Source organism: Centropristis striata, chromosome 1 (assembly GCF_030273125.1).
Source record: "Centropristis striata isolate RG_2023a ecotype Rhode Island chromosome 1, C.striata_1.0, whole genome shotgun sequence".
Classification (NCBI taxonomy): Eukaryota; Metazoa; Chordata; class Actinopteri; order Perciformes; family Serranidae; genus Centropristis; species Centropristis striata.
Window position 1 is genome coordinate 31,584,732 of NC_081517.1, and position 72,089 is coordinate 31,656,820.

Genomic DNA, 72,089 nt, shown 5'->3' on the forward strand with positions numbered 1-72,089 from the left:
AACACAGGAAGGATCAAATCTCACATCAACCGCCTGCGTATCAGCAAGAAAAAATGTTTACAGCTCTGCTGCAAGGCTTTCCTGAACAGAGGAACACAGCGCTGACAGAATTTATCACAACTGCGAGGCTTTATGCTCCGCTGTACTGATGCTGAATGTTTTTCTTTGGTGTTGGAGTGCTGCAGCACCCTGCTATAGATGTTAACTGACTGGACATCAGAAAACATTTCAACATAATACACGATTATATCTTTTCACTTTGAAGACATGAGCCCTCTCTCTCCCTTCATGGAAAGGCAATTCAAAGGCAATTCACTTCGATTCACTTTTACTCAGTAAAGGAGTTTGCTTAAGCCCCTGAAAGCATCTCCGACTCCAAAGACCATTTGATAGACTGGACATAGTGTGTGGAGGTTAACATTCTTCACCAGGCACATCCTTCGCAACATTTCCTCTATCTTTTTAAAATCCTTAAAAGCACATCCACAGGGTCTATTCCTGAGATTTAATTAAGGGTTCAAAGTAACTGACATCCTTTTTTTTGCAGTGCAGACAACTCCTTGTCCATTTATCTGGTGATTTATTTACAAAGCCTTTTATAGTTAGCACTAACACAAGCTGACTTATGACTTGATTGATGTGATACCTGATGCTTTTGATGTTTTAGAAAAGGTTGTTAATACCTTTTATTGTGTGGTTTAATGATTTTTTTTCTCTCATGTGTTTTTATGACTTTATTGCAGGCTGCCGAACAAGTGGTCCTTCGGGGATGGTAATGTCTGCACTGTTCTTTTCTGAAGTGGTCAGCAATTCATACATTTCAGTTGAAAACAGACTTGTATTGGATGTGACACATGCTGGCATTTTAACACAGGAGATTAGACTAATTGCAGATAATGAGGATACCAAATTATTTGGCCTTGGAAGTCATGAATTGGCATTTCAGCTAAACCCCATCAGCCTAGAAAAACACAAATCAACATTTTTTAAACCTTTCCTCAAACAACATAATTCATTCGACCAGTGATGTGAATATTAAGCTGCAATTGTTTGAATCATCTAATTAGTAGGCGGCAGTGGATCTGCATTAAGTGATGGGTATGTGGACAAAGTGCAGAACAACTTCCTGGCTTATTAAAAAGGAAAACAGTGCACATTTTTGGTTTTTGGTTGTTGTTGTTGTTGTTGAAGATAACAGGTAGTTCAACTTTAAAATGTGTTTGCTTTGTTGGTATTATTTGTAATGGTGGTTTTGCTGTACATATAATGAGTCATCATGCTGCTTATTTACTAAGTGTGCAATGTAAATTGTTAAACATCCAAAAGCAGCCACAGCTCCCTCACTTTATCGCAACATTTAAACTTCTGAATTACACCTAGAGTAAATATATCATCTACCTATTATCGATTTTTATATCCGGTAAGACATAAATTGTGAAATATACAGAGCCTTCCACTCATAAATGATTATATCGCAGATTGCTATGAATTAAACTGGCAGGTGTATCTTCCAGCTGTCGGATGAAAAAAATGGCCTTAGACTCAACATGCAAAGAAACCTATTTATAGCGCTATAATGGTGGTTATAGTTAGAAGTATATTTAGATAAACTGATTCCTTGTCCATCTGCTTTCTTTATCCTATCCTTCATGATGACCAAAATTAATTTGACACAAAGGAGAACCGCTCATAGCATGCTTAAGAATAATCATGTGCACTGCCAGAGGACTAAAGTAATACTGATTCATGACCACATGGTGTCATTGTTGCATACTGGACAAAAGGAAAAACAGATTGCGGGGTTTTTATGACATTTTGAGTCCTTCACACTAATCTTTGCAGCAGTTAACACCTCTGAAGCGTTTGCCGATAAGTCTAAGTCCAAATTGCCCTCAACATTTTAAAAGTTTTCTTGCAGCAGGATCCCGTTCAGAATATTCACCTTTCAAAGATAAAGTTGATGGATTGTGCCCCATTTCAGTGATATTATAGAAGTATATTCTAGTCTGAACCAGGTGGAAATTGACATTAAACATTAAAATAAGAGTATCAAGGTGTCATTCTGCTGAATAGAAGGGTTTTGGTTCTGTTAATAGGGCATCAATCCAGTTTTAAAAAATGTGCTTCACAGTTTATTCTTGACCTTGGAAACAGAGGATGTCGAAACAATTTCTGTAAAAATTACAGTTTTCCACTGAATCACATGGTTTAAATTAGGACATGAAGGTTGCTCAGTTGTCATGGCAGTGTCAGTTGAACATCTGCAATCAAAAGCTCCTGAAATTGTGATCAAGTGGACTTTGAGTAAAGACTGCTTTGTCATCAGTTGGGCACCACTTTCTATTAAGGCACTCTTTAGGTTGTAAATGTTCGCAAAAATGAAGCATTAGTGACGGGTCAAAAGTGTCTCACTTTCTAATGAGCCAATCAGCAAAAGTCAGCCAGTTACCTGCAATTATAAATGTCAATCATTAATAAAGAGTTTCTACAGCCATCCATCAAGTCTGAAGCTTGAAATGTTAATAAGTTGCTAATAAATGGATTTTGGTTCGGAAGCCTGCTGCCCTTTCCCAGAAGGCAAGTGATCAAAAAATGTCATGCTGGAAGAGGCTTTTCAACAACACCCTCTTAAAATGGTTTACAACAGTTATATAAAACATTAGTGAATAATTTATTAACCAATAATTAAAGCCTTTAAATCTTTGTAATTGTTGCCCTACCACAAAGTGGTACAAAAAAATAAAATAAAAGAATTGTTGGATTATGAGACAGTGACCCCTGGGCACAGACACCTTTATCTGATCAACACCCAGACTTCATATTTGTGTCGCCTCTTCATGGTGTTGTCTCTTTGTTGTGGATATGCACCTAGAGTGGCTTTGTAGTTTTTATTGTCTACAGTTGTTTGCCTTCTTTGTAGTTTCTTTGTAATTGTTTTGCCTTTCTCTGTGGTCATTTTGTGTGTCTTTGCAGTGTGTTTCTGTCTCTTTGTAGTGGTTCTGCCTCTATCTGTGGTCATTTTCTGTCTTTGTAGTGTGTTTCTGTCTCTTTGTAGTTGTTCTGCCTCTATCTGTGGTCATTTTGTGTCTCTTTGTGTCTCTTTGTAGTTTCTCTGCCTTTCTCTTTGGTTATTTTATGTGTCTTCATAGTCATTTTGAATCATTTTGTTGATGTTTTGTGTCTCTCCCGTGTGTCTTTGTGGTTGTCATCTCATTCATTTTGAGTCTTTTGTCTCTCTTTGTAGTGGTTTTCATTTGTGATCATTTTGAGTCTCTCTCTTGTAGATAAAGACTGGGGGTCGGGTTTGGGGTAGGGAGGGTGCTGTTGACATTTTGAACTTCTTGGTCTTCTGGCCTGAGGGATTTCAGTAATCCCTCCATGTTTGTTAACTGTTTTTGTCTTGTGTTGCAATGTGTGGGTTTTGCTTGCAATAACTTGTCAGTTCAAACTGATAATCTTAAGGCCAAAATGTTGTTTATAGTTGTTATAAGTGTCCCATCTGTTCTTTTAGCTCATAGTTTGTGTGAAACTATTTTCCAATATTTCACAGACAAACAAGAGTGTTTGAAGTTTTTAATGTCAAAGTCAAACTTTTACATGATTCATCTTCATACCAAACCATTCGTCGACAGCTCCTCTTCTTCCTCGTCATAGCAAATGCAATTAGTTCATTATGTAATTACAGGTAGGGAGCAGCAAAAAACAGAGCCAGCCCCACAAGAAATGAAAACAAAGAAGAGGAAAATAAAAATAGTTTTTTTTTCTCATTTTTTCACAAGTGCAGATTTGAAGATCCTTTAGGCATGCCATTGTCTGTTACGGTTTCCAGTTGTCTGTTCTACAGTGTAGTTTTATCTGTACATGGCTATAAGGGTAACAGCACGAGGGGGGATGACAGGTACATGATGTTTGCTGAAGTGTCTGTTTTTAAAAATGTCTCGATTAGTGGGTGATAGATCTCAGATGTCGCGCTCTTCTCTGTCTGTCTCCCCTCTCTGTTTTGCAGTAGACTGAAAGATATTCATGTTTAAACGTGCAGTATAAAAAAGGATACACACCCACACAGATTCATGTACAGTAAGTTCCCTTAAATCTGGATGGGAGGGTTTGAAAGGTGCCATAATGGAACTGCCTTAAAACAGCAGTTTGAAGAGATATCTGCCACTTGGAAGAGGCAGGGCTGTATCAAGAGTTTCTTTCCAAAACACACAAGCTGGATGTTCAAGACGTCTGTGGCCTCCAAGGGATTGAGGCACACTTATCTCAACTCTTTCTCCCAGAGAAAGAGCATGTGTCCTTCTGCCTCCAAGTGTGTGTACCGCAGGATGTTGTGATTGTTTTTCACCAATCCCTTTTCAAGGCGTTATGCCTTGAGTTTGTTGCATCCTCAGCACAGTCCATCAATGACAGAGCTCAGTAAACAGCCATGTTGGGGATTGGGAGTAATGAAGGCTTAGGGAGTAAGTACATCAGTGGCCTAAAACAAGCTAAATGGTCGTAGAGTTGTAAAGTTGAAGGTATATACAGGTATACGAAGTGTCATCACGCACATGGAGCACACCTCAGGACAATTAACATTGTAAAATTAAATGTACTTTACTGTTTCCACACACTGAGTTACCTTTGTGAGGGGGGGACAGTCAAGCAGCAACAGCGTGTGGCTAAAACCACAAGTTAGTTAGTTAACAAGTTGAACATTGTCACACATCTTACCTGAGTGTTGCTCCCCTTTCTGACTAACTCTATGCACTACAAGGATCTATAAACTAAATTGGAGCGCATCCGTAACAAGCATGTCTCCTTTGCCTCATCTGATCCAAAACAACCAGAAAAATGAAGAGACACACTTACTGGCAATTTCCAGCAGTGTTACATTCGCCAATCCAGACATTAATGAGATCAGTGCAGATCGAGGGAGGAGAAGAGAGGAGAAAGGAAACTCATTAAGACCACAGGGACGACCTAACCCTATTATCCCTATCACACCACTGAACCACACACTGATGATGGGAATTAAGATGTGCTGGCCTCAATCCACACCCACTCTTCAGCCCAGTGCAGCAGAGTGTGTCTGGAGTCGTGCAGTAGCTGCTGGGAAGGACGAATGTGAAGGAGTCTGTTATCTGTGCAGTTCAGCACAGCAGTATGGGCGTGTTCAGGTCGGCACTGTGCGGTGAAAAGGGTGCAGCAGAACTCTGCGCTTCCACTACATTGTGTTTTTTTTTGTTACAGCCTGCGGCACCCTTCGTGCCAACTTCGGGCCATGAAAACTGAGAAAAAGGCCCAAGGTTACCACAAACTCGCTCCATGATAAAGCAGGAACAGTTTAATCCACTGACGCTAACTCCCCTACTGCCATCATTATCTCCATTTCCCCGTAAGCACACACACAATACAGATGTATCCAAATAGGCGTGGTATCCAAAAAGGCGTGTGGTTTAAAAAAGAGAGAAAAAAAGTTAGCATTATCTTTCTTCTTTCATTTACATGCAGAGTCCTTTTTTCTTTTCCTTTTTTCTTACAGAAATTTGGTTTTTCTATGAGTCCTACTTACAGAATGGAGAATATCTCATATCCCCACATTGTCTATCATTACATACAGTAGATGAAATGTCTGAAATTCCCTTTAATGTGGCCCCACACATCAGTCAGAGAGATGAGTAATTATTTAAATACATTTCATGTTTAAATACTGGCTGGGGGGGAGCAGGCAAAATGCTACAGCTAGTTCAATGAATGGCATTATGTTAAAAAAGTATGATTAAGAGCACATATACACATAGTGCATATGAATAGCGCATATCTTAACATGGGATTGTGTCTCTACTCTTGTTTTAATATGTATGTATATGTGTGTGTGTGTGTGCTTTTTGTATGAAAGTTAATGCAAGTTATTATATACTTTATGTTACACGGCCACTGAATCATGTCATAAACTGTGGCCCTATGCATGTTAACATTCTGTAAATGCACTGTATGAGTTTGTGTTTACATGCTTAGGTCTGTGTGTGTAAGTGCGTGCATGCGTGCATGTGTATATGTGTGTGCGTGTGTGTGCGAAAGAACATTTATGATACATGAACACTGTTAGGATACTGTAGGTGTGCAGTGAACTCAGCACCTCAGTCTACTCTGGAACGGACAGCTGCAGAGAGATAACACTGCTGTCTTATCAAATACACACATACGATATATACATACAGACTGGGTGTGAAGGCAAAATAATAAACACGTATTTTCACACACGCCGGAGTTCTGTGGCACTACTGACACTCTATGAGAACTTTGTATTCTGAATGGTTACAATTGATTACTGTAAAAAAAAGTATTTTCACATTGTTGCAGTTCTGAATGTTTTTAAAGATACCTGATTTTAGAGATCAGCACATTTTTTTCTTCCGTGTAACTGTACAGTGACCACACTTTTGTCAGTACTCTGTTTATGACTCGCGGGATTAGCAGTTTGATTGGTTAATATCCCAGTCTTGCGTTACAATAGAGTCGATTAGGCATTAGAAAGTTTGATTGGTTTGAATTAGATCCAAATAACTCAATCAAAGACCCGTTACTTCTTTTCATCTATTTTGACTGGATAAGACCTTGGTGGTATTTCAGCAGATTGTTCTCCAGTTGAGTCCAAATCTTGCCTGCTGTGGCCTCGGTGGAAGTTTTTATATGCACCGAGGCATTTATAGCATCAGGATTTACTTGTCTCTCTTCTTCACACGGATCCCTCTGTGGCAGAGGGTCAGGCATGCACTGGATTCAGGTAGAAAGAAGAAGAGATGAAGATGTCCTCCTCCACAAGGACATATTAGGATCTTTGCCTGTAGGCAACTTTCAGAAGTAGTTAAAAAAAGACTTTTTTTTTTTAGAAAGAACTCCTGGTCAGAGCTCCCAGAAGAGTTGATCCATCACTTAAGTTTAGGTGCCTATAAATAAAAGTCAGAATCCAAAAGTTCCAATTTGATATACAGCTTTTGGAAAACATCTTTTCTGACATTTTCACATCTTCACGGGTTTAAAAGGCCTTCCAAACTGATAACTTGCCAGTAAAGTCTTTACACTCCCTGTTTTTCAGAAAAGGGAGTGGTGTAGTGATGATTGCTCCGTTGCAAGGCTGTCACAGGTAGACCTCTCGGCGCGACAACGTGAGGCAGGACGTGGTCTTGTAGTCCCCTCCTGTCCGCGTCAGTGGTATGACCTCCGGCGGGTTCTGGCCTTCTCCTCCTTCCTCCTCTTGCTGGCGCCTCCCGAAGCCTGCGCTGCTAAATGTGTCATAGGATGCCGAAGTCATCTTGCGGTTCAGAAGATTACGGTTGTGATCGCCCATGTTCCTGTTGCGGTCTCCACTGCCCAGGGTGCCGAGAGGATCTCCGTTGGCTAAGGGTAATCTCTGACCTTCTCCACCGACAACCACCCCAGGTTCTGAGCTCCCTGCGCTGCCGGCGCTCTCGCTGTCACTCTCATGGTCGTTACCACGAAGATTGTTATTATCGTCTCCGGGGGCGAAGGTGGAGAGCCGTGGGGGGTCGCTGCCATGGCGCTGACGCTGGCGAGGTGAAGGGCGGACAGGCATCCAACAAGTGTCAGAGTGGCCAAACTCATCACACTCCCTGGTACACTTTCCTGTCAGAGCTACGTCTGGGAGCTGTCTGGCATCTGGACACATGACAGAGACAAAAAGGACAGGTTGAAATGTGAGAAGAAGAGATTTTAAAGTGTAAACTAGAGACACAGACAGGGAACATGGTGAAAGTGATGACATAAAGCAAACATACTGTACACAACCAGTATCAGACTGTTGATTCTGCAATAATATACAGTGTTGTTAGAAAAAACGTGTTATTAAATTACAGTTGCCAATCAAAATGTTAGTGTTTACAAAGGGGTTACTTTCCAATCTATTATTCCTGGTAAAATGTGGAATATAACAATCATTCTGTGGCTTTACATCTTTCTGACATGCAGGAATGCCTTCTTTTGGCATATTTCAGGACAATGTAGGACAGAAATAGCCACTGGGACACATTTCAGTGAAACACCATCAAGGGGTTTCCTTTATATCCAAAAAGGCTCCAGTGATTTGGCAGTATGTGCCCAAGTTTTTCAGCGTTGTCTTGTGCAAATTTGCACATCTCATATGTCAATCAAATCAATGCACATTGCTCTAGGTTTTTCATATCTGCAGCTAGCCGAACTCATGACCCTTTTGTCGGGCAAGAACGGCTCTCAGCAATATTTTCCTTGTGAAATCAGAAAGGCGCTCTAACATTACTGTACTGAGTAAAGCCTGTTTGCCAAGGGTGAAAATGCTGTCAACATCAATATGCTCAATGTCAAGCTTGAGGAAACATCTGTTAGAAAAGTAATCAAAGAGTAATCATATGTTACATTAATTTGATGAAGTGATTAACATGGTTACATTAATTATTCAATTTTTAAAAGAGTAACTAGCAATCTGTAGCATATTGCATTTGGAAAGTAACCTCCCAAACACTGATTATATAGCATGAGTCCTGAACACTAGGCCAAGAAAACAGACAGATAGAGCTGAAAAGAAGAGATAAGTTGAACATTAGGTGAGTAGGACTGGAGACATAAAAATTAATTTAAAAAAGAAGGGAAGGCAAGAAAAATGCTGTTGTAGCAAAATGGAAATTGCTGACTTCAAAAGCATGTTTAAAGAAAAAACCCAGCTGTGCTCAGCATTACATGAAAGGTGAAAGGTGAGGTCAAAACAAACAGCTATTGAGGCCAAATAAAAGCTAAGCTTTTAGCTTGTGGAAAATTTGGAGTGACATTTATTTACATGCAAGTAAAAGATTACATATCGTCCCTATTACATCTCATGAGGTTCGAGAGGTTAGTGAGGTCACACGAGATGCTGATGCTGATGATCTACAAGGGCGAGTATCAAAGGTTATGGTTATTATCTATGTAAACCAGTCACTTATGAATCAATGCCGACATCATGCTAAACGACGCAGACGTATAATGATGACAGATGAGGTAGTGTGTCTCTCCCGTCAATTACAGAAATTGTGCAGGTGTCACGTTACAGATAGTTAAAGGTAAAGTAACACATCCCCTACACTGAGCAACTGATGCAACACACTTATTCACAGTTTGATTTTCTAAATTCTGCTTTAGTTGAATTAAACACAAGAAATTAAATATATCTGTTGTTTTCTGAAAAGTGATTCCAGTTTTGTTGCCTACGTACAGCAGCAGCAGTAAATTAATGTGAAACCAAACAAGCACATCATTATACAGTATAATTATAACCAACACAATGAATTCTCTGTTCAATTCCTCTCACCATCTGACCGTGAAGAAAACGTATTAAAACTCCTCAACATCCTCAAGATTTAACACGTCGCTGAAAAAGCAGCTTTTAACCCCAGAAGTGAAGTCAGTCACCAAGGTCACAGTGACCTTGGTGTGTTGTTCCAGCTCTGGCACGACCATAAGCAGAGTGGAGAGGAGCGAAAAAAAGATTTGAATGAAAAGCTCTTTTTGCTTCTCTCCATCCTTGACAAAGCCTCCGTAGAAAAAAAAGTAAAAACACAATTTTGTTGGTGAAAGGGAAGATTTGGGCGGCTGACTGATGGCAAGGCCACCGCTGAGCCTCTGGCACACCATACTGCCGCAAATTAGCTTTTAAAAAAGAAAGCTCTTCACAAAACACACAAGCTTTCAGCCAAACATGTGAAGCACATGCATATACACAGAATAAATAACCTTCTATAAAACACATTACCATCACGTGAGGAGAGAAAAGGCTCCTGAAACCTTGATAGGTCAAGGTTTCAAAGTGTTTCTGTATTTGTGTATGTGTGTGTGTGTGTGTGTGTGTGTGTTTAAGACTGTGTGTATTACCAAACAAGTCTAAAGCTTTCACAAAACACACGACATAAAGCCTTGAGAGACAAAATATGAAAGTAAATGTATTGGTAGCCTCTTGACCGCAATTCTGAATGAGTTCAATGGATTTTATTGGCTGTCCACGGTATGATTTGTGTGTGTGTGTGTGGTTGCTCTAACCATTCTCCACATGCTCCTCCTCGCCCACACTGCCCTCCGGTGTGGTCCGCTCGTAACCTTCCTCGGGCAGTGGCAGGGCTCCCAGCCGCGGCCCTGATGAACTCTTGCTGCTCGGCGTCTCCGAGTCTTCCAGGCCACTGTCATAGCAACCGCCATCCTGGGGCTGGCTGACTACGGAGAAGGTCACTCGACGAAGGGTCCCCTGCAGGGAACATACAAACACAATATGGGATTAATCATCCTGGATTCCTAATCTGAGAGTCTAAATCTGTGGATTAGGTGGGCGGGCAGGGGTCTGCAAAGACATATTGAGATTATCTGATCGTGTTCGCCTTGATTATGAGCTTAGCTGCTACAATGCAGGGTAATAGTCAGTAACCAATCACAGCGGCCTTTCAAAGTTTTCAGTTGGCTTTTAATCCCAGTTTAGATTAATGCTGCTGGACATGGCTGATGTTTACAAACCTCTGGCCGGCCCGGAGACACTTATTTTTCATCTGGAATGGCGCCCAGTAGTGGCATCTGGGCAATATAGTGTCTACTCTCAGAAACACTTACTCTGGTGCTTTATTAAAATAAGTGAAGGATATTTAATGAAAAGTATGGTGATATTCTATTTTTTTTATTCTTGTCAACAAATCACTTCACATCACAACGCCAGCAATGCATTGATCTGATGAACAAGTCATGTCTGTTTATCCGAAGCCTGATTTAGCTCCATTGTTGTCAATCAAACACACATTAATGAGCCACATCGTTGCAATGGATGACATGTTCATTTATAGAGAATAACATGAGCATTGTGGTTTATTAAAACGTCAAAGTCAAAGAATAAGACAAACAGACTAACTGATCGATGCAGCGCTAGACCAGCAACTCACATTTTCTGCCATGTTAAATTACTGTTTTTGTCAATAGAGTCTGGTGGCTTTGACAAGAGCATAGATAACAACTTTAGTTCCCCTCAGGTAAACCTAAACAGGGCTTTATGACGACAGGGTTTACTTAATATAGCATACACTTATACTAGTATTGATTTTTTTCATGTGTGCCTTTTTTAAGCGGCTATAATACGATTTGCTGCTGCCTCCGTCTGCAGTGGTACATTGCTTAGCTTCTCCAACCTGGAACCGACTGTGATTTACTGTATGTAATACACTGACAAGTACCTTGTACAAGCCAACTCCAATAAATCTGAACTATCCCTTGAAGTCATTCTGTCCTGCTGTGTAAACAGGAAGGTTAGGTGTTTTAATACTTACTAGCTGACCAAATGTATATTAATCTAATCTAAAGTTCAGAACAAAAATACTTTGAGAAAAGCAACTACGGTGTTTATCTGTTTTTAGGAAAGAATTTAATCATTGTAAAAAATGAAGCTATTATATTTGTGACCCATTTTTAAAGATTTACATCTTCAGAAGGAACATCTGGCTTTGGGCATGGTGCAACAAATGAGCAAGGAAAGTTGGAAACTACAGAGAGACGGATTAACACATTGTTGGTTTTGGTCTTTTCACTGGATTTGTTAACAACAACAAAAATATATTATATCGTGAGCCTTATCCTCTCCACTGTGTTGATATTTTTGACTTGTTGGTTTTTGGTTTATAATTTTCCTTGTGTACTCTTTTGCAACTACAATGCTGAACCTAATTAGGATCTGAATCATGAAAAAAAAGAAGTATTACTCCTATTTATAAAAGCTTAAAGTGCAACCATGTGGTTTTGAAAGCAGGCTGCACCCATCACTGTGAATACAAACCATCAGGCCATCTACCACCACTGACAAATCTCCCAATCCTGCAGTGGAAGCGGTGGTGATTCAGCAACGAATCACATCATTCACTCAAACTGAGCATAGCACCTGCTGCGATTCCAACACACAAATCACCCCAGTCTAGTTAGCAGACCAGTTTTCACTTTGGGGAGAAAAAAAGACTGTAATAAGTCCATGCTGAGAGAATATCAGAGGGAGTTAAATGACTCCGTCTGGCCTGAAGGGATCACACTGCACCAGGAAGCTTATTTCTATACAACACCCCTCCTATCTCCTGTCATACTCATTTATCTGCTCGAAAAATTATAACCCTTTCAATTTAGATCTGCTTTGAAACACGCAGCGTATAGCGAGGAAGTGAGGGAACAGAGGGAAGACGCAGATTAGGGCGGAAAAACTTCAGCTGGGAACGTCGCCTCAGGATAATCCGGAGGGAAACGGATGGACGGCTGGCATAAAAGCCCAAACTAAACCAATTCTTTTTTATTTTCTCCCTCCAAACACACAAAGAAAGGGGAACGTTTGAACGTCTCACCTAATGAACATGCAAGACAAGAGGAGAGAGGAACACAGCAAAATTAATTAAGCAGGAGGGGGAAATTAACGGAGCACTTGTTTCTTCCGCCATTTCTCAACAACGCTGGGATGAAAAAAAAGGATGAGCAAAAGTGACTGAGACAGCAGAGATTTTGAGCACAAGCAAGACAAAGGAAGAGATATTAGATTGTAATGGAAAAGCAGCAGTTGTAGGAATCTCAGTGGCTTCATCTTAGCCCTCCACAGAGAGAGTGATGTATTTTTAGAGCATAAGTTGAGATGAAGCAGTCCAACCTCTTTTCCTTCAGACTAGAGCCACTGGTACAGAGAAGTGGGTGAGCGTGTATAAAGGGCCAGAGAGGGCACGGCTAAAGATCGCATTGGTTTTCTTTTAATGAGGACGAAGTTAATTGTGAGATCATTTTAGTTTTTGAGATCAATGATGTCAACATCACACATAATTTCTCTATTTCATGACTTAACAGGCTGTCAAAACTGCTTTCCTCAGATCATAGCATAATAATAACTCAAAATCATGGCAGAATCTTTTTTTTTCATGATCACAGGAAAAATAATTTCATGAAAATTATGTTGTAAAATGATAATTATTTCTGATCAAGACAGAAATTATTCCTTTACAGCCTTGAAAAAAACAAAATGAAACAGGAAGAGGCAGATGGGGAAATCATTAGTACTGAAATTAATATTAATATTTACATTAGTATTTGATTGAAATGTTGTTGCAATGCAGGCTGTTTCATTCACTATTTGCACTTCCACCTACATTAAAGTAATGTACTTTAATATATATATATATATATATATATATATATAATATAACCCATATAATTGTGAGTCAGGAGGCTTACAGACCATATTAATGTTTTTTATTTGGCAGCTTCCTCTAGTGGATGTAGCACGAGAGAATGTCAGAGGCTGCAGTATAAGAGTGACAAAGTTTGTGCACAGAGGAGGTCAGGGTGGAAGGATGGGTCAAACAAACACAGCAACTTCATGTCTCAAGGGAAACCAAAGTCACATTGTTAATGTAACCATCCAATGAGTTTTTAACTGGTTATGAAAGGGTGGAGGCCAGGACCAGGACTGAGAAGGGCAGTAAAATGAGATCTGCACTCCCAGGTGATACCAAACTCAACACAAACTGGGTTAAGTCCTGCTATTACTACTTATTTTAACCCAAAATTTGATCTTTTTTCTAACCTTAACCAAAAATCTGGGAGCCTAAACCTAACCAAGTACACAGTTGCTCACAAAGTTGAAATAAAATATATTTACCTCTTGAAATGAAATGATTGTTACAATGTGATTTATTCTTGACAGTTAAAGTGTGTATCTTCTCAAAACTGTATTAATCAATCTCTTCCAAACAATGAAAAATTAAACCACAATCAACAGAAGATTGTGTCAAAAAAAACTAAATTATTCCAACTTTATGGGCGACCGTGTAGTTCAGTTTCACAATGTCAACCACATGTTAAAATAGAGTTGTGAGAGTTTGTGAGATATCATATGAACGAGGATACGTTGCCTGATGATGGCACTTGCGTGGCTTAAAGTTCATCAGACTTTTCAGACATCACTGAGTATTTATTTTCAGAATAATGCATGCTTAACTCTATGAATCAAAGATAATGGTAATACATGACAGGCACAAACTGTGGCAAGGATTACTATATGATTGCAGAAATCTAGTCCGCACCACAGGATCGGAATTGATTGACAGACATGGAGAGATTTAGCACTATTGGAGGCCTGCTGTTGGTTGCTCTCTCTCTCTCTCTCTCTCTCTCTCTCACTGTGTGTGTGTGTGTGTGTGTGTGTGTGTGTGTGTTCTATTACAGAATTTATCTGTTCAGCTATGATTCCATCTAATTCAATTTCCCTCTAACCCTCTTTCTGGCCAGAGCTGCCCCCTTTCATTCCTTCATCCTGATAATTTTATTTTCTATTTCTCTCCTCGATCCTCCCTTCCTTTGGACCATCCTGCAGTCAACTCTGCTTTTCACAGCTGTAACTCTCCCTCTTCTCTCTGTTCCTCCCTCTCACTTCCTCCACCCCCCATCCCCCCCCATTCCTTCTTCTCTTGCCCGTCAGCTTTATGATGTGGCGATCGATGATGTGTCCTTGACCTCGTTATGAGTCCCTCTCCTCTTCCCCACAGCAGGCTTTATTGACCCATAACTCCCCAACACTCCCTAACCCCCTTTCCCTCTCTTTTTCTCTCATCTTCCGTCTTCTCTATCTCAAAGTCTTCTACTCATTGACAAACAGCTCTTCTATCCTTCTGCCAAATCCCATATTTTGGCATATTTTAGTCATTAAATTTTACTAATTGTGTAGTCTACTGTCCCTGTGGCCTCTTATCATTGTTGTTTCACTTTTTAGTCAGATTTGGCTTTTCACCTACACCCCTCTTTCACTACTCTCTACCCAGTCTAACGTTTTCTACTACTCTGGTCTTTTTAAAGCTTTTTACATCTCTGGTGTCTTTGCTCATACCTTAAAATTATCTTTTTTTTTATTTCCTGTCTGCTTTACCAGCTTCCACGCTCCTCTAAAAAAAAAAAAAAAAAACTCCCTGCAGCCCAAATGCCTCTTGATGTTTTCAAGCCCGACTTACAAAGCAAAAAAAGCATGTTTGTGCCTGTACGTGTGCATGCTTTCTATTATTTGGCTGAGCAACTGCAATAAATATTGATTATCCCAAACATCTACTGAATGTCCACACACATCCATACGTGTGAACACACACACACACACACACACACACACACACACACACACACACACACACACTTTCAAACACAGACACATACGGATGAATTGGCTAAGGTCCAGTGTGGCCTATGAATTCATGCCTGATGGAATATTAATTGAGTTTGACGGAGGACATAAAAAACCTTCCCCTTAATCTGACACGGGCCATTACAGTTCAATACTGACATGGGAGCTTCACTCATTTGCAAGGCAAGGAGAGTTTTTTTCGTGAGTGTGTGTGTATATGTGTGCATGTATTGCGACTGTACTAGCACACTGATACAGTATGGGAGTTATTGTGAAGTTATTCCTGGCAGATAGGTATGAATCAAACAGATGCATGATGGGTCTGAACTCAGAATAAACTTAACCATCTGAATCGCACAGCTCTGAAGGAACAGTGAAAAAAAAAGTTCCTAATATAGCTTTCATTTCAGGGCAACAGTGTGTTGCGGTGTGCATGTGTGTGCATATGCTTATGTGTATGAGTGAGACTTCGCACCTTTATGTTTGTGTTTTACGGCTGTGTATGAGTGTGAGACTTTCAAAGCCTGCAAGATGTGTTATGTCAGCCTGTGAGAATACACGTGTGTGTGCGCTTTTCTGGTGTGAGGAGGCGGATGTGTGTGTGCGTGCACAGGTTGGCTCACTCATCAAGGTAATTAGTGTGTAAACCTCCTTGCTGTCGGTTCAAAGAGAATTAACGAGCTCTAGTTAATTAACAGTCTCCCTCTCTTCTCGTTACATGTGTCTGCATATTCAACACATGTGTGTTTGCTTGTGTATGTGCAACATCTGCACATCTGACTGTTTGTGCATGTGTGAGCACATTAGGATGCGAGTGTGTGTTTGTGTTTGCCTATGCCCTGACACACTCTGGTCTGCATAATGAATTGACAGGATGTGGCTTATGCATAAACCAAAACTACAAATATGGTTGTAGGACTAAAGCCACATTTCCCTTTGGATCTCTGCTCATTCTCATTTATTTTTCACATTTTCATCTAGGTATGGGGGAGAGCTATTGTGTAATGGCTGCTTCTATTATTAATTACTTTATTACATATACATTTCATTGTTTAGTTCCTCTTTAGTGCATGAGAAGGATTTTGGTCATAACACTCAGGTTGGAGGTCAGATTCCCGAAGCGGAGACAAATTTGTCACGTTGCAAGCAAGCAGAGTGAGGATGTCATGCATAATCCATAGCTGACCAGAGTGCCTCGACTCACTGTATATCCCGTTTTAGATACACAACAACATATACTTTACAGTCAACATACAGCATACTGAATATGGACCAAGTAAACATTCTTTTTCTGAACAAAATTTTATTGACGTCTGACTGATATGGTTTATTTGAGGCTGATGACAAACAATTTTTAACAATCAATATCCACCGACAGTGTGTGATCGCTTTCTGCTCCCAAAATGATATTTGATAGAGTGGATGTAGCCAAATGAGTTGATAGAGGCTGCTCATAATTACATTTGGACTAAACAGCTTTTGGATTGTAATTACATAAAGATGTGGTTTTTCTTGCCTGCTTGCTTTTCTTTATTAAAAATGTATCAGACTGTGGCAGAAGGAATTCATACGTTTTAATAACCGAGAATGAGGGATGATATTTTCTAATATTTCACAATCAGTTACGATGCTGTTAGCTATTCTGATGCACATCAGCCGGCATCACAAGTGATGGATTATATTTTCAAATTTCTTCACCCACTTTCCTTCATGTTGCTACATGTTTGCATTTGTTGCTGTGGTGAAATAAGCAACGGGAGGTAGAAAATATATATCTCCCTACGTAATGGCTGTGTTTTTGTGTTGAAACAGGCGTGGGTCAGACAGGTTTACGAGCCAAATGTCAATCATCGAGACACCTGACATCCAATTTGTAATAACTCCCTCCAGACACCTGAAATTTTCCTAACGTTGACTGAGAGGTGTAGCTTTTGCGGTTAATATGCCTGCCAGTAGTTCGTCACTGGTGAGTTCAGCCTGTGGACACATAATATGCGTCCATACTTCTAAATGGGATTATTTTCACAGCAGAAATAGGATTTTGTGACCCTCGTGGAATACTGAAAGTCTCAATTAAAGACTATTGGAATTCTTTAAGTAAATGGCTTAACAGCTCCAGTGGAGAGGATGACCTACTGAACGGTTAGAACAACTGCTGGCATTACAGTAAAATATGGTTTTACTTAAGGGACAATTCACCCCAAAATAAAAAAATATAATTTTCTCTCACCCTATATTGCTATTTATCAATCTAGATTGTTTTGGTGTGAGTTGCTGAGTGTTGGAGATATTGCCTGAGGAGATGTCTGTCTTCTCATCAATATAATGGAACTATATGGCATTTGGCTTGTGGTGCTCAAAGGAACTATCCAGGAAAGAAAATAATTTCTACATGCAAGTGCTCACAACAAGGATTATCTTGGGTAATGCGGTCATGTTTTCTGGAAAGAGACATTGCTGTTGAGTTTTTCAGTTGTATTTTTTTTGATGCTTTGAACATCACAAGCACATCTAGTTTCATTACGGTCATGAGAAGACATCTCGACAGCTGATATCTCTGACACTCTGAAACTCACAGCAAAAACAATCTGGATTGAAAGAAAGTGATACAGGTCAGAGGAACATTTTTTCATTTGGGGATGAACTGTCCATTTAAATAAATTACAAGAACATATTTAATAAGTGTTCATAGAATTTGATATAGCTTTCAGGAAATCTCAACTGTATTGGACAAGCAGATATCTGATATTCAATGCAAAATCAATATAACAGTCCAATATCGCTATTTATATCATCAAATTATGTCGCCTCATCCTGTTTCTCATAATGAGACGGCTCATTTACTACCTAAAAATAATTGAGCTGATAAAATGTAACTCTTCTGCACATTACACTTATAACTGTGCAGAATATGTAAGGTGATATTGCACTTTGCTACCACAACACACAATGAAAACTAATATGCTTCTGTTGACACCACATGGGTATAGTGCCAGACTTCATATCTGGAATGCTGATCAGTCAAAATGACCTTTGCCTCTGCTCGCTTGTTTCGCCTCCGTTTAGAAATTGTGTTGTGCTAATGCAGCCAACAAATGTGTATGTGCTCAAACTCTGAGAGTGGGGCGAGCGTTGGATTGAATAAGTGAACTCAATAATGGCGAGTTTATCATAACTCAAGTATTATTGAAAAATAATGAGTTTGTATTGACTTTTTTTCTATTTAAAAGTATTGAGTCGTTTTAAAGCCGGAATGCTGTCACTTTGCATGATTAAACTGCCATGTAAAGATGCTTTGTGTGGCCTAACTAACTACATGGCTCAATACATGCTATTGTCCATTTCATATTATCAAAGTGAAAGGTCCATATGGCTCTAATAATGACATGTTTCATTACTTGTATTTGATTTAATGTTTGACTTACCTTACCACTTTTTACTATTGTTTCTATCATTTTAGTTGTATTACCATTTAGATTATCATATCCACTCCAGCTGTCTTCCCTCTATCATTTCAACATATTTTTTTTAAAAGCACCTAAAGTGGGAACATTGGTTGGGTCTTGTGTTTTTATCTTCTCTGCACAAACACTTTTCCCCCCTCACTTTTCCTCTGTGTTTTAACACAATACCATTGAGGCCAATTAATGAAACTAAACTAAACTTTGACTAAGTGATGACTCAACTGGTCAAATGTCTGTTCTTAGGGTTACATTTACTCAAAAACCTCTGAAGCGTTTGCCGGAAAATCTTTTTGAAACCTTTTGCTGTCAACTGTTAAGTTATGCATCAAAGGCAGCGAGGGGGAGAAACAGTGAAATATGCTGACAGAAAGCATCTCGCAGGGGCTGTGTGAACAGGACAGATGTGTTAACAATTCATTTGACGATGATATATTTACACTGGTTATTTAAATATAGAACTGATCTAAAACTGTTATTCAGGATCCTCAGCTGTACCGCGAGGTGACGTGTGCAGTGTTGGAATGCAGCTTCCTGAGGCTATATCGTCCTACCCATTAGGTCAAGCAGACAGGTAAAGACATGTGTCGGGGGACCAGTAGGAGAGAGAGGCTGACTGATGATGAATAAAACAACTGATAAATGGGTGAATAAGCAAAAAACAAAAGAGAAAATAGGGGTGGTAATCAGCATGTGTGGCACGGTACAAATGCTCAAAGAAGAAAGGAGCAGACTTGTAAAACTCTGACCACAGACTGTCTGAAGTAGAAATGAAGAGACAAAGAATGCCATTTAGAGGAGAGAGGGTGGACTGTTGTGGTATTTGCAGAATGCAGAAGATGGTTTGGAGCAGGTTGAAACTCAGCTCAGGGAGGGATGAAGCAATATGAGCAGCGTCTCTCCAGCTGTCTGACTTGCAGATGTTGATGAGCCAAGGCGCCTTGTTACCACAACACACACTCACGCGGCTTCCAAGCAGATACGGTAAATCCACACATTAGGCACACCTGCTTACTTATGCTTGTGCTTGCAGGTGTGCACGCACACACTCACTGGCACATTTATAACTATGCAGCGTGTATTTTGCAGTGGGACCACCTCTGCAGTAAGAGCAATCCTCCCTTCTCCATGCTTCTGCTTTCCCCCTATGCTTTTTCCCTCCCATATTTCTCCGCTTCCTCTCACCCTTCGTTCGCTCTCCTCTCATTTCCCCTTTCTCTGCTTTCCTCTCCTCTTTCCCCTTTCATCCCTCTTATTCTGCAGTCCAGCCCCCCACCCCTTCTCTTCTTTTCTCCTTCCCTCTCTCTCTCCATTGCTCCCTCTAGAAGCAGGTGATGTAGAAGGGTGCTCAGCAGTATCTGACTATCAGGCCTGACTCTGTGAGAGGAATGATAATCACTGTGCTGCACTGCAGAGAGAGAAAGAAGAGAGGGAGCAAGGGAGAGACGGGGAGAGAGAAGAGGGAGGGAAAGGGGGCATGAGGTAGAGAGAAGAGGGGGGCAAGTGCGGCAGTGGAGGAGAGGGGGCAAAAAAAGTGAGGAGGGGGTGAGAGGGGGAGGGCAGGGGAGTGGGACAAAGAGGAAAGAAGGAGAAGACAAAGAAAGAAACAGAAAGAAAGAAAGAAAAAAGAAAGAAAGAAAGGATTACAGAAATTGAGCACTGCGTTAGTAACATATACCTCCTCTGTGTCATGCACCCTCTTTCCCTGAACACAACACAACCCCCTCCATTCTTTCCCCTCCTGCATACACACCTCCAACTACACCACCCCTACCACCACAATAGCTTGTAGTACAGCAGCCCCGCGGTATGAGGGAGAGCCTTAGCCTTGTGTCTGAGCACCAGAGAACATTAACTGCAGCAGCGAGGTCATCTGATCGGCACTATGCGGCCCCTCTCTCTCTCCCTACTCCTCTTCACACTGCTGCAGTCTGCTGCCGGCCCCCCTGTGGCCACAAGCAGAACTACCGGCCATGTTGCCTGCCGGCACGCCTGTCCCGATGAAATAGTTTTTGCAACGTACAATATATGTATGTAATTTGCTGAAGCATGCTGCCTATAAATCACTTTCTCTTACTGGGAGCAATTAAAGCCAAACCCTGCGGCCACTGTTCATTATCATTTTCCAAACTACTTACTGCGAGTAAGTGAGTGTGTGTATTTGGTTTGTAGGTGCATCGTGTATGTGTGTTTGTGTTCAGGGACACAGAAAGAAGAGACTGATTCGCCGCATGCGGGTCTACTGCATCGCCATCCACCACAGCTTTGTTACCATCAAGCTGTCCACTCTGGCATTGAGCTTTCTCCCTTCTCCCTGTCTCCATCTGGGCTCTCCACCCTGCAGATACACATTGAAAATCACTGACTCTATTCACAGCATCCGGCCTTTGAAATGTTTATCCTTTTGTGCAGCAGTGGCTGTCTATAGGGGGAAAAACAAAACAGAAACAAAAAGCTCACAGAGTGAGATGTAAAGCGAGGCTTACCGGACAAATGCCCATGATTCAGATTAGCCCCTTTGTTGGTGTGTTTGTGTGTGATGGTGATGCTCATCGCTTTCCACTGCAAGTCACTAAAACAGTCATCTCTCTTGATATCCATGACAGCAGCCATTGTTAAGAAAGATGCAAACAGGATGGTGGCGTACAACTGGCCTTCTGTGTGCACGCGTGAGTAAGAGAGACCATACATATGTATGCCTGCTATTTAGATGGCATTTTACTGCCCATTTTGTGTGTGTGTGTGTGTGTAGACCATTAGACTAATAGTATGTGTGTTAGGAACAGGCTTTTCCCACCCACTGCTATTGTCCATTAAGGTTGACCAGAGGAGAGTGAACAATGGCTGCACTGTGGGGGCCAGTGTATGAAAGAGTAAAAGTGAGGATGAGACTAAAGATACGTAGTCGCACGACACACAAGGCTGGCGGACAAGCACATACACGCACACACACACAGAAACACAACCTCCCTGTTGAGAGTGATTAGGAGTGCTGCTGTGAACAATAGACAGAGTCAATAAAGGACCTCGGAGACATCCGGATACAAGCGCAAGGTCTCTATCCCTCCACTCCACCACCACCCCCCTCCACCTCCACCTCCGTTTCCTCCCCCATATTTTCCCTTTCTCTGCATCCTGTACACTTTCTCCTCTTTCTGTATTCCATTTCTTTTTATCACAACAAAAAAAGGCTCTTTCTCCTCCACTTCCAAAACTATTTTATTTATCATATCTGTATCTCTCATTTTCTTGTTGTCTCCATCCCCCCATCTCTTTCTCTCTCTCTTTCTCTCTCGCATATACTCGGTCTCCTTTGTGGCGCTCCTGTCTTTTGTAAAATGGGCGGATGGGCTGAGTTGACAGAGGCTGACATGGTGGAACGCCACGGCAAACTGAAATCCATCCTGTCAGTTTAGAATCAGTGTCAGTCATTTTACAAGGTTAAAGATAGCTTTGCCTAATGTGCTGTCAGATACAAACAAACACGTACACTGCATAGGCCTCGCCGCACATACATAATCACAAACACACAAACAAGCCATAAAGTCCGCTCACACATCCATGCGCCTCACTCCAGGAGAAGACCGCATTAAATCACCCACCTACATGACCTAAAATGGTAATACAGCATATCTGTGTATGAGAATTGGATATTTTGAGTGTGTTTGTGAGTGTGTGTGTGAGTGTGTGTGTGTGTGTGTGTGTGAACCCCATCTCAGCCCTATCACCCCCGTGACAGACACAGTGCCACAGAAATGTCTTGGGGCGCCTCGCCCAATGTCTTGACAATAGTCTCAGTGTGTGTGAGTGACAGAGAGTGACTCGGGGACACAGAGGGGGCGTTATACTGGGTAGACGACACGCACGCACGCACACACACATACGCAGACGCACACACACGCATTAAAGAGGGAAGACACTGCACTCTTTCTCTCCCTCTGCGCTATTTCTCATTCCCTCTCTCCCTGACGCAGAGAGACTCAATCATTCTCACACTCTGTCTCCTTTGACGCAGAGGAAAAACATAAAACAACTGCTCCCTCACTCTCTCTCTCTCCTTTTCTGTGTGTGTGTGTGTGTGTGTGCGCGTGTGCAAGTGCAGACTGTATAATTAATACGGCTTTCATTTTCTTTGAGCTATGAAGTATGCTTTTGGTATGCAAACAGACTTTTTGCATGTGAGTGTGTGTGTGAGATTTGGTGTGTGTGTGCTGTTCGATACACCAGAGACCGAGTGCAGAGTCGGGCCATTGAGCGGAAAGGAGAAAGAAGGAGGAGAGTTAATGAGAAAGCAGGGGAGAATCCAACCCGTTACCATCGATAACCTCACACCACACTTCAAGCATATACGTACACTGGCTCCATTTTTGCAGTCCCCTTTGAAAAAATTATGGTTCGGCATTAGGGTTAAAAAACGACTTCAGTGAACTCATATCCAGCAGAGTTTCAGAGAGCTGAGCCTTTGCTGAGGAGTCGGCCTGATGATTATGCGACTCCTGGCATTAAAAAAAAAGAAAATGTTTAAAAATGCTAATTATTCCACAGCTACTGCAGTAGAGTAGTTAGGCTGCAGCTGAAAACATGTTTGCAGCATACTAAATTACAGGTATACACTGCACTAATTAATTCAGAATGAGAAATGTATATTCTCTCACCAGTATATTAATGTATGTCTACCTCAGCTGAAACCAGAGCCTTATAGTGGGTCATCTAGGGATAAAAGGGTTGAAGAAATATGGAATATAGAAAAATACAGACATTTGGGATTTCCTTGTTTTTAGGTCTTCATGGCCTTTTGTAGGACAGCTTGTGATTCTTTTCAATATGGATTTATCTGAAGATCAGTTTCCTGATTCATTGATAAATACTTGGCTTTTATAATGTCAAAAAAAGTAAGTCAGTTTTCCAAAGTTCAAGTTGGTGATGTAAAATTGCTTGTTTTATTGAGAAATATCCATCTTATAATAATAGGAGACAAGGAAAATCTCAAAGTTTTCACACTTCTAAAGTGTCTCTATTTTTTTTAAATTCTGCTTAAAAATTACCTTTTGCTCTAATTTCACATATCTGATATGACAACTTATATCATCAAAAGGATATAAAAATGTCTACATTAATATTTTTCTATATCGTTTCTATCACAGTGTTGAAAAATCTTTATATTTGAATATTTGAATGACGATGTGCGGTCCTTGCACATGGAAGCAGTGCTGGAGCGAACTATAGAGGAACTGTTTTGTTAACATGGAGAATACAAGCATAGGTTTTACCATGTGGTTATTTCATATACAGCATATCACTCATATATATAATTTATATGATGAAAAACATGTTATATCGTGATACAGTGTATGTTGTTATTGAGATATGAAGTCATCTTTATTTTGACCATATTGCACAGCCCTATGTTGAGCAAATAAATGATGAATGGCGTTATTATTTCAGCTCTAAACTATTGATCTTGCATAGTGTTGCTCTGCTGTTAGAGACTAAGCATCTGCAAAGTGTTGATTTCCCATAAACTATAAGGCTGTCTGGCTCTAAGCTTTGAGACCATGTATTTTTGAGATAATCCGAAGACTTTTTAAAGCTTATGAAGGGAAAAGGGGATATATGGTTTTGATGTGACAGCAACAAGCTGTCTCACGTATATACTATTTGCATGACTTAACTCTTTGTAGGATAAAAAAGCTCAATCTTTGAATTGGGCACTTTGTAGATGCAAGTGCACAGGCTAATATCTACATGTTAGGATGTGCTGTGTGTAAATTGGTTTCCTAACAATCCAGATCTCAGACTCACATTCTACATAAAGCCCCATATGGGAGTAGGGGGATGAATTATTAAACCATTCATAATGATCATGCCATATGAGAGTAACAACGCTTTGTAAAAGTCACGCAGAGCCATTTTCCTGCAGCAGCGACTCAACATGCACATGAAAATAACACAGGCTTCTTTGATATTCAATTAGTAGTTTAGTCAATAATTCTGAATTCAACGTTTGATCACCCTTGAAACGATACTGCTGCTGCTGCTGCTGCTGCTTTGTGGTTGAGATCCACTTAAAATGTGGCCAAGCAGCATGCTTGACTTCTGCCTTTTAGAAAAAACAGGGGAAAAAAGGGAAAAAAAGAAACACCCATGGAGAGCATGTTGAGGTGAAATCGTCGATTCAACACATTTTTGATGGAAGGCTCCCTGTGACGGCTCTGCTGGATTAAAAAGGCCCGTCGTCAGCAAAGGCCGGCATTAAGAAACACTCTCACACATCTAATTCTAATCAAAGCCTGCTCTTTTTAAACAGCCGTGAAAGCTTTCATGTTAACACGACACCGCGACCAAAGCTTTATTCACGCTTTTAAAAGCAACTGACCGGTCAATGAGCACGCATGTGTGCCTGCACCTGACAATACGCCATATCTGTGTCCACACACTCTATCCTCTCTTCTCATCTTACCGGTGATACTGTGTGTGACTCCCCCAACCATGCATAAATTGCCAGTGATCCCCACTTACACTGTGTTCGCCTGTGTGTATGTCTGCATGCATGCGTGCTGGGATGTGTATATTTTTCCACGCCATCTCAGGTTGTTGTGTGTATTCTTTTATCCAGCCAATTAGGGGTTGCCATTTCATCCCCATGGAAACCTGTTTGGGGCTCTAATTGGCAGATAGATTTGCATGACTTTGATTACTTTTTTCATGCGCTTGTGTTTAAGTCAGTGTGTATGTCTGTGAGTCAATAAAAGAGTGTTGCTTTGTTTTTGTCAGTTTCATTTCCATTTTTTCCCCACAAGTGCTGTTAGTCGGCATCTTCATAACATCTCTGTATTCGTGAAACAGGAGAACAGAGCCTCTTAAATAATGCATGTCTGACTTGTACCTGTGCAGTGTTGACCCATTAAGATCCAGCTTTACTGTAATGCTGTGCAATTACTGTGCTGTATTAGGAGCGTGCCATTGATTTTAAGTGCAGTTTAATTCATCAAAGTTCTGTTTGTTTTGGCTTGGGAGTATCTATATGTAGACGGGTGGAAAAAAAGAAAGTGAAAATCATATCTTACACATTATGGATGATGGTTATAGTTGTACATTTGTAATGGCCGTAGGGGAGAGTTAGAAGCTGTGCAGTGTGAGCGTGTGATTATGCAGTCTGTGTGAGTACGTGTGTGTCAAACAGGTCAAACTATTTTAATGCTCGTGTTTGAAGGCACCAGGGGGATTTCTCTCCGGCGGCCTGACCGGCTGGTTCTTGTAGTTCAGCTTTACCTGTCCATGTGTGTGTATGAGTATGCATGTATAGGTGGGCATCTCTTATCTGGTCTATTTCTGACATGAACAAGCAAGTGGGGCTGAGCAAGGATCAAAACACACACATGAACACATACATTGAAAGTGGTTTAATATGGGGCATTGCTGCAGGCTGGGAGCAGCCCACTCAGGTTTATGTAACTTCTTCGATAGGGCAGGTAGAAAGCTCTCATTCTCTTACACACATTTACACACACTCACACCAAAATAGCCCGGAGAGCCTGAGCTGGTTTTACTCGCACTCTTCTCCTAACCCTAGACCCATATACCTCATTTCTATCTTTTTTATTCCATCTCCTCCTTCTCAATTCTCTCCATCAGCTCTCAACCCCTGGGCGATACCTAAGAACACATTCCTATCTTGTAGCTTCACATCTCCCCCTACCACTCACTGAAGCGTCATCTTTTTTTCCCAGTTGCCTTATTTCTTCTCATCTCCCTGCCCAGCTCTCATAACCCCCCTCCTCCACCATCCCGTCTTTCTAAGCCATGGGTACTGACCAGGAATTTCTTTTCTCCTCTTCCACTCATTTCATGTCTCTTCCGCTCCCCCATTTCTCTTCCTCTATCTCCATCTTGATCTTCCGATGTATCTATCTTCCACCAACAATTCTAAAACAGATGGCTACACCATGCCTGGGGCAAAAACATTGGCTATGGACTACAGCGCTACCAGGGCCAGTCTTTCACACTCACGCAAGATCTAATAAGCTGATATCCGGCGAGAAATGTGCTCTGATTCGCCAGTAGCAAAAATGCATAAACCATATTGCACAGTGCAGATATTCACACCTTAGGCTTATTCCTTGGTAGCATGCTTAATTGTATTCAATCAGAAAAAAATGGAAAGTAAAGATTAAAGCTGACTTTAACCGTGGTCTAAAACAGAGGAAGAAGGGGAGAGGAGAAATGAGATGGTTGTTAAGAGCCATTTGTAAAATTTAAAGAAACTATTAAGTGTTATTAAAAAAAAGTTTGGAACCATTAAAAAACACGTTTTGAAAAGATGGATCCAGATGGAGAGTGATGAAAAGAGATGAAACCACTTAGGGAGAACAGAGAGATCAATCAGAGGGAAGACAGACGGAGGAGGGTGTGTGTGTGGTGGGAGGGGGGAGTAGACAGACATTGGGGATGGAGGGTTGGAAAGAGATGCTTTTTTATTGGATGAGTTACACAGCAATGAGTTCAGAGGCAGACAGTACAGGATATAGTCGATGGAATATTCAATCATTCATAATAGTGTGCTTGAAAATAAAGATTTTCTTGTCATTTTAGTTTCATAAGATCTTACATTTAATTTTGTACCTGCAAACTCTGTTTGGAAAGTTTGTATATTCAGGTCTGCATGTGCTCCTGGGCTTCATTCTGTGAACATGAGGTTCCTGCCTGCAAACTCTCTTGCAAATTTGTGAATTTGGTTCTGTGGCTGCAAGCTTGATTTAACAACCTGTGAAGTAGAAAAAACATCATGTGCAGGTGTTTGCAGACTTTTGACAGGTTTACAAGGTGGTGAGGTTTAGTACGCTTCTTTTTCGAGAAAACATGGTGGACGACATTTAACTGTTTGCCTGGAGCTGCTAAACCGTCAACTGCTTCTTAAAATAAATGCAACAAAAACAAGTGATAGATATCAAGATATAAATCTTTACAAAGCTTATAACAGAAGCAATTAAGGCATCAGTGTGCTCACTGAAAAATAAAGTGCTTGTTGGATTGTTGTTTTGTAACTTTTGAAACAAGGTGGGCGGAGGTGATATAGTGAGGGAGGGTTTGAAATTCTCTGTCAAGCTGAATTCTCTTCAGTCTTCACACCTTCGTGTCTGTCACTTTTGTGTGTGCACCATTATAAATGCATTTGAGTGTGAGTGCGTTCACTAAGAGTTCTGTGAGAGGAATCTGGGGGACAGTGTGATACAGCCAGGTATGAACAATTTGATCTTTAGACGTGGTCAGGCAAGATGCCGGTTTGCTTCAGGCAGAAATAACTAGGGATGTTCCTAATGACGGACTTCCTTGAAGTTTAAACAGGTTTGAACTAAGACTAGTTGACTAATCTAAAATTCCCTCTAAAAATGAGGTGGTAGTGAGATCAGGAGCAGCTGATGTGTTCAGATCAGAGCCACCACTGCTGCTGCTGCTGCTGCTGCAGGGTTTCCACAGCAACAGCTGAGACAACATATATCAAAATGTAATTTAAATGTGTACATTAATAAAAATGATAATAATTTTCATCATAAGTTTTAACCGACAAGTGTTTCTGGTGCTGACATGTAACCCTAACCCTAGCTGACCAATCGCTAGCATCCCTTTACTGAACCTTTAGAGGCGGAAGGAGCGCTTGTGAATTTTTTTACCACACAACTTGTAAGATAACGCTTGAAGCCATAAAAGCAAATGCACAAACTTATAAGTTTTCATACAGAAATCTTAATGCTCACACTTTTTGTAAATTAAGCCCTGAAGCAGAGATTTGAATATATAAACTTTCAGAGTTTACAGCAACAAACTTAAATGTAAAAGTATATAAAACCAAGATAACAAGTGCAAAACACAACTTTTACAGAGTGAAGCTGACAGTATTATGTCCATCCACTAGATAAGATAAAAGCCACTCACATACTGCCCTCTGCACTGACACCTGGAACATCCACCAGCAAGGTAAACCAATTTAAATCACTTCACTTCACTTCACTTCAGTTTGATTCCGTTTGAGTTGACTCAATCCGACTCGGTTCCACACAATTTGAAATATTTAATTGAGCCGAGTTGGGCTTAGTCCAATTCAGTTCAATTCAAAACCCATTCAAGTCAATTTAATTCAACCCGACTCAATACCACTTAATGCACCGAAGATTCTTTTGTGTAGGTGGATAAAACCAGTCACAGGGGCTACTAAGCTGTCTTGAATCCCTGTCTAGTGTGAGAAAGAGAGCTTTTGTTTAGCAATATTGGGTAAAATTGCTCAACCCACAGACAGCCATTAAGGTAATGCTGGAAGGCAGATGAGCTGAATGCAGAGCTGTTCAACACAGAGCAGAGTCTTCAAGAAGCAAATAAAAGGAAGCATCTCAGCGAGGGGCTTGCTATGTAGGTCTTTGTGTGTGTTCAAGTGTGTGTGTGTGTGTGTGTGTGTGTGTGTGTGTGTGTTGTGTGTGTGTGTGTGTGTGTGTGTGTGTGTGTGTGTGTGTGTGTCAGCGAGTTAAGAGAGAGTGTGTTTGTAGCCTCTACGGATGTGTGTGATTCTAGGAGACAGAGTGTGCTTGGGCTTGTGCATGTGATTCGATCCAGAGGGAATGGAAGAAGAAACTGATGTAAGAGCCGGAAAACTTTACTCTCCACTCGTGTGTCATCATATTCTTATCAGAGTTCGTCAGCTTGCGGTGAAAAGTGTATATGCACAAGGATCTGGGAGGGTGTGTAATTATGTGCTATTATGTACACACAAGAGCGTGTTTCACTGGGCACGTCCGTGTGTGTTAAAATCACACGTCTGACAGTGTGTGGTGTGCATGTCTTCGCCTCAGCTTGTCTGCGCGTGTGTGTCAGAATGACATTCCCACATTCCTGCCATTTCACAGACAGCTTGAAACAAAAGCTGAAGGGAGGAGTTGTTAACACAGTAACATTATCAGCTGAACAGCCTGTCTGTATTATCTTGTGTGGTAAACAGCCAAGACAGACAGGGGACTTCCAATCACATTCCAGCTTTGGGTGACCTTGATGTGTGAGGAAACAGACAATTTCTCTCCCTCTGCCTACCGCAATCTCACTCCCTCTGATTCTCCCCTCGCTTTGTCTCTCTGTCTTTGTCCTGAGCACACACACATAGAAACACACCCACACACTTCTTTTGATTTAATACAATTTTTGAGGATGTCCTGCTGACTTTCATTTCATATTGACGCCTAAAACTAATCTCAACCCTAACCACTACATGCTTCCCCTTGCCTTTACCTTCACCTGAATCCTATAATAATCACCAATGTAGAATTTTTGAGGTTTCATCTTCATTTGAACTTACGCTGTAACTACTCTGGCCTCGGAGTGAACGCAGCATGTCAGCACACCAGCAGTAGCTGCAGTCCTCCGTCACTTTCCACACTTAGCTGCAGCACTTCTGTGCAATCGGAGAGATTTTGACAGTGTTCACAGCCCAAAGCACAATCAGTGTAGTTCACCAGAAGTCAGAAGAAAATAGAGGTAAAATGGTTGCTTCAAGATGCAGCTAAAACATGTCCAGTGTAGAGAGGGTGTTGCAGCACTTTCACATCTTCCATATTTAATGAAGTTCAAATGAAATCTTGTGATGGAGTGACTGGGCGACAATCTCCTACAATCTCACTGGAGTTCCATACTTTCTCCATGACAACTAGGCTGCACAACTAATCAGAATCTTATCAAAATCGCAATATGGACTGGTGTAATATCCAAAGTGCAGCAGAAGCAATATTTGTTAAAGGCAAAATATGTGTCAGTGGAGTACTGTGGAGCTGCAGAGATGTCCTCGCCTACAAAATAGACTTCACAGACTACAGAAATCTTTCTTTGGAACATTTTCTCTTAAAAAGAAAGAAAAAACATATTTTAATGTTTTTTTTTTAATGAAAATGAGACTAATGATCATTCCCTTCAACATCCTGAATCATATTACAACTGCAGTATTAATCACAATTAGATTTTTTTTTTTTTTTCAAATTGTGCTGCCCAAATGACAACTGGGGAAAGGGAATCCATTGAGGAAGACTGTGAAATGAGGTTAACTCTGGTGAGTTATCGTAAGTGTAGAAAAAAACCCTTTTGTGGCATGGAGTAAGTGTGCAGGTGTTACAATGGTACAATGGTATGAAGGGATCTTGAACCATGAATTAAATGTTTTATTCACAGATTATGTGGCTGAGGATATGTGACAGAGATATAAATATTAAAAAGCTTAACTAAACAGAATTACAGGATTTGTTTGTCTGCTGATCCGAGCAAATATGAAATGATCCGTCTCCTACATACTGTAGTTATCAAAGATCATTATGTAAACACAGTGACATGAATGCAGCCCCCCCCCAACCCAGTAGTCCAATTTACTTCTATTATATTTGACAAAAAGCAGACATCTGTACAGACAATATCTGTATGAATAAAGAGCACTGGATGGACCATCTGGATGAATAAAGAGCACTACAAGTAAAAGGAAAAATTTATTTTTGATTTTGGTGTGAACCAGACCTTTAAAGTTGGCACCAATGTGTGCTATTTGTTGGTATGGAACAATGGAACTGCACCTTTAAATAAAGCATATTTGCAAGGTATGCATATGATCCTGGGCAAGTGGAAAATCAATATTTACAGGGTAAGCATGTGTTCCATCTCCACAGCCGGGCATCTAACACAAACACACATCTGTCTCCATTTTCCCGTAATGTTTGAACCTTTCTTCATCTCCTCTCATCATCTCTACCTCTCTCTGGCTCATGTTCCCTCTCTGTTGCCCACTGACTCTCACCTCCTCCCTGTCCCCTCCCCTCCTTCTTTGTCTCCAGGTCAGTAGATCAGTTTTCAGTCTGGCTCATCGGGTGATCCCTGCTTTGGTTACCTCGTCCTTCTCACCTCTCGCTTACCCCCACCTCCTCACCTCCCCACCTACTTACCCCGTGAGCATATGGCCGGCTGCGCGACCTGAACTCGCGGTGGCTTTTAATAAATACATCAGTGCGTTGGTATCATCATGACAGGGGTCACGGGTCGATTACAGTGTGTGCGTGTGTAACAGAGAGAAGGAGAGAGGGAAGGGGGGAGCATGTGTGTGTATCTGTTGTTGTTTCTGGTTGGCAGTCAGTACCTTCACCCCTATGACCCTAATGCACGCTGCATGTTATCACAGGAGGTGTGTGTGTGGACGCGTTCATGTGGCGAGCCTGACTGCGAGGAAGGGTGAATGTGAGTCTATGACAGACGCTCATCATATTTAATCCTGGAGGGATTTCGTTGAAATGAAAAGCTGCTTTTCAATTTTATAATCCAGTAGACCTAATCTCTCCGCCCGCGCCCGTCCACACAGTCCAATTAGATGGACAAGACAGGCCGGATGAGTCCTATTCACCACAAAGTTATCTCCACAGCCTGTGTCAAAACAGTGTGGCGCTCCGTGTCGTGAGAGTCCAACGCTGACCTTCACAAAGAGTTGTGAAACTGTGCAAAAAAACTGCGCTGTCAACCCACCTGTTTGTACTGCAGCCTTGGCCTTGTTAACTGCGCATTGATTAGTCTTTGGATGTGTGTGTGCAAGTGTGTCTGGTTCGATTCAGCCTTTGTGGCACCGCACTCTCACCCCCCCCCCCCCCCCCCCCCCACACACACACACACACACACTCGCTGGGTCCAGAGAGAGAAAGTGCTCACTACAGTAAAAGAAGAAGTCGCACTAGTGAAAATGCTGAGTCTATTCATTCTCAGAGGTCAGTGTGGCGCATGGAAGACGCAGAGGTGGCAACGGTTGGGTGTTTAGATTTATGACCATGCATAAGGCAAAGAAAGGTGGAGCACGTCAGGGAACAAAGGGCAAGAGTGGAAAGGAACGGTAAAAAAAGAAAGAATAGGACAGTGCAAAGTGCTAATCGAAACACGCAGCGATAAAAAGGAAAAGTAGAAGATCAAAACCTGAGAAAATTGAAGCAGAAAAGCTGAGATCAAACAACCACTATGACCTTTGTTGTGGTTGATTGAGGACAACAGACAGGAAAAACAGTTTAGTGGTGGACTGTGTGTTATGTGTGTGTGCGTGGTAGTGGTTAGAGGGTAGAACGAGGCCACTTTGCCCATATTGACTGCAGTGCCATGTGACTGCTGTGATCATTAATGTGTCCTGATGCCAACGGGTATCCTGATGACCCACATCTCAGCAGTCCACTCTCACTCTCTGGCTGCCACCCAAACCAGACCTCTCTCTCTCTCTCTCTCTCTCTCTCTCTCTCTCGCTCTCCCACTCTCTGTCTCTGCCTCTCCCCACTTTGAAGCACGTACTCCAACCTTCTCCTTTACACTTTCTCCATCAGCATTAGGGCTGGGTATCGAACCTCGATACTTTTCTGCTACCGACCCAAATCTGTCTGTGGTACTGAGTCTCAAAAACTGTCAAGTGTTTGTAGACTTGTTTACTTATTTTTTATTGAATATTTACAATTTTAGATCACATTTTTATTTATTTTAAACTTTTACACGTCTTTTTCTGCTTGTTATTCGTTGATATTTAAAATTACGTTTTTTTTAAAGAAACAAAGTAAGGTATCTAAAGGTAGGAAGGTATCATATTGCCACTAATACTGAATATCAGTAAAAATATCAGATGACACCCACACCTTATCAAAGTACAAAGCTGGCATACATACATCCTCTTTTGTTTTATTGGCTCACACTGCCTTTTCTCTATCACTGCACCTCTCTCACTTGCACATACAGTACCTCCATTTTTCTCTTACCGTTCAGCTAGTGATGGGAATTCCAGCTCAGCAATAAGAGTCGACTCTTCCGGCTCCCAAGCGGCTCTTCATTTAGCACCACTTCTGGCTTTTATAATTCAGCCGGGACTGGCGCAAAGTACAAAAGTCTCACGCTCGGCTCTTAATGTTATTATCAAAGTGAGGCGTTTCTGGATCTTATTTCACCAGTGTTGGAGGCAACACATTAATGTAATCACATTACATTTGCCTGTAATGTAACGCTTTACTGTTCCTAAATTCAGTGATCATATTACACTTACTAATCAAACAATTATGCTATTTATTTATGTTGCACAAATTCTGAAATTGAACATATAAAAGCAGTGCGAGGAGTCACTCCTCCTCTAGAGCACTAAACACTGCCTTAACGGAAACTTTGCTGATTTTCAACCAGCTCTGTGTCACTGCAGCATAGGCAGAACATGCAGTTCAACAATGCCCGGTTTCCCTTCATGCCACAGTGCACAGAGCCCTTAGTTGTGCCGGGTGACACAAACACAGCTTGGAAGGGGACTGCAAAGTTTCCCATTCAGTGATAAGCAAGTCAAATAATATATATTAGTCTTTTAAAAAGCCATGGTTTGGTGAGCAAGCGACTCGGGTGAGTTAGTTTGAGTGTGTTTGGCCCGTTAAATGCACTTCATGTGCCAATAAAACTTGCTTTTTCCTTTTAAGTCTGTCCTCATCTGATATGTGGGCAGATGTAAGATTTAAAGTTATTTTGTCGATCGGCAATTAGGTCAAAATGCATCTCAGGCTATGTTGCAGAGTAATGCAAAAGAAAAGAGTAATCAATTAAAGTAATGCATTACTTTTTTCTTTTTTTTAAAACACTGTATTTAACAAATACTTTAGAGGATTATCCTATTATTGCTTCCTTTATTCATTGACAAAAAAGGGAGGGGGGGGGGGGGGGTCTCCTTTCACCCAAAGGAGACAGCTAATTGGTCCGACTCGTTTGTAACTGACACGTCACCATGTTCAGCTCACATCTATCTCTCAGTCCTGCTCCCTCCACTACACACCCCTTTACTCACTCTTTTGCTCTCTTTCTCTTTTCTCCTGTTCATTTTTGTGTTCATTCATGCCCATTGATATGGATATTCTTCCTCTTCCTTCTCCTCGGTGAACAATTTCGATTTTCCAAAAGAGACCCAACACTGTTGACTGAGCTATTTTATCATGTTGTGGCCTCTTTGATGCAATCATGCTCTTCAGCCATGACGCCCAGTTTAGATTACTCGCTCTTTTTTCCCCCCATTCGTTTTCTCCCTATTTGGAGCACTCTAGTTGGTGTGATGATGTGCTGACTTCAGATGAACAGTTTTTGGAGTTTTCACTGACCCAGTAAAGTAGCTTTGAAATTCAAAGCCCCCCGCCCCCCCTTCTCATTTACTCCATCTTCCTCCCCTCCTAACCTCCTATAATTCTCTCCCACTCCTGATCTAATGCTATTCCAAATTCTGTCAGCGTCCCAGTTCCTACATTTGGCACATACTCGCCACCTATTACTCCCGGAGTCTATCTCTCACTTGCACTCACATATAAAATGCATATGCCTTCATGAAATAAGCAGTCCCTCCAGCGCAGTGACAGGCACCCACCAACACAAACCTGCACATGTCGCCAAACTGTTGGAGTTAACAAATTTTGACACGTACGTGAATGCAGTCACACACAAGCCCCTTAAGTCTTAGACTCATGCACAGACACACACACACAGAGCTGTGTATGAAAACACTGGCTGTTGGATATTTTTTGGGGTGGGAGGTAGGGGGGCACACTTCACTGCAGCAGAGGAGTTAATTACCACATACGATCAATAATTCATTACGCTGTCAGTTTGTGTGTCTACGTCTCTCCATATGTGTGCTGGCATGTTTTGAGTGCACGTAAGCATGAACACCAAACTCTCCCAGTAAGCATTTTCCTTCCCTGGGAACGGCAGATTAAGAGGATTGACTCCGTAATGGATTAACCTCTGGAGTGTGTGTGCATGTATGCGGATGCGTGTGTGCTCCTGTGTGTGTGTTGAGCAGGATCAGAGAGCCCATGTATGAATTGATTAGCCTAAGAAGCTCCCTCTCCTTCCTTTTTAATGACCACATCAGCACTTTTTCACCACGGGGAGGATAAATGTAGAGCTGTCCGTCAAGGAAATGAGACACCGCCCCTCTAAGAAGGGTAAGCTGTCACTCAAGCATCACTCTTGGGAGCACTTGCCATGGACTGGGGGGACCCTGCTGTGTCAGTGTGTCCAAGATGATAGATGGCGCCTGTGTGTGTGTGTGTGTGTGTATTAATGTGTGCGTGGGTGGAGGGTGAGTGACCGTCTCTATGCAGTATTTATTTGTCAGCAGGACTTCCGCTTTTAACTACAGCTTCTCGATCATACATCAAAGCCAAAGCATCCATTATCGGGGCAACTAATATTGTTTACGAAATAAACATATATCCTAAATAAAAGAAAGATAACAGCTTGACAAGGGAAAGAGAAACACAAAATAACCAATTACCCTGTTGGAAGCAACTATTCGCCCACTTCCTCTGTGTCCTTAGTCCAACTGAACTCCTCAGGGGGTTTATACACGGGGTAACTATACGCGCGCACATGCAGTCATGCATGTTACACAAATGCACATTCACATATTGTTCGGCTACAGTAGGGGGTTGACTCATGTCCTCTGCATTAGATCTTGCTAAACAGAGGGCTGATGTTTGACACAGAGTGCACACACGCTCTGACAGCAGGATACCGTCACACTGCTCACAGGCTTAGGATGCTGACACAGACACACAAGCGTGTGTGTGTGTGCATGCTCGCTGTCAGCTATTTTGTGGAGATAAAATGGTGTTTAGACGTAAGCGACGGGGTGTGCGTCAGAGAATGTCAACAGATGTGTGAATAAGGGGAGATGAAGCCGGGGAGGAGACAAAGATCAGGAGTCAGAGAGTGGACAAAGTGTCAGACTAAGATTTTTGAAGATAGATTTAAATAAAGAGTCCCCTCTTTATTTAAATATGTCTTAAGAATCTCACTCAAACACTGAGGATCCATACAGACTAAGTCACCCCCGTCCCTTCCCAGAGCTCCTACCTGTTTGCTGTACTTGTTCCCAGTCTGGCAGCCATACTCTGAGCACTGGTCAGATCCCAGGGACATGGCGTCTGCATTGCCACTGCCCCCGCTACTGCTGCTGCTGGAGCCGGCACTCCCCACACAACCCCCACTGCCCACAAAGGTGTTGGATGGAGGCAGGTCCTGGACCGCCTGGTGCTTCTTTCCCTCAGCTGGAGGGGAGTGGGGCTGTAGATTGACTGCAGGGAGAGGTGAGCTGGATTTATAGTGCCTGGCCAGATCTGGGCTCGACTGGTGCCTCCTGCCGCCGCCCATCCGTGGGCTGCCGGGGTCACCATCCATGGCACAGTAGCGGGCGGCCAGGCGCTCACTAGCACTGCTCAAATCCTCTTCATCGTCGTCATTAGCGTGGCGGCGCAGCCCGTTGACTGTGACAATGCCGCTGTAAAGTGATCTGTCTGCCTTCCCTCCTCCTATAGCTGCACTGCCGCCACTTCCGTTGCGTTTGTCCCGTCGAGGTTTGCGACCACGGTCTGATCCTCTGCCGCGGCCGGCCTGCGGTTGAGCCCCCGGGGGACTGAAGAAGTCTTCCTCTGGCTCCTTCTTTCCGGCCTCGTAGCCATTCTTGCCCTGAGCGCCACACTGCCGAGCTGTTACCACAAGGAGGATAACCAGTATGACCGCTGCAGCTCCCGCCAGGACGCCGATGGCTACACTGAGGCGCTGTTTGCCTAATGCACGCTCGCTGTCTGGGTCCCCTGCAATGTCCAGTGACAGAGGAGCCATCAGACTTCGGGCCACCTGGAGTGAGAAATAGAGAGGAGAGGAACAAGACAGAGAGAAGATGCAGAATAAAGGAGGGAAAGCAACAAAAAAGACAAAGCATCAATGAGAAAAAGTCCAAAACAGCAACTGTAAGAGATGACACAGTGGGTGTGAGCCACAGAGAAACATCAAACAGCATCTTCCACTTAATTAAACTCATCACCGTGTTTTAGTGGGGGAGCTTCTCTATTATTGCCAGACACATAGAATGTCACTAAATATATAATTGCTCTTGCTTCCCAGTTGCAGCATTTCAAGTTGTGCCTGCAATTCTCCATTTGTGATCTCTCATCATCTGCACTGGTACAGGAAATGCCTGGGATTAAGCTCTCTAAAGCTGATTAGAAGAATAAAAGGAAACTTTAGGTCAGGGACAGTTAGAAGAGGAAAAGTGAGAGAAACAGTCAATAAATGTGCAAATAAAGGCTGCAGACACGCTATGACTATATCCCCAGAACACAAACACATCTTCTGTCTCATCAATGAACAATGTCTCTATTGTAAATGACGCGTAGGCGTGGATTTGTTAAGGATTTGCTATCACAATTTTTTGCTCCGGGAATTGGATGGATAGACAGATAGAAAGCTACTGTAAATATGTGTGCTTTATGGAATCATTTTAACAGGCATTTTCCTCTACTCTCTTAGACTCTTGAGGTTGTTGTTGTTCGGTTAAGCTTAACAGTTTTATTTGATCCACGATGGTCCATTTTGATCAATATAACACTTATAAAATAGTTTGTATTTTGGTTTAAGATTTAGGAGACAAATAACAATCATCTTCCATTATGAACACATACACATAGCTGAGTGCACACATACACAAAAACACACACACACACACAGACATGCTCTGAGCTTGTACACTAATAAAAGGATCATTACAAGAAAGTGGGTTATGCTGAAGCACAAACACAGTCATTACTGGTTATGGAGCCTTGCTCTACAGGAGACAATGAGGCTGTGGCGTTCTAGTCTGCAGAGCCCTGCTGGTAATATGGGGCAGGGTCATGAATCTGAATATATCTAATCAATACACAGCAACTATGTTAGGAGAATCATTATGCAGGGCCCAGACAAAATACAGATACACACACATACAAACACTCTGAAATGTATGCATGCACCTACACGAGCCTACAGTACACGGTGTGTAAGCTGTCCGTTAGTGAGACACCTCATTCTGCAGCCCTGACACCTCGTCTCGGAGCTCATACGACAATTCCTTTGACCTGTCAGTGCTGTAAATTATATACTCGTCTAATCCCTGCTGCCTTAAGAACGGTGGGTAATCAGTCTTGCAGGAATGAACGGGCAAGAGACAGAGAGTGAAGGTGAGAGAGAAGTTATATCTGAGCCCCTATGGTTTGCAATAACAAAATAAAATGACTACAGTATAACCTGGAGTATTGGTAATAACTCCTGCGCATACAACTGTGCAGTGTAAGTTGATTATTACATTATCCCAGGCATATTATTAGGCTTACTCATATAGAGTCACATTATTCACTCTCACTACTTGTTACCCCCAAGCTACGAACGGGGCTGTGTTATATTTCATTGTTTCATCACCATCTATCTCTGGGTTAAGTTTCATTGTTTTTAAGCGAGTTGTGTTGGTTCTTTTCCATTATTCTGCTTCCACTGCAGAGGGCCTCTCCGCCAGGCTCCGCTAGACTCCTCTCAGCCCCATTGTTCTTCTTTTTGCCTGCAGTATTCCTTTTCCATTCTCATTCTGCTGGGCATCTCTCTGGCTTAGTGCATCCCTGCACTGTCTGCCGTATTGTGCGTGCAAAACAGAGAGAGAAAGGAGCGACGCAGAGCCATATGTGCACATACTATGTGATAGAACAGCCAAGTTTGTGTGCGCGTGTGTGTGTTTGGAGTGTGCACGCACACATATGTGACAGAGAGAAGCTTTAGAAAGTCTATGGTTGTGAGTCAAGTCACATGCTGAGTGCATGCTATGTATAGCCGTTCAAGAGCAGGTGTGTGTGTGTGTCCGGACACACACACACACACACACACACACACACACACACACACACACACACACACACAGCAGTTAAGTGTTCAGCAGGATAAGCGCAGCAGCCACCTCTACCGCCGTGTTCGAGTGCATCCCTCTGACGCATCCCAAAGTCCCAGTGGAATCTTCCATTCTGCTGCATGAGCTTTGTTCCGGCTGGGCTTAACACCACCATCTATCTGCTCCACTCTCCAAGGGTTTTGTTATCTGCATGTCACTGCAGATGCCGATACTGCGACCAAGACGCGGAGTTCTCCCCTGACCACACTATTGACCTGAGTGCTTGATCTTGGTTGTTGCTCAATGCGTTCACAGCTCAGCATAAGAGCAGAGAACTGCAGTTTGGTAATTTGCTAGTTATTATTCATATTCATAGAAAGCTGACTGTACATATTTAAAAACATGGAAAAATTCCACATCTCTGGATAAAAAAAAAAGCCTTGATCTCAGATGAAACACAGATTGTAAGAATGTGAAAATATCATCGCTGAGAGACTTCATCAGATTCACGATACAATGCACGTCTGATGTACAAAGCACCTTAAACTTTCCCAAATGACAACCACATCTAAAACATCTAACTATTTCTAATACGCTCCCTTCTCCAGCTCAAACTCACTGCAGTATCATATTATAGCTAATTACCCAACATGTGGTTCACCCAGTACTGTTGGATAGAAGAGACTGGAGTCATTTTCTGCCGCGGTGCTGCAGCAGTAGCAGACGTTTTCCTTCCCTAATTACATCTGGCATCCATCCACCACTCAGTTTGACTTCATTATGAGATGGAGGTATTCTCTCGTCAATGACTTCTACTCAATTACTCCGCCAAGTTCCTCCCTACAATCAAACTAAACTATGCATATTGTAATCAAAGACGGCTTTCATACCAGCTTGGACATATTATACCCCATTGTTCGTTTCAATGGCCCTGGTCATTTAGGCACACTGCAGTTAATTCCACCTGTCAACACCATTGTTCCACCACTTACCAAGTGTTCTGTTCTAATCCTCACCCCCTCGATTGTTCAATTTGTACTTTTCATTCTGCTCTTAAGTGAAAGCCTTACAATCATGAGGTGTTCTACATATTGGCTAGTGCTCAAGTACTACACCTTCTATCTGTGCTCGGTTGTTCTTCTTTGTTTAAAAACAACAACAACCAGTGCAATGAAACACAACATTTTTTGGATGCCAACTTGTCTCCATATGAGGTGAGTCAAAACTCTCAGGCTGTGATTATTCTGTACAGGATGTGTTTTTCTCCTGCCAAAACACAAGATTTAGCTTTAAGTGTCGTTCACAACAAGGATACCAAGACCTCAAGGGGCACGCAGAGCACAGTGTTATTGTAGTTGCTGTGCTACAGTCTAGAACAACTATACAATAACACCATTGAAAATGAGATATCAACTGAAGTTTACATCATGCGCTTGGAAAACTATATCTAATCCCCCTAGGGGCTTCTATTTTTTGTTTCGACACAAGTTGAAAAATCCAGGGAAGCATTACAAAATCCTATCGTGCACTGTTGGCTGAAAAAACAAACAAGCTAGAGCCTGACTGATATATTGGAGGGCCGATATTATAATCCAATATTGATCTTTCATAGACGTATCACTATCTCTTAGTATCTACTATTATCCACATACATGATGTGTGACATGTGCTGATATGACATTTTTTTTAAAGAACCTATAATGCAAAAAAACAATGGTTTAAGCCAGTGGTTTTCAAAGTGGGGGCCGCGGCCCCCTGGGGGGCCGCCAGGGGGCGCTAGGGGGGCCTCAGAAAATTGGAGGGAAGATGAGAAAAAAATATATATATTTTTTATTTTTTTATTTTATTTTTTTAATAACCATTTGTCCTGAACCGTACAATACGTAAACTGCCGTAATCGTCAGATTCTCAAGTTCAGCTGCAAATTCGGCATGACGACGTCATAATCAGTGTAGACAGTTGTTATCGAATTATTGAATGGTAAATAAAAGTAAGAAAATACATTCTAAAAGTTGATGTTTATTTGGATATTATGTAGCATTGTCAGTGGGTTTGGGGGTCCCCGGCCAGAAGCTAATGCTATTTGGGGGGCCTTGGCAAGGAAAAGTTTGGGAACCCCTGGTTTAAGCTGTTGATGTTATTTTTATTGAAGTTATTTGATAAGAAAAGAGCCATGTGAGTGCTTTTCATTGATTGGCCCCTAAAAGTGGAAACAATATTCGGGCAAGTTTGAACTTTACACCAAATGAGCTAAAATTAACTTTACGTCTCTGTGGTGTGAACAAACATGAACAACAACATGAAGAATGACACTAACAACTTTTAACTTATCGTTAAGGGTGTTAATCGTTCATGCAACAGGCTGAAACACTGTAAGGTGTGTTCTTGGAGATCACAATCTTTGGTTGACTGACATAGTGCACTGAAAGACTTTTGTTTTGGTGCTTGATACAAAAGTGGCGTACAAAGTTATTTAAGGATAGCACGTATTATTTTGGATCCCGACACATTCTGTGTTTGACACATTTTTGGAGATTTCTGCCTCTTCTCTGTCTGACATTTCTTTTCCTCTCAAATGTCTCTGAGCTAATTCAGGCTCCCACTGTTTACGTCATGTTACATGCACAGACCTGACAGCTGAAGACCTTTTCCTCAGAGAAGATATGATAATGCGTTCCAAACTATGCTTCAAGTGGGGGTTAAAACCACAGGCTGTTACTCTCTGAACAAACACTGGAACCACAAGGCCACTGAGGTGATTTAATTATTAGTCAATACAAATGACTTTGTGCACACCAGAGACCAAGTTTTAGTAATTACTACCTGCCAGCATTTATAGCATAGTTGAACATTTTTTAAGCATAATGGGAAGTTCATTTGATTAATACCATCAGAGCAGAGAAGAGAGAGAGTTTTCCGCCAGCATAGCATATGCTAAATTTGAACTTGTGTTATTTCTGGTATCTCAGTAATGTCTTTGAGTCTCGTCAATTACCTCTTCACCTAAGTGCTGGTCTTTCAAGCCAACTCTAATCTAAACCACACAGATTTATTCAACAATAGCAACAATGTGTGAGTGCGTACACATCTCACATTCCCTTCATTCCCCCTGTAAACATTATTCTTTTAGAGTTTATAGTTGTTTTCAGTTACTTTCCTCTTAGTTTGACTACTTTTGTTCTGCTCAGAATGTGCCGCATGACACAATGAAAACTCCCAAACCTCATCAATATTCAGGCCTGCAGTGAAGAGACGCAGCTAAAGTACAACTTCTATTGAAATGAACATCCTTCAACCTACTCTGTATTAAAAGGCCAAAACTGGGACAGGGCAATCTCTCTCCCTCTACCTCTATAACACACTCACCCCTAATGCTCTCCTTCTCTCTCTCTTTCTCTGTTTTTAACACACACACACACACACACACACACACACACACACACACACACACACACACACCACACACACACACACAAACACACACACACACACACACACACACACACACACACACACACACACAAATAATGTTCTCAGCTCTGAGTTCAATGTACCATAAAGAAGGAACCACTTCAGTAATAACCGTTATTTTAACCACATAGTCATTATAAGAATGTATTCTGGACAAAGAACATTCAAACTACAAAGGGACCGGCATTGCCAATAGCCTTCAAAAGAGAACCGGGCTTCTTTATCTGGGACAAATATAGACACAATTATTTCCTCAAAAATGGGCAGAAAATTGCAACACCATGCAGACTGCAGAAATTGTGCATTTATCTCATTCTATCAAGAAAATAATCTTCTTACCAGTTTAGTTTAAACAGCCGCAATCAGTTGTCATTACCACCCTCCTCCATTGTAATGTGTTATCAGAGTGGCCATTATTCGAATGGATCAAAGCACGATATCATCCCTGTCATTATGGGTTATCATTACCAGCTCTGAGAAACAATAAAGGTTTACATGTACCCAAATAGCCCAGTGGGTTTCATTACTTATACTACTTCAGATTTCTTTCAGTCAAGGTACATTTTGATGTACTTTTACTCACTGTTGCTGAAAAATCTTTAGATATAAATTTACCTGTGCATCCACTATGGTGGCGTTGGCCAAGCTCTCGTTAATGAAGACATGAACCAGGGCAGTGGCACAGAGAGAGGGGGCCCCACTGTCATTGACCCGGATGACCAGGCGATGCAGACCTCTGTGGCGCCGCTCCAGAGGTTCTGCCAGGGTGATCACTCCATTTGTGTGGCCAATTTCAAACAGTCTGAAGGGATTTCCCCCCACCAGAGCATAGCGAAGATCTGCATTTGGGCCAGTGTCGGAGTCTATGGCTGTTACAGTCCTGACTATGGTGCGGGCACTGCTGGCAGGTGGAAGAAGGGTGTAGGACTCATTGGCTGGAGAGGTGATTGAGGGGGCGTTGTCATTCTCATCCGTCACAAAGAGCGAGACGGTGGCGGTGGCAGTTTTGCGAGGCTCCCCTCCATCCACAGCCCGGACACGGAAGGTGTAGGTGGAAAGCTTTTCACGGTCAAATGATGCAGAGGAGAAGATAGTTCCTGTGTTGTTCTCGATGGAAAACACCTCTTCTTGCTCTTTCTCGCCATCTTCTCCTTCCACCTTCTCTCCCGTCTTCTTCTCATCAACTCCATCCATCTCTACAAACAGACTAAGCTCTGCGTTCTCGCCCTCGTCAGCATCAGTCACAGTGACCATGCCAACCGGGCTGTTGGCGAGTAGATTCTCTTTCACGTAGAATGTAAAGATTTCCTGAACAAACTTCGGCGCGTTGTCATTCCGGTCGGTCACCTGAACGACAACAGTGGCAGAGCCTTGCAGCGATGGTGTACCCTTGTCTTTGGCAACAACGCGGAGTTCATACCTCTCTCGCTGCTCACGGTCCAGAACCCCAGTGGCACGGATATCTCCATTATCTGCATCTATGTAAAATGGCCCGTTACCAGCGGGATCTAGGGAATATGCAATCTCTGCATTCTTGCCGCTGTCTGCGTCTGTGGCTACCACAGTCACCACCCTCTCACCAGGTGAGTTGTTCTCTGCAAAGTGGACCTCCACAACGCTCTGGGCAAAAGTTGGAGGATGGTCATTGATATCGACCACTCGCACCATCAGTGAGCTGTTGCTGGACAGACTGGGGCTGCCAGAATCTACTGCCACAATGGTAACACTATACTCTTTGGTGGCCTCATAGTCCAGCAAGGCAGAAGTGTGTAAGAAGTATTTTTTCTTATTCCTGTGAAAAATGAGAAAGAAAAAAAAATAATGAGTGTGGTTGCTGCTCTGGACGAAACTAATACATATCTTGTTTGCAATATAGGCAAACCAAATACTAGTGCTGCTCCTTTTTAGTCATTAGTGGAGTTATCATTTACCACGGTGCTGGTGGACTAAAAATAATTTTGCTAGTAGACATTGTTTTAGTCTTTTTTTTTATCAAGAATGTTCTATTACTTGCTAACAAATTGTCAGAAAATAGTGAAAATGACATATTTTTATTTAAAAGAGGCCAAGGTAAAATACCTTGTGTTGTCCAACTAACTGACAAAAGCCCAAAGAAATGTAGCTTACAGTGATTTAAATTAAAAAAAAGACACAAAAACTCACATTTGAAAGCTGGGACCAGAGAATCATGAATATTTACTTTAAAAACGACCAAAACACTTAACAGATATATCATCATAATAAATATCAAGCGTTTTTCTGTCAGTTGACTAATTGATTAATAAACTAATCATTTCAGCTCTAATATGCTTTGGTCTTTAATACACACTTGTTTTTTTTCATCATCCTAAATGACTGCAGTCATCTGCAGAAAGACAATAATACTGGAGAAACTGAGACTGATTTTTAATTAAATCTACTAATCGATTTGCTGAAGATCTCTCATGATTGCTACTTTGACTCAGCATTTTTTTAGTCAAGGACAGCCCTACAGTCAATACAACAACCAGCCTTATTGCACAGGTGTCTTAAGCAGTAGCAGTGTTATCTTAAGATGGCCTTGTCTTTTTCCCTCCTTCCCTCCATTCAATAGCTTTAGGAAATATCTTTACAATTGACTGAAGAGAACTGACATTTGCAGCCTGCACTGTAGTAATATTGCTAAAAAGTCTAAAACCCTTGACTTTAATGAATATTTATGCTCAAAGTTTACAGACTGTATGACATTCAAACTACTCTGTAGCCTTAGTGAATGAGTGGCACCACTTGAACCAAGCTTAAATGAAATCTGCATGCAACAACACTTCACTCTTCTCTGAATTCTCTGAGGAAAATAGAAATTGTAGTAATTCCTCCTGGGGCAGTAGTGTGGGTGAGACTCATAGCAACTGCATGCTGATAAGTTGTCAAGGTTGGAAAACATATGGGATAAAAACAGTACTAGCCCCCGGTAATAAACAAAAATACATACTGTTTGTCTAGGAATGATGCTACGTTTCAAATGTAAAGTTTTAAACACTTTACAGAAATGTATGCATACCTGGGAAGTTAATTAGGAATGAGCCAGGAGTGATCACATATGTATAGTTCCAAAATAACTCTGAATCAAGTACTAATATATAAGACAATTTTAGAACAGACTGCTAAATGGTATGTTAATGAACCAGTGTCTAATCACAATGGCAATTTTCTTAATGAATAATGACCATTTTTTAGATTAATTATCCCTAGTATTTGCAAATGTGGTGCTTAATGGCACATATCCAAATATTATTTGCTTATTATGTACACAGTAGTTTTTGTCCCCCCTCAGGTAACGTAGTGCATTATACTGAGCTATTATTTAAAATGCACCATTACTTCATGATTACCTCATCATTACTTACCTTTTTTGTGCTCCCTCAAGAAAAATAATGCACTAGGTTACCCAAATGGCAGGGACTGTTTATTAGATACTGGTTCATTACTACAGTATCTCGCAGTCTTCAAGTGACTAATTATCGACCACAGTGATTCTTAAACTTTTTCATGTCACAGACCCCTAAATTGATACACAAGGACCTCCATTTGAACATATTTTGGCTGTAAGATATGATTAAGAACAGAATTCTATATCTGTCAGTTATAGTTGAGGATATAACAGTGTGGGAAGTGAAACCCATCATTAGTAGTAATAGTCACTCATGGACTCTTACCCACACTGGGGTCACTTCTATAGTGAATTAAACAGCGAAAATATACTACTTGCATTTTTCTGTTGGACCCCCTGGAACTCCCTTAAAGACATTAATGGGTCCCTGGACCCATGGTTGAGAACCACTTATATAACTACTAATTTGCAGTTATTGAGGAATACTTCATAAGCAGTTATTCCTTCCTTTGTGGTTGGTTCCTGTAACTTAGTGTGACTTTGATTTGGCTTACCTGTCAAAGGCATCTTCTGCAGGTAAGGGTGGGAGTGCCGTTTCACCAGCTGGCTTCAGTGTGAATGGGACGTCTCCTACAACTGTGCACGTCACAGCTCCGTTCTCTCCCTGGTCTCGGTCTGACACCTGTACCAGAGCTACTGGTGTGTCCACCAGAACGTTCTCTGGTACTAATGCTGCTCCATCTCGAACAGGGATCCGTCCAATCTTTCGGATCTCTACGACTGGGACATTGTCATTTTCATCCCGGACAGCTAGGATCACAGTGGTGCGGTCAGTGCGGGGTGGCTGACCCCTGTCTCTGGCTGTTACTGTGAACCTCAGTTGTGCCACATCTTCCCTGTCAATCCTGTGAAGGACGCTGAGCCATCCAGTTGCCTCATCCAAACGCAGGAGTCGCCTGACGGACTCAGTGGCTGCTCCAAAGACATACTCCACCTGCCCGTTGACTCCAATGTCACGGTCTGAGGCTCTGACCTGGAGGACAGGTGTACCTGGAGGGGCATTTTCCGCCATTTCAGCCTCATATGTCGACCTCTCAAACTGTGGGCTGTTGTCGTTCACGTCGGTGATGGAAACACGCAGCAGAGCTTGGGAGGAACGTGGTGGGTTCCCTCCATCTCGAACCCTGAGGACGAGCTCGTAGGAGTCTTTTTGCTCACGATCCAGTGTGCCTTTAACAATGAGCTGTGGCTGTTTTTCACCATCTGGTATATCTGCAACTTGTAGTTCAAACACAGTGCTCCTGGGTCCTGCTCCATTATCTCCACTCCTACCCCTGCGGTCCCCGAGTCCATCCACTCTAGTACTGGGGTTTCCTGCTGCTGTGCGTCTTGTTGAACTTGACCCAGCTGCACCATCTTGGATCAGCTCATATCGGTCAATGCCATTTCGCCCAAAATCCCTGTCTGTGGCTGTGGGTAGCAGGTAAAGAGTTCCTATTGGGCGATTCTCCTCAACTGAGAGCTGGAGCACAGGTGAGGGGAAGGAAGGTGTGTTGTCATTGATGTCTGTTATGACCACACGGCCTTCAAACAGGTCTACCCAGCTCTGCAGTGGTCCGATCACTGACACTTCAAAGTCCAAGAAACACTCATTTTCGTCAAATATCATCTGGCACTGTGGGAGCTTCTCTCTGTCGATGCGCCGAGGGCCTGTTGTCAGCTCACCTGTCACATTGTCAATCTTGAAGAACTCTGAGCCACTCTCCAGGGCGAAGGTGACATCCCCGCTGCCTGTGCCCGCTGTGAGGCCCAGGTCGGCGGCCACGTTGCCAATCTTGACGTCAGGCGGGCCCTCCTCCGCCACCCGGTACCGGAGAGCTGAGTCGGCACCCGGTAGCTGAGTCAGCAGCTGCAGCACTAAGACCACGAGGCTGAGAGCCTGCGCCGCGGAGGAGTGCACTGCACCAAGCCTCTGCATGGCTCCTTCTTCCCCTCGCCTCTCTTCCTTCCCGCTGTCTGCCTCTGAGCTGCGGCTTGACTCTTTGTTATTGGTGTTTTGTGGTGTGGTGTAGCTCACAGCGTGGGTGTTTGATTTATCCCTTCTTACCTTCTCCCTATCGCTCTCTGCGGACTGCCGCCTGAGGTCCGGGGGAAAGCTTCCGCACTCTCTCTGTAGTTCACTTCAGCGGTGCGGGCTCCTTTTCTTCTATCCTCCTCCTTTACTCAGCGGTGCTTTATCAACTTCTATAAAAATAATTTCGTCGTCTTGCTGGGCTGTTCGCGCCACAAAGGAATCAAAAAATCCATCCTGCTGCGAAAAGAGAAACAACTAATTCACCAGCCTTTGATTAATCCACTTCACTCTTTTCTTCCCCCGTAAACCAGAGAGCTATCCCGCTGTCACACGAGGACGCTTATCACTTCACATTGCCATTTGTAAGTTCTTTTAATTCCAGTCACATTTGGGACAGCGGCTTTTCTCGCGTTTTTCACAGTTAGAAACTGCAATGCAGCACCACACAAAAGGAAGTGGAGAAAAAAAACACTGCTGTGCTCTCCGGACTCCGAGGAAAATTAACTCACATCCCCAGAAGAAAGAGGAATGAGAATCAGTTTTGGGGGGAAGAGAAAAAAGTCTTTGGGATGCTGCTACTAGATCTCTTCTTACCTTCAGATCTAGCTGCGTTTTCCTCTTTTTCCCGCAGTGGAGCAACGTGCCAAGCCGTCGGATTCCTTCACGCAAGTTATGAGGAGACAAGAGTGCTTCTCAGAGCGAGTTTTCACATCATATTTTTTTCTAATTAAAAAGAAAAATAGAGCTTCTCGTAATGGGCTGAGATGAAGATTCCAACATCATCGTCAATTCGGTGTAATCCTATGCAGCGTGTGTTCGGGATGGATGTCTCGGTGATGGACCGAGTGTAGATGCGTCTTTTTTCCAAGAGTCCCGCATTCTCTCTCTGTCGCTCTCTCTCTCCTCCACATGCGCCTCCTCCTCCTCTGGCTTTTTTTCCCTCTCACCTGCACTGCTTGGGACTGCTGCTGCTGCCGGTCTCAAGCGATGCTGCAGTCTCTCTCTCTCTCTCTCTCTCTCTCTCTCTCTCTCTCTCTCTCTCTCTCTCTCCTCGCTACTGCAACATTTTTTCCCCGGCCGCGTAACTCGATCGCTGAGCTGTAACGGGAGAGGCAGCAGAGGCGGTGTTGGGTCGCCGTGTGTGTATGTCGGTTACCCGGGACAGACCTCACCTCCCCCCTGTCATATAGGAAGATTAAATGGCTTGGTGTCCCGGCTGCTGACAGCTCCTGGTGGGAAAATATCTTTATTCACACATTCATACAAAGGACAAAGAGAGAGAGGAAGAAAAGAGAGTGTTCTGGCTTTAATACAAGTCAGCTCACTGCTCAGTCATATTTCTGCTGGTGCAGCTATTTTACCGGGGCAAGCGTGGAAGGTTTCATTCATTCTTTTCTCAAGGAGACACAGATTGTCACATACTCTCTAACGTAATGGGGAGTTGCTCTGATGTCCACGGCCCTCAGTAATGTGTACTGCAGGCGAGTGGTACACATGGTACACTAATGGCCTGATCTAATGGTACTTCACTACTACTGCAACCAACATATAATGGGCATATGATAAAAAAAACAACATAAAAGAGAATAGAAAAGTAGAAGCTTGTTTTGCGTGTGTGAGCTTTGTATTTTATATTATTCTATATTATTATTATTATCATCATCAAATAACTAAAATGTATTATACAAGTATTTTAAAATTATTATTATTTTTTTTTAATTGTGTGACAAGTAAATGTATTATTCTATATTATTAATATTAACATTTAAAAAATAATAACATAAGCAGACATGCCTTGTGTTTCTTTGTTTGGCAGTATCCACCAACTTATTCGCGCGCACGCGCTCACGCAACAGTGTTAGGATGTTGTCTCTCGGCGGACCGACCTGCTCGGTGAGGAGCGCAATGCAGCATCGGTCTGCTGCTATTGAACACTACCGGGGCTTCCACGCTGCTGCTCTGCTGACTCCCACCTCTACATTTCTAATTTCCGAGCCAGTCAGGAGTGGACCCACTGTGCCGCCCGGCCTGGTTAGAAAGAAAGGGAGTTCCCCCAACATAATGTTATTGACCGGGAGAGAGTTCTGTGTATTGCTATTAGTGAGCAGTTTATGGCTGGCAGAGTGTAAACAAAGACTGACAAACTGCAGAGAGGGGTCACATATTTCTTTCCGTCTCTTTTGTTCCCCACATGAACCACAACACCACCGGTCTTGCAGACTTTTCCTCTGTGTTTCTCCCTTGCTCTCTTTCTTTTCCATCTCACTCTCTCAGCTGCACCAGGAGGAAATTGAGTCTGTGTGTTTGTGTGTATGTGTGAGTGTTTAGCATTCCAAAGGCATCGGCACGCGCCCGCTCCAAGCGCACCCACGCCCTCTGTCGTTCGACCTGTACGCGCGCTTTTTTATTTCCCTCGAAATCAATCGAGGACTTTGCCCTGTGGTGTGTGTGCGCGCGCGCATTAGCATGCATGTGCATTTCAAGCGGGAGAGAAAGTAAGTTTGAGAGGAAGAGCTCTATTTGCATGTGTGTAGCTTTGGCCTGGGTCAGGTCAGTTCACTTTTACTTCAGTTGATTTTTTTTTAGAAAATTTAAGTCAGATTTGACCTAATGAAAAAAAATCATCTAAAATAAATCTGTTAGAGCCTGAGCATGCTGTTATATCCAACCCATTAAGATATAATTGAGCATGAATCCTCTTTCATCAGCAAATGAACTGCAGTTTCAATTTGCATATTGAATGAAAGTGTGGTATGTGTGTGTGTGTGTGTGTGTGTGTGTGTGTGTGTGTCTGTGTGTGTGTGTGTGTGTGTGTGTGTGTGTGTGCGCGTGCATGCATGCGCTTGTATGTGTTCTAGTTAAAGGCAGGATGTTCTGGAGAAACATAACCTGGGTTGACATCCGTTATAGCATAAAGGCCTAATCTACTGTTTGTGCCATCACAAAACAGGATCACAGCTTCAGCACATGGTCTACAAGGACAACTGTGGAGAAAATAAAGACAATCTTGACATACATATTTGATACCCTTTGGCAACTGCAACTGTTATTCAAGTGTAGAATCAGGGATGTAGTTTGCCAGATATCCTTAAGACATATTGTGCTCTTTCCTCGGGCTCTTTAAAGGCAGAGGCATTATGCACTTGTGGGTGTATAACTGTTCATCCATCCATTTACTTCCCAGCCTCTTTGTAGCAATGACAAAAATAACTTCCACCTGGTAGTTTCGGTACATTGATTTTAGAATAGAACGGGAAAAAACGACTTTCACACTTGAATGTTGCACAGACCAAAGCACCATTTATCTATCAAATATAGGTTAACAGTTCATGGGTTTGATCCCAAGTTATTAAACTAAATGTATGTTTTTTTACCTATAGGTTACAAATATAGTTTCTACAAAAACTCATAAAATATCATTACAGTATTTGAAAATATTATTTTCTGGTTGAATTCCAATTTCACTGATTGTGTTATTATTTTTTCAGGCTGCACAGTGTTCAATAAAATGTCAATCAAAGGCACACAAGTATACTTCATTTCAGATTCTAGATATTATGATTTATGAATCTTTTTTTATTTTTTATTTGAGCCACCAAGTTTCTGTTAGTGATTTTTTCATTTGATCCTGAGTTGCACTTAGTAAAGTCAGCTCAACAGGAGCACTGTCAATGAATCCTTGTTTATCCTTCCGACTTTAGATGATAAATATGATGATTGAGATTTTACAGAGAAGACTTCTTTGCCTTATTTCTCATTGACAGGGCTAATGAGTGGTGGAGCGGTCACAACGTTCAGTGTATAAATGGAGGAGTTAAATGTATCCATTAATGTTGAACTGTTGGTGTGGAAATGAGGCTTATGCGAGTTTGCTCAGCTCTACAATGATTGACAATCACAAAACAGAATAAGGCGTAAATGCAGCTATATAAATAGAAGCAATACTTGTTGGAGTTGGTTGATGGAAATAAAAATGAATAATGTCTTATCGTTTAGTCATACACATGCTTTAAAGGAACAATGAGTAGGATTTGCCCACTGCGGTTTGTAAACACAACATTTAAAGTTGACCCCCCATCCTCCCTGCATCAATGACACCAGAAGCACTCAACCCTGACTGAGGTGCTCTCAAGCGAGTGAAAGCCAACCCCAGACTCACTCTCATTTTGGAACAAGCTTTGTCCGCTTGGCGTTCCGCCTCACTATATTTACGTTTTTTCGGCTCTGTGACCGGCATTTTCATAGCTTCCTCTTGGATGCGTGCTTATGATCTGGCACCTGGTTGCTATGTTTTTATGGAGTCCAGCCATTGGCCCGGGGGCTATACACCCAGTGCCCAAAGGCTGATCCTAGAGATGTCCTGAACACAGCAGATTGAAAAGAAAATAATAAAAAACAGGCAGAGCAGGGTCTCAAAAACAGACAAAGCCACTTGCTTTTGAGTCAGAAGTGATAACTGAGAGGGAGTCATCTTTTCAAAATTCTACTCATTGTACCTTTAAGCGTGCATTTTAAAAGGGCAATTTGAGGAGTATTCAGGTAGTTTAACATTACTGATGCTCGCTTCTTTAAACAGGTATTGAGCAAAATGAAATGCATTGTCCTCTCGAGTGTAACACTTGATGTGTGATCTTGGTGAAATCTAATTATTATCATCCTTAATCCACCCACTGCAACTTCCCATTCACATTAAGAACATTTTTTAAAATGTTGGAGTTTTCATCTGAATTCAGGTCCATCAACATTAGAGGTTTGGGCAACAGAAAAATCTGTAACAGAAAAACAGTGGGCAACAATGGGAAATAGTGTTGTGCGGCATGAGTAAAAGACTACTACTTTATAATCCATTTCATTTATATTTCAGTGAGTCGTATTTTACAATCGACCTCATCCAGAATTCACTACTGTGCCCCAACTTAGTTGAAACTCAAGCAGCTCTTTCAAAGTTCACTCACCTCTAGTTTTAACAATCTATGCAATGCCTCTTTGTACCAACTCCTAGAAAATTCTAAAGCTTCCTCACATTTCTCACACAATTTGCAGCATAAATAAGCATTGCTAGTTGTTTATTGATTTCTATTTTCGTGCAGGCACACACATGAATTCCTGCCCTTAGATTTGACAGGGTGTCTAGTGACAACACTAATTGTAGTGTACTTGTGGCACATTTGCTTGTTAGAGCAACAACAGTAATGATGGAACCGCTAATTAGTTGATCTCAACCGTAGTAGCACTATCAGCAGAAGACTCTGCATCAAAGGCTTTAATGACTACAAGCCTGTTGCTGTGACCTCGGTGGTCAAAAAGCCCTTTGACAGTCGTATGTGGACTCACCTGAATCACATCACAGACCACCTACTGGATTCTCTGAAAGTCACCTCCTACGCAGACCAGTGGATGCATGTACAAGCCCGGGGATATATGGAGGGATCCTGCCTGGTGGTGGACTTTAGCTCAGCGTTCACTGCTTTGATCCATGAACTGCTTCACACTAAGCTCTCCCACCTCACCATGCCTGCCTCCACCTGTCATGGGATCAGCAGCTTTCTGATAGGTAGGAGAGAGCAAATGAGGCTGGGAAGAGCCAAATCCAATACTCTAACAATCACCACTGGTCAACCCCAGGGAGGTAAGCTCTTTCAGCTCTGGCAACCCCAACATACATGAGCAAAATGTGCTCAAAACAGTGGAGATGAGGATTGGCTTAAAAGCAGCTCCCCATCTCTGCATGCTTTCACTGAGAACAAATATGGCTGTAGTGACCTTTGAATTCCTGTCAACCACAGTCTGAGCTAAAGTAGAAAGCCAATTAATTCTGTGTTGTACAATAGGAGGAACAATAACTTTTATTTACAACAAGTCCTCCAAACCATGCAACCAAGTATGCCGTTTGTTCCTGCCCTCAAATATGACCCCCAGGAGCGTCCTATTAAATGCGTTGTTACTGTAATACCTAAAAATTGTATTTAAGAACAGTAGTTAAGGGTAAATGTACAATGCACACCACTTTATGCTTTATGCTTTGTTCACGCTGTCAAAAGTTCACAGTTTCAATAGGTTAAGGCAACAAAACTACTTCCCTGATGTTAGGGCAAAAATATTGTCCAGCGCTACAAAAGATAGTTAAAAAAGTAAAGTAAATGCATATAACTGCCGAAAGTGAGGTACTTGGTGACGTAACTACCAGAAGTGATGTAGCTACAAAGAATATGTTAAATATGATGCAAGGAAGTTAACTTACATTTTTACATTGAACACAAAGATCGGCCACGTGGGTCCATCCGCCACCTCTTCCGCCCACCCTTAGCGGACCATGTCAACCATTATACTCTGTATCTTCGCTTCCTCCTTTGGCGCATTGCACAATTACTACAGCCACTAGGGGATGCCATAAGTTATAATCATAAATATAGATCATAATGAACAGCTGTACAAACAATACATGTAGTCATATTTTATGGGTAGAGCAGTCCTGTTGTTAAACTTCTACAAAGTCCGATCTCTCACGTCATGGACACATACTCTGTAAAAAGCTTCAGATCACAAAGCAGCAAACTGATCAGACATTAGAAACGTTTTTTATACATACTGTCAATTTATGCAGTATTCAGGCCATTTACTTCAGTTAAAGTAGAGATATTGCTACCCTGTAGTAAAAGTCTTCTATTTTTATTCATACTTGTAAAAGTACAAATGGATTAGCAACAAAATGTACTCAAAGTATGAAAAGTACACATTATGCAGAATAATATATTAATGGATTATAATTGTTGATATATTAATATGTTCTTCATTTTAATGTTGCATCTGGTAAAGGCAGAGCTCATTTGAATTTTTCATATTCTAGAATAACACATAATCATTTATAAGTTTATTTATAGTTTGTAATAGTAATCTCAATATGCAAAGTAACTAAAGTTATCAACTAAACGCATTAGAGCAAAAAGTCTGAGATGCAGTAGAGTAAACAGTACTTAAGGGTAAATGTACAATGATTGTTTTGAGTGGTTTGTCTGAATGGATAGTCAACTTAATGGCCAACGGTAAGTTTATTTTGAAAAAGTTGTGCTGCGCATATTTTTTCTCTCTACATTTGACTGCACTAATTTATTATCGTCTGCAAAATGCTGCATCAAGAGCACAGAATGAAAAGTACAGAGTAGGCAGGAGGCTGACGTCCTTCACTGGGTACAATGGCTTAACACAGGACACTCAGTAGCTGGTGCACTCTTCTTTATGACGTGCTAAAGAGGCAGCGTCAAGGTTGGGAAAGGTAAATGGCTCAATAAGCCGGTCAAGAACGCCAGCTCTGTCGTAGGCCAGAGTCCAGATTGTTTACAGGTACTTTCTGAGAGTAGGATGAGGACCAAGGTTGAATCAATCCTGCACGACCTTCATCCTTCCCATAGTTGTGATAGAAGCAGGTATAGCACCATAGAAGCAGGTATAGCACCAGCATGATCATCAGCACCAACGTGGATCTCAGGCTTTCCTTTTCACCCACATACATGTGGTCTATAATATTTCCTGCATGCACTTTCCATGTTAACATTTAATTGGACCGCAGAACAGCTTAATCACTATCGCAAACACTGCTACAGAGGTGGGCCGTATTAGGTGGAATGCCAATTAGTAGCTTTTGTCTGCAGTTTGATGTCTTTTCAAAGCAACATGAAACAACCACAGTAACAGAGCTCTAAAGAGGCCAAATCATTTGCGCGTTAACTGCAGGAGAATCAGTAAAAAAAAAACCTGTTAAAATATTTAATATGTCCAAGGGAAGAGCTCAAAACCGTGACAGCATATGCCAACACAGACAAACTGCAGTGACAAAGAGGAACAGCAGTCACAAGCTGAAACGAACCAACAGGGATATGACACATTTACAGTGCAGGGGGGTTGACAAATGCTGCTAATTGTCCTGCAAGCTAATATGACCAGCTGTCGTAGTATTCAGTTAATTCATAAAAATACATACTTTTTTTTAAAAAGTGTGTCTGTTTTTCCTGTGTAGTTTCTGTCCACTTAAACTGAACTTCATCTTGTACTGCTGCTTTCATTTTGCATTTGTTGTTGTACACTGACTACAGCCTGTTTATAATTATATTTACATACATTTACATCATGTCCCTGTTGATGCAGCTATTTTCTGTATTTCCCATATTGACATGTAAAATTGAGTATTTAAATCACAATAACTTTCAATAATATAGCAGTGGTGGAATGTAAACCTAAACCTAAAGTAGGTACTGTACTTAAGTAAAATTTTGAAGTATGTCTACTTTACTTGAGTATTTCCATTTTATGTTACATTATACTTCTACTCCACTACATTTAGAGACAGATATTGCACTTTTTACAACATTTAGCTGACAGCTTCAGTTACTTGTCAGGTCATGGTTTAACATAAAATACATGATGAATTTAAAGTGACTTAAAAAAAAAAAAAATTAAATGTAAGTAGTTAAAATGAGTCCTACTTTAACAAAATTAAAATGCTGCTTCATAAATGTATTAATACAAATAATCTGATAATATATTTGGAATAACTTGTACTTTTATTTTACTTTTGATACTTTAAGTACATTTCCAATGCAGGACTTTTACTTGTAATGGAGTAATTTGGCAGTGTGGCATTAGTACTTTTACTTAAGTAAGGGATCTGAACACTTTTTCCAATTCTTATAATGCGTAAAACTAGTCTATATGAAAGGTACATGGGATTTTCACATGGTGAGGTTGTAAAAGCAAACCTGCTTTGTAAAATATAGTTTTGTTTAGCAGAGATGTGCAGAGGATGTTAGAGGGCCAGGGGCCCAAAATCATAAAAAGTGATTTTTGCAGATACTTAAATTAAAATATGCCTTGAATTACTCCCCACACAGATTTGAGCACCAACCATTTCATGTCCTGCATTCTCAAAATGCCAATGCACTTGTTTGTGCTTTTTTTTCTTTGCATGAATGTATGATGTAAACGTCTTTATTTATATAAAGGCAAACAGAAAATCCAGGCGCCAGGTGACATAATAAGATAAGTGCATTATATATACAAGATAAAATGGACTATAATGCAGTGAAGCTCTCAAGCATTCTTTGGGTTTCAAATATTTATGATATCCCTGCTGAGTCAACGCACTTGTAGACATGAATTACTCTTCTGGCCTCTTTTGTGCCTTTTGTTTGGGGAAGTAAATGCTTTAAATGTGTATGTAGCCTTTATTAACACCAGTGATAATTTAATGCATCTACATTAATTAATAAACCACAGGGCTTAAATAGCTCATATACATTTCAGATTTATTATTGTTTAAAACTTTCTGCACATTCAAAACATATCCGTCCTACATGTGTTCTTTTTCTTTCTTTCTGAGATTTCAAAAAATAAAGATTTATGAGAATAATGGCACAATTTGCCAATATATTTACTAAATTTGAGTTTATGGTTGAGAATTAGTGTCATTTACATATTTAATTTATCAGAGTTGTTCAGATATGTATGTATTTGAAACATGTTGAGTATTCCTGACATTTAAAGGTGGCAGTTGAATATATTGTATTACACAGACAGTTTACAATACCACAATGTCTAAGGTCTAGTGTGTTTACTTCTATTAAGAGGGAGGAAAGGGAATACAATGAGCAAGAGAAATTATTTTTCTTTTGTTGGCCTAAAATTAACATACATTCAGTTGTGGCTTGAATATAGAGTTTTTTGTGGTGTAGTTTTTTATTTTATTCTTTTTTTGCACATTACTTGAAAAGCAAGGTGAGGCTGAATGGATTAAAGCTGCAACAGAGGTGAGTCACGCACACTTAGACTTTTCATTTTACTGTAAGTAGGCAGTCACCAACTCAATAACACAGAAAAAGCACACAGACTAGAGGACATTTCTTTTGAGTTGATAGTAAATGAACTTACAGCGCTGTGCCCACAGGCTGGCAGAGCCGAACACTGCTATGACTTTCAGATTTATATTCTGATCTATGCACTGTGGGTTTCCCCCTCGAGGACATATAGTGTAGTTTTCTAGTCTGTAAAACCAAATATCTAGTGACTGTTTTACCTTTTGTGTTTTAGGAGAAAAATTCTTTGAGTTATTTTGTCATGCATTTTTTTCTCCCAGTGGACGTATCAGGAACAGTCTGCACTGGGCCACAGAGAAAATCTCCAGTGGCTGTGACCACTCTGAATGTTTATGAGGAGTTTCCCTTTGGGATTTATTTTCAGCACTAGCAGGATGGAATGACTGCAGAGACTCCACCGATCCCTGCAGGGAATCTCCAGGTCAGGTGGGACTTGTCCTGGGTGTATCTGTCTAGGTTCTCATCACAGTCAACCTCACCTGGTAGCATACTAGAGGTGGGGGAAAAAATCGATACACCATAGTATCGCGATATTTTTGCATTATATCAATTCATGGCTGCGAAGTATCGATATTTAGCGTTCCGACGGCCTTGTATTTTTAGTAATATACTGATCATATGAAGCTCTAAGGAATCTATAGGCCCCATGTGCATCAGTATATCATGTTGGGAAGTTGTCAAAATAACGCTGCAAAGTTAGGCCTTTTTATGTTTCATTCCAAAAAAATTCAGAGCAGTGAAGCATAAAGTTGAGGAAAGTTTAAGAAAATGCTTAAAATTGTTGTCAAAGTTCGATTTGACTTAATACTTTGTTGGTCTGTCTGTGGGTTTGACTCATTGTGGAGAAATACATTTAATTTAGTGGACACAAAATGCAGTTAAACAGTTAAATCGCAATATATTGTATCGCAATACTCACCATATTGCGAAATGCTTAAAATTGCAATAAAATCGTATCGTGACTCAAGTATCGGGATAAAATCGCATCATGGGGCCTCTGGTGATTCACACCTCTATAGCATTCGGGTAGGTTTAAGGGTGGGACGCTGGGTAAACGTCCCCTTTAAGATTTAAAACATGTACATTGTCTCCCCATTAAAACATCAAAGTAGCACAGGCTTTTATTTTGGAGATTTGCTAGAATCCAGAAGAAGTTTTGGCTCTGTTCCAACAAAGTGTTGGTAGAGCTGGTCGAGTCTTGTCAGGTGGTTTGGAGTAAACACAGCAAAAGCTACTCTAATGCTGAACACACCAAGCAGCAGCGAAGTGCTGCCTGCAGCGAGCTGCCGTGCAATGTTTATGGAAAGCTGTGGCGGCGGAGTTCAGCAAGCTGCAGCCATTAGATTCTGTCAAAATGTAAGGGCAAACTAAAAGTTGGAGATAGTTGAAATTTTATTGGGGAGCTAGCCAGAGAATACCTATAGGCAATAAGTAAACAGTCCTGTGACATGTTGATCTATGTTACAAAGAAAAGTACAAGCTCCCCAGTCACATAAAAATGTCATTATTGTGGTGAGTCACACTTGGCAGTTGTGTGTTAGAACAAAAAAATCTGATTTTGAGAATAAAGTCTCTAGGGGTTGCTTCAATTCATATATGCATGTGTTAGCATTTCCTGACAGTCTATAGCTTCTGCAGCCTAAAGTTACTTTGACTTGTTAAAACTTTGGACTGCAGTGTAATGTCTTTTCTCTGAAGAATTATCTCTTTGTCACCGTCTCTGCTCCCCCCTCATTTATAGGCACCTTTGCTCTGTTAGATTCTGGCTGCCTCTCGCATCATCATGACTAAGCTTTGGTCGCAGCTGTCTGGAGAAAACCAGGTCCCCAGATGTACTCCAGCTGCTCCTTCATATTGACTCATACATCTTGTAGCGGGTTTAATTTTCTCTCATAATAACATCAGGTGCTTATCGTGAGACCGGTGACTTCAGATCATAAACACTCATTTGACACGACTGCTTTCAAATGTTTACTGCGACAGAGTTTTAAATCTCCACTTTATGCTTGTGTTATAACAGGTTATTTTGACTTTATTCTAGCAATATCATGACGATTTTTCTAAAAATTGTTCTCATTCTCAAGGAATGCAGATGTATGGGATATGTTATGAATGTGCACAAGTTTTGAACATGATCAGAAATCTTAGTGAAACACATATGAGCTATTAAAGTCCAGGGGTTTATAAATAAACTGTTTTAGAAGTAACTGGTGCATACAAATTCACCAGAATGCAGGGAATTAAGTGTTCCCAAACACCCACCCCCCTTATTTTTCATCACTTGGTTGGTTGCAGTGACATATTATCCCCTTTTAAGATGGGAATTTTTTCCTATAAACACTTTCAGCAGATATGGAGCAATATTAACATTCAACTGAAGTAAGATGAGAGTCAGTTTGAACATTATTACATTAATATTCACTCTGCTTTTAGCTCGGTTTTTGGTTTCCATCAACTTTTGATGAAATGCTTTGCTCTTAAGCAATTATAGTAGTCATAATTGGTCATGTACATTGTTAACATAAAAATATTAATTATAACATCTTTAAAAATGTTGGTTCCTCAAGAATCATAACCAATTAGAGGTTAATGACCATAAAACAGAATATATTTGTGTTTGGCCATGGACTTTCAATATCAATAACTTTTCATTTGATCTCACCAGCTGCAATGTCTAATCAGTGATTATTGATCAGTGAAACACATGGCATGAGGGAAGTGAGTTTGGAGAACAGGTGAAAAGCACCAGATTGATTTAAGATGCTTAATTGCCTTGCAGGTTCAGGAGTATGAACATATACAGGTGCATCTCAATAAATTAGAATATCATAGAAAAGTTTATTTATGTCAGTAATTCAATTCAAAAAGTGAAAATAACACATTATATAGATCCATTACACACAGAATGAAACATTTCAAGTCTTAATTTATTTAATTTCTTCTAATTATAATGATGATGGCTTACATTTAATAGCGACCTAAAATTCAGTGTCTCAAAAAAAAAAGTAATGTTACAAAAGACCAATTTTAAAAAGTATGTTTAATATTAAAATGTTGGCCTCTGAAAAGTATGTCCATCTATATGCACTCAATACTTGGGCTTTTCTCTCTTGTATGTCTGCAACTTTCTGATGAATCAAAATGAGATTATGTACCAGTTGCTTTGGTGGATTCTGCTCTTAGGAGACAGACAGCATGCATGTGTATGTTTTTCTTATTTGGGACTTCTTCCAGTACCACATTTAGCACAGTTTTACGCACACACATGATTGAAAATGGTGTAGCTCCTTAATACAAATATGGGCCAATGACATAAAGTTGGGGTAAACATTGGACCCATTCGTACTTCCTACATCTTCACTTCCAGTACCTTTGCTCGGACCACACCTATCTTTGAACTCGGCCTCCATTGTGATATTAACTACACACCTGTAAGTTTCGTAACTGGCACTTTAGTGTTCTTGAGTTACAAAAAACAGGCAAAGTACCCAAAACAGGCAAAGTACCCAAAACCATTTGTGTAGCACTTCCGGCTACAGTTGGCATCTCCAGAGCCACATTTTGCCATGATGACACACACACACTGGCTCACAAGGTAAAAACAATACCAGTCACCCACTATCACGGCTGGTGCACAAAATGCCCAAATAATTGAAAAAAAAAAAAAGCAGATTCCAGGTAAAAAAAAGTGTAGCTGTGTTGCTGTTACAGTTATCTGTGACTGGTGTGTTCTGCTTTCATGATGAGAATGATTTAAATAATTTAAATGAATTTAAATTAGTATTGGAATGTTTGAAATATTGTTATCGGTTCTTCAATAGTAAAAAAAAGAAAATGAAAAACATTTATACTGTTAAGTTCAACCACCACTGTGTCTATTTTACATGACTATCATATTATTTATTTGTTTTTACAAAGGGTGGAATAATTTTCCCCGGCCTTTGTGTTCACAGAGGCTTCTTCTTCATTTCTTATTTCTTTCGTGAAATGATCTTTTAGATCTTTATAAAGGGCCATATCAGTATTGGAATGGATCCCTAGTGCAGTCAGAATTACAAAATCCCTCTTCATACATTTTTTAAATTGACTCTTTTATTCACAGTAGGGGATATTACACTTATGTGTTTTGAAAAACATGCCAGAAATCCCATCAACCATGTTCATTAATTCATATCGATATATACTGTGATTCACATTCATTGCAACGTACAGCATGTGTATTGGGAATCTCTGAAGAAAGTCTAAGACCAGAGAGAGACAGAGAGCGAGAGATTCTTTCCTCTCACTCTCACTCTCACTCAGCCATTCTCACCTCCACACACACACATCCACCCACACGCACAGACACACACACACTTCATCAAGATGCAGGAAGTGGAAATTCTAGTCATCTGACACGCATACAAAACAAACTTGGACCCAAATATGAATCCACAACATACATAATTGCACATATGCTATTCTTGTTTCCTTTTACTATCTCACTTACTGAAGTCAAACATGGAAACACACACGTGCACGCTAATGCACGCTCACACACAAACACTCTTTCTCTATCTTCTAATACAACTTTTTACTTCCGACCTGTCAGCTCTTGAAGAAAGGTATAAGAGCACATAGATCTTGACAGAGCAGTGAGCATGCACAATGCATGCACACACACACACACACACACACACACACACACACACACACACACACACACCTAAGACAGTTACTTTATTTCCTCATGATCCTTCATCTCTCTGAATCCGTCTCCTCGCCTTCTCTCCTAACCTTCTCTTATGCCGTCTATTAAGATGTCTCCCATTCTTTCTCTGACAAGACATTGAAAAGGGTTCCACACATCTCTCTCAGTCGTTACACTCGAGCTTACACATACAATACATTATGGCTCTCATGTCTCCTTGAAAAAATAAATAAATAAAAGAAATCCCTCTTGATCCACCACAGTGGCCATTTGCTTTGTTAATGCATTTCAATTCAGCCAGCCTTGCTGCATTGCAAAGAGGGGGAAAAAACATCCAGTAAAAAATATCAGCATTATTGTTAAAACCGAGTCTATGCATGTGTTTTTGATATAACTGCAGTTGCATACTATCCGAGTAAAAATGTATATATCATTTTAAACAACTGCTCCAACAAAGAAAGTGTAAAGAACAAATAAATAGTTAATTATTCAGTTCATACTGAAAACATTCATCCACACACACAAAAAAATCTTGATGCAGCATAAACCACTGGAACATATAAGGATTATGCTTTAACAGTGTTCTAAAAGAAAAGCCCACAATTTCATTTAATTTCCACACAGATATAATGTCCCACACACTAATTAATTACACTTCTTTTATTGGCAAAACTGGCCCTGTTTAGCAGCCCGATTGGTTGAGATTGGGCACTGACCTCAACTAATTAAGGCCAGGACAGCCCATTGGTCAGAGGATAAGACCTGAACATATCAGGTTACTAGTAGCTCGCACATGCATGAACGCCTGGCCAATCCTAGCACTTAACTGCTATGCAGAATGGTTAATAAAGCGTCCCACACATCCAAAAGTCTGCTGCAAAAAGTCATAACAGTTCCATACTGCTGCAGGAAACAAATTCTTCCTGCATCTCAGAAAACACTTCTGGTAGATAAATATAAAGGTTAAAATAGGTCAATAAAGAAAAAGGTTGAAACAAAGTCCCTTTAGGAAGTAAAATTAACATTAAATATTAAAACTTTCACCGTGATTTTCAATTGTTAATCCTAAAAATCTGATTATGATTAAAAAACATAATCAGTATTATACAAAAAAGGCCAAAGAAAACTGACATAAAAATCCCTATGACTTATTAAATTTATATAAGGACTAAGGCTTGACTTATGTCTTAAGAAATATTAATATAAACTGCTTTTGACAAGTTGTTAGTCTCTGACTTAATCATCACCCCCCCACCCACACACACACACGCTAATAGTTTAATTCAAGCAGTGGCAGCCTTAGTCTTAAACTCTCAATTCCAGTGTTGAATAGCTCTCCCAGCAGCGCCCCTGGAACGTCATCAGCTTTGGAAATGCTGACAGACTGAAAAAGCAGCTGAGTCATTCTTAATGAAGATCAGGAAGCTTTTCCTCCTTTCCTCCTTTCCCTCCATCATCAGAATAACAAGCATGCTGGCACAGACAGCATAGGCTTACCAACCCCCAACCCCCCCCCCCCCCCCCCCCCCCCCCCCCCCCCCCCCGAAATTTACTGCTACAGCACTAGCTGTCAAAAAGTTACACACCGTCGGCAAATAAAAGGCAGGACCAGAACAAATTTTTACTTTCCACACTTCACCTTTATTTGTCAGAACAGGTTCTCCCCCTCAACTGATGTAGGTACTTCATTTGCATTGTTCAAAATCTCATAAGGGTGTTGTTGAGTCAAACCATTCGGGATGGCCACAGAGTGACCGTGAGAGTAATACCAGGGGAGAAATAGTGAAGAAAAGAGTCTATTAAAGAATCAGCAGGCTTTAAATCCTTTGCAGCAGATGTCCTTTGCTGCAGAAATAATAGTTTATTGTAGCCACAATCCCTTGAGGCAAGAGGGAACTGTGTACACTTGGCTGCAAATAATATATATTGACATCTGTGCAAATATTATCCCAGGCATGAAACCGTGTTGCAGTTAAACTCTCAAATTCCGACATTGTGTAGACCAAACTATATGTCACAGATTCAATCATGCATGCAGCACAAACTAAGCGCATGTCAAGCAGAATACATAAATCCTAGGCAATGTTTTGAGGAAAGAAAGTTACTGAGGATCTTGTAAGAATGCAGATTATGATGGTAATTCCTGCTCTCTTTTATGCCAGCAGTTGATACACTTGGCCCTGAGATGCTTTTGATTTGATTTGAATTCCCCAAATACTTGTGACTCCACACTTGTCAAGCAGCCGGATGATATTCAGCGCGGCTGTTGAGGGTTAAGGCTTTGGTGCCAGATTTCAGCTTTGAATGACTCCTTTTCGCACTTGAACATCAGTTGTGCTTTGAGTTTGAGTTTGCCATGAAAGAAAAAAGATGCACAACATGTGACACTTGAGATGGAAATTGATATGATTCCATTGATATCAATATCATTATTGATTCTGATTATTGATCTGACTCTTTATTGATTCCCTTGATTTCTGATCAGTTTTCTGAGTGCATGGGCAAGACAGCGGGATCGTCTGACTATGCCAGAGGTGCAGATGTGACAAAAAAAAAAAGACTGATCATACAGCCCAATGTTACAATTTACCTGTGAAGTGTATGAATCTCTCGGTTGAGTGCACATCGGCAGGTCTGTGTTGTGTTGGGTTTTCATCTGTCCGCAATATCTCAGGAATGCTCTGAATGAATTTCTTCAAACTTGTCACAAATGACTCAATAATTAACTGATTACAATTTTGAGGTCAAAGGTCAAGGTCACTTTGACTTCACAAGTTATACTTCAGCCCATAACTCAAAATGTATATGATAATTCTGACAAAATTTCACACACAATGTGTAATGGGATAACATGACATTTTGTAGACAAAAGGTCAAAGTTCAACTTTACTATGACATCAAAAACTCTTCTCTGACCAATATTCAACACCATAATTCAGGAAGAGAAGAGGGAATTGTAACTTAGTTCACATTTGGTGGGTTAAGGTTGAATATGTGAGTGTCAGTTTTTATCTATCTATATTTGAAGCATTGTCTACCGTCATGGCTACATACGAGTCTGGACAGACGTGGACGCAAACTGGAACTTGGCTGGATGGCTGACTCATACACCCTTAAAGTGGTAATTCTTGCTACAAACTACAAAACTCTGGTCCTGGCGTCTCACCCTAACTCATTCTTCCTCTCTTTGCAGTTTTTGTACTCATAGAATTTAAATTACATAACATACAGAACATCTAAAGCTAAACACTGTTACTTGAGTGTAATCTAGCTGCATTGTTTGTGAAATAAAGCAACACTTTTGGTTTCTTTCTCCCTGCCATGACTCAGCTTGTTACAAGATTCCAGTGGCTTAGACTCTTGAGTTTGACATCACCGTTTTCAGTCAGAAAAACATGTCTGTGTCGATAAAAGGAATTGTTTAGCTGGGAGGCATACAACTCCAATTGATCAGACAATTTAGAACCAGTTCTCAACTACCATCCCTATGTGGCACTGCAGTCAATGATGAAGTAATAAACTTCAGTGTATGAAATGAAAGAAAAAGATGCAAAAGAAAACCCAGTGGTAGAGAGGGCTGATCGTTACTGATAAAGAGCAAAAAAAAAGAGTCAGTGGTTGAAGAAAACCGATTAAGTGCTGTAATGAATGTGTTGTAATCTGGGCAGTGTTGATCTCATTATTTGTTTATTTCTCCTCACACCTGCCTAGACATGCCGTTCCACAATGTTTCCCTCCTTCATTAGTAAGGAGCTACTGCTGTGCGCTAATGCATGTACTCGGCTGATGTTCATGTCCTGGGCGTTTTGTGTCTGTTTGTATGTGTGCCTCGTTGTCTGCATATGTGTGTTTACACACACCGGCATATTTTTTCCTTCTGATTAAACTCCTGTGGTGAAGCGATACCACCCGTGTCTCTGAAAACTCCTCCTGTTTTTGACCTTTCTGTCGAATGTGTGCACACACACACACACACACACACACGTGTCACGTGCACACATGTCCACACAAGCTGGTGATGGATGGTGTTATTACCTGAAGCTTTTAAGGGGCAGAAAGGTGCTTAAGAGAACAAACACACCTGCCTGTTTGTGCTTTATCATCAGGAATTAACGCTCAGCTTCACACACACACACACACACACACACACACACACACACACACAACAGCAGGGGGACACACATGTCCAACATATGCAATGTTCTTTGAAAAACATTAGCATTTAGCAAGGGAAGACAGTATGTTCTCACCCAATTTTGTTTTCAGCGTTTCCTCATGCACACTCTGTCACCTGTGAAAATTATTCATTAATGATTTATTGAGACTCACAGAAGCCACCCATGCTTAAGAAGCTGAATTAAGCTTTGCATTTCTAACACAGCATTAAGTTCAGATAAACACACTCACATACACACATATACAATTTTTATACACTTAATGTTGCCAGAATGGAGCTGCATTAGGGCATTTTAGCACTCGGGATGACCTTGCTTTGTTGCTCGATGGAATAAACACCACTGAGGAAGAAAATAAGTTGTTCCTGTGGGTTGATCATGCTCCTGGTAAAAGTGATGATTCAAAATGCACATCATTTTGCTGATAGGCCACATGTCACTCCAGGTCTGGTAATAAAGACATATTGCTTTCATCCGTCTCTCTTTCTTACTTTCCCCCTTTCTGTCTCCCCCTCTCTTCTTCCCTCTGTCTCCCCCCATCTCCATTTTTGCTGATTGCTTTGCACCATTAATATTTCATGTGTAATGTGGCTCTTTTGGATAGTGTGAGCATGTGTATGTGCCCCCGTGAGCCTGTGTTTGTGCGTGTGCACGCGCGCACACATATACGCGTGTCTGCATATGTGCGTGCGTGCACGTCTGTGTTTGTGTGTCTGTGCCGCAGTATCAAATTCTGCTCTCACAGCTGTCGGCTAGTCTCAGCTTGGTTGTGATCTGTCTGTCTACCTCTCAACCTTCAACCTCTCCTGTTTCACTCTCTTTCTTCCTTTCTTCCGAGTTTTTCATCTGCATCCCTCTGTTCTGCATCCCTCTGTTGCTCTCCCCTTATCTTTTCTTTTTTACCGCTTCCTTGGTTTTTTTTTTCTTCCACAGCATCCTCCTGCCTCTCTCCCTCGGTGCCCTCTCCATTCCTCCCTCTGAGCCATTCCACCCCCCCGCCCCTTTTTCCTCTCTTGCATTACTTTCAATCTCTGGCCTCACTCTGGCTGTTTTCACCTCCCAGCCATTTTTTCTTAAAATACTTCCTCAGTCCAGTCTCAGCTTTTACCTCAGAAAAATAGAGGATATGTGAAAACAAAATGGCATGAAATATAAAACAGAGATGTAGTTTCTTTATAAGGTATATTGTGCAGCGATGGACGAAGCACAGAGGTAGGATGTAAGTATAAGTATATTTACTCAGGTAAATTTGAGGTATATTTCCTTTTTATGCAACCTCATACTTCTACTCCACTGCATCTCCGAGGCAGATATTGTCCTTTTTACTCCACTACATTTGCCTGACAATTTACTTTTTTACATGATCATTTTTCAGGATTAAGTGTTCCTTAATGCACTGAGAAAAATTCTCCCTTATCTTAAACTGAAAAAAGGATTTAAAAACCCTCTTGGAACAGTTGGAAAATGCTTTGTCACAAAGCTAAAAACAGGGCGGTTCTCAGCTCATGAAAAATAGACATAGATAGATCAGGGCAAAACATATTATATTTTAGTAACAAAACACTGACGGGGAACATTTAAGAGCACAATGAGCACTTCAAACATTTACTTAAGGTTTAGATTGCAGGACTTTTACTTGTAGTGGAGGTGAGGTATTAGTACATTGACGAAGTACTGACGTCTTTACTTATTTTCTTATTGCACAGTGATTTTACTAAATTCGCTCTATTTACACCTATTTAATTCAAAACATGTTCCTCACATTTTTTTTGTACCCAAAGGCTAAGCTGGACTGTAGAGGTGGATATAGTGAAGAAAAGAATAAATATTGGGGATTTGTGATACCTACGCTGAGAAAGTCTCAGAGTGGATGTCATTCTCCAGTTATGGCTTGTTGCGTGACACTTCTCCCTGTCCAATCCTTGATGGAGCTCTGTCTGGAGAGCGAGGCAGCGGCAGCAGTCAAGCGACAGCCTCAAATTTAACAGGAGTGATATGTGGGATCGAGTTCGACCTCTCCTGCAAATAAGAGGGGACAGCATTTTTTAGAGCGGTCTTGGAGTGTGGTTAGAGAGATACAGAGTTGGTCAATTTCATATGCAAAGTTCTCCTCGTAAAACGCTGCTACAACTCAGAAAAGTTCAGAGGTTGGAACGGCTTTATATTGCCTGTCATAAACCATCTTTAAACGTCTCCTTAGGCAGCCCTCCTAGCTTGTGTGTGCGCGTGTGTGTATGCGAGGCAGTGAGTGTGCTCCAAAAGCCTCCTGCTGATTACAGGCACACACTGTTCCCTGCACCTTAATGAACAGAATCACCACTGACACACACACTTTCCATTTATTACCCTTGTCTCTCATTATGGAATTTCCGTGCATGCGCTCCTGCGAGTGTGTGTGTTCCTCTATACATGTGAGTCTGTGTGTATGCATTAACTCTGCTCTACCGTGGGCCCAGGCGTGTGATTGGCTGCGGATGAGAGCTAAGGTTGGCACAGCAACATTTCCGCAGAAGGCCGTAAAGCAGTAGGCCTGGAGCGCAGGCAGCATCTGCCCCTCCACTGCTGCCAAGACAGACACACACACACACTCACTTAGATGCATGCATTTGAATAAACACTCACACAGATTGACATACATGTATTGACACACACTTGATAATTCACAATATCTCATTTAGCCCCAGCCCCCTGTCCCTGATGCTAATCTGTCCTCTCTCCTGGCACCCATCCGGCGTTCTCTCACTCTGTTGACCTCTCTCTGTCTTTTCCCTTCCATCTCTGCCACAGCTTTGTCCCCCCTCATAAACTGTTTCTCTCAGTCTCATATTCAATTCTCCAGCTCTCCACTCTATTTGTCTTTCCTTTTAGCTGTCCTTTTCTATCACGCGCACTGAGGTAAACTGTATCTGTCGACCCACTTCTCCAGCACGGGGCTCATTTTCTTCCTTCTCCACCTTTACTGCCCCACGACAGCACCACACACTCATAGCAGGCCTGCCCCCTTCTCTCTCTCTCTCTCTCTCTCTCTCACACACACACACACACACACACACACGGACACTTACCAAACACACACACACACATACAAGCACACACAGAGTCACTGCTCTGCCACCCACGCTTGGGCTGTTGTGGCCAGGAGATTCTGTCATAACTCAAAGGCTGACCTTTCATAAGCCACTGCTTCAGACAGATGAATAGCCCTATAGCACTGCGTCTATGTGGTGTGTGTGTGTGTGTGTGTGTGCGTGTGTGAGAGAGAGAGAGAGAGAGAGAGAGAGAGAGAGGGCATGAAAGTTGTCAGTAAGCATGCTACTGTTTTTGCACACGTGTGTATTTTTGTTTGTATGGGGAGTCGAGCGTTAATGCATCATGGGTTTCAGCCTGTGTGTATGTGTGTGTGTGTGTGTGTGTGTGTGTGTGCGCGCGTCTGTGTGTGTCATAAGGGCTGTGGCCTGGGAGGAGCCGGACAAAGGGGTGACTGAACAGTGTGGATAACAAGAAAGTGGAAGAAAATAAGGGAATCCGAGCTATAAAAATAAAACAAAAACTGCTTACATTTATTTTGTTACTGTTTTTCATTTTTGCATTAATATTATAAATAAATGATTAAATTAATAATTAAAAACGTGTTTATACTTTTTTTGCATTGAAGACCTCAAAACTGCATGGGCTTGTTTATCTCAGTGTGTGGAGGGCAACTTTACTGAGACTCTCTATGTTCTTGGAGGCCCTCTGGATATGTTTGCACACTATTGATAACCAATAAGCTTCTGTCCCACTGTTTTCTACATCAAAGGACTTTTAGTCTGTCTTTCTCTCTCTAATTTTCTATGTCTAACAGATACAGACATGTACGCAGGCACATGCACAAAAACCCAAGTGAATATAGCAATCTGCATACTGATGCATATAATATGAATATGCACGCACACAAACACATGTAGAATAACAGACTGCGAGCCTTCTCTTATGATTTTGTTTTTCTTTCCCACAGCAAATTAAAAGCCAAGGTGGTGTCAAGAGTGCGCTGTTGTATCTCTGCTACAGACTTTTACTTAGGTTCTTTTCTCTCGGGAGAATTATAAGCCTAAATGATAGCACCTGCCTGGTGTTTAGTGTAATTCTTATGTTTTTGCAAGAGTTTATGGCACTTTGCCGTTCATCCTATAGTAAGAAGACACTGCCAAGGACAATCCTCTCAAAACTAAACAGTAAACCGTCACAGTCTCAGGTCGATTAATACTCTTCCAAAGGACACACAATAACACTTTCCACTTCAGGTCTATCTTCCTCCGTCTCCATGATATCTACAAAAGCCATGGTAACAACGTTGCCATGACCACCTTAAACCGCTGGCAACAGAGTACATATTGGGAAAGTCAATAAATCAAAAAATGATACGAAAGATTTCTTGCCGAGGACACAGTGTGACGGATGATTTACAGGTTTTTTTTCCATTGTTTACAGACATTTTCTGAGAGCATAGCTCATATTCTCAGAACCCTACACACAAATCCAAAAGCACACACAGGAGAGGCAGAACTCCAAAAATTTCTGCAAAATGAAACACTGCATTTAAAAATATGCCGTCTTTTCAAGATTGTATTCTGTGTCAAATTTTTACCTTCAAATAAACAAACATTTCTAAAAAAATATTCACTGATGTACTCAATATAAAACATGAATGCCTTACCAGGAGACTTATGCCTGTTGCATTCAGTGTTACATTTATATACTTACCTATGTGCATTAGTCTGATGCAAAATAGTTTTGTATAGTGTTTTAATGCTCAAATATAGAAACACGATACTCTGGAAACAAAAACATGCACTTTCTTAGCATATAGCATGCCTTGGTCGAAGGTGTCAAGTACACTACTGATTCCAAAAAGTTAGGACATAGTGCAATATGTAAGTGAAATAAGAATGCGTCAATTCCTAAAGTATATTTTAACAAAAAAAGGTTCCCAGTTTTAGCATTTGATATTTTGTCTTTGCAGTCTGATTGTATATTCAAGTCCAAGGTAAGTCACATGTCATTAGCGTTAAAGTCCAAGTCTTTTTTTCATCA

General features: G+C 41.3%; 1 protein-coding gene across 2 annotated transcripts; it reads right to left on the reverse strand.

Annotated features, from left to right (window-relative positions):
• Positions 1-3,559: 3,559 nt before the first annotated feature.
• Positions 3,560-49,172, reverse strand: pcdh7a (protocadherin 7a). 2 transcript variants are annotated; one of them, XM_059338469.1, is made up of 5 exons: positions 46,766-49,172; positions 43,457-44,633; positions 36,535-37,317; positions 10,048-10,249; positions 3,560-7,662 (listed from the first exon to the last, which is right to left on the reverse strand). In XM_059338469.1, exons 1-5 carry the CDS (start codon positions 48,187-48,189, stop codon positions 7,124-7,126), a joined length of 4,125 nt encoding a protein of 1,374 aa, XP_059194452.1. In that variant the 5' UTR covers positions 48,190-49,172; the 3' UTR covers positions 3,560-7,123. The 2 variants fall into 2 exon arrangements, with proteins under 2 accessions (XP_059194452.1, XP_059194458.1); XM_059338475.1 differs by lacking the exons at positions 3,560-7,662; positions 10,048-10,249 and adding an exon at positions 26,449-27,394.
• Positions 49,173-72,089: the final 22,917 nt, after the last annotated feature.

Bases quoted from the DNA above. Each gene is read 5' to 3' on its own strand.
- pcdh7a (XM_059338469.1), bottom strand. From the start codon at position 48,189: ATGCAGAGGCTTGGTGCAGTGCACTCCTCCGCGGCGCAGGCTCTCAGC. The intron at 44,634-46,765 runs GTAAGCCAAATC...CATTTTTCACAG, and splicing joins GCAGAAGATGCCTTTGACAG to GAATAAGAAAAAATACTTCT. The intron at 7,663-10,047 runs GTTAGAGCAACC...TCATGTGTCCAG, and splicing joins GGAGGAGCATGTGGAGAATG to ATGCCAGACAGCTCCCAGAC.